The sequence below is a fragment of the Eublepharis macularius genome, chromosome 12 (assembly GCF_028583425.1).
Source record: "Eublepharis macularius isolate TG4126 chromosome 12, MPM_Emac_v1.0, whole genome shotgun sequence".
Taxonomy (NCBI): Eukaryota; Metazoa; Chordata; class Lepidosauria; order Squamata; family Eublepharidae; genus Eublepharis; species Eublepharis macularius.
Window position 1 is genome coordinate 33,419,082 of NC_072801.1, and position 57,118 is coordinate 33,476,199.

The following is a 57,118-nucleotide window of genomic DNA, read 5'->3' on the forward strand; positions in this document are numbered from 1 at the left end:
GGCTCTTCATAGAGCTCTTCTTCTGAATTTTGACATAGTTTGGTGCTTTAATTATAAAAGGTTGTTGACTCATTTAGGAACTAGTCCCAGCACTGAAAAACAAGGTGTGTTGGAGAGGAGCAAAGCTGGACACCAATCCAAAGATTATAAAACATTCTCAAGACACAGAGCTATTTTTAAATATTTACACACACACACACACACTCAAAGAACCAGGAGTACTGACACCATGATCTTAAAAAGAAAAACAGTCTTTTGAAAACAGACATACAAAATATTCACCAAAAGCTTATTTTTACCCATTTACCACCTTTTTTTCTGGCAGTGATTAATAAGAGAGTTACATGTTGCTGCATTGACTAAAGAAAAGTGGGAAGTGGTCAGAAATGCAGTTTTTAAAGCCTTTATACTCCATGGATAGGCAGCATATGTTCAAAATGTCATCTCAGTCTATTGTGTATATAATTTTCAGAGGAGGATGGCTGTGGCAACACACTCACCAGATTTAGATCAGCCACACAATCTTCTCTCCGGGACTGAGTTCAAGAGAACCTGGTTCTGCGAGTTTACAGCAGAAGGCAATAGGTACAGTGCTGATTGGCTAAAAGCAATTATGTCACGAATCCTTTCTTTCTTCTAAAAAAGAGCGTATGGAGTTACATATAGATTTAACTGAACAGCATAATCAATGTGCATGCAATTTCTGAAGCATGGTGTGCTGAATCTGTCTCCACCTGGCACCAAGTTTTGCATCATTTTAGGTGCTAGGTGAAGATGTTTTTATTCACTAGATTGATTTGCTGACCTATAAGGGATCTGTGAATCATATTTGGTGTTGGAGAGCTACAAGGAAGACTGCTGGCCTTTGTAATTCCAGTGGCAAGACACCTCCCTGCTCCCTTGTTCAGAGGCCTTAGGGTGCCACCTGACACTTAAGGCACCCATGGATAGCTATTTGCCCACCTGATTTGTGCACAGTAATGCTGGTAAGAAAAGGTCTTTAATATCATAGCTTGAAACATCTCTTTTCCTTCCCCACCACCTCTTTTTTTTATTTTGTAGCATCCAACCTGAAAAAAAAAGAGTTCTGAAGAACTCCCAAGCTTGCACACTGTTTTGTATCATTTGGGTTGGTCCAGTGTGGATTGTAGTATAGGTTTTTTGCTGTCCTATAGTCTTCCACAAATAGGCTGATTGTTTCTCATGATCTCATAGGTCTGCCAGCTATAATCAATTATTTACTTTATAACTACTTTTTACCAGTTTTTAAAGATTCTCGAAAGCTTAGGCTACAGTAAAGTTGGTTAGTCTTAAAGGTGTTACTGGACTCTTTTCAATTTTGCTACTACAGACTAACACGGCTAATTCCTCTGGATCTATGTACAACTGCGTGTGTGATCTGGTGTGGCCTGACTAAACTGCCACAGAGTTTGCGGCTGACACACGATAAGGACAGTGTAGCTGGGGTAAACATATCCCACATGGGTTCAGAGCCAGGCTCCTTCTTAGCACTTCTTGAAAGTCCACGCCAAGACCAACAGCAAGGACCAGCTTTCAAGTTCAAAGTGGGGTTTCAATTCATGCCAGCCAAGCACTCTACTGCCCAACCCTCCTCATTAAGAGCTCTTATGTAGGGACAATCCTCAAGTACAAGCAGCCCCCACTCAGTGTCACCTCAGATGGGTTATTAGCAGTAACGAAGACACCCTTCACGGTGGATGAACCCTCATCCCTTGTTAAGAGACGCAGCCCCAGCTTCCCTTGACTCAAATGGGGCTGACAGACTTCCCTGGGTCCTCTTGTCTCGCTGTCTCACGCATCCCCTGCCAGTGATTGCACCCGAGACAAATGTGGCAGATAAAATTAAGGGCTTCTGACATCCACCTAATTCCCACAACCCCCAGGCACCCAATTCCCGACGCCCTCTTCATGTGCAAGACAGGAGAGAATTAAAACCCCCTTTTTTCCTAACAAAGGCAAATGGAACAAGTTGGAAGCAGCTGGAGAGCAAAGACTGAGATCAGCAACACGGAGGGATGGAGAACAGCCTGAGAAGAAGCCGAGACATCAAAAGCAAGGCTCAGGCAAGTCAGCCAGTGACATTCAGGGTCAAAATAGAGAGGGCTTAGGGCCAAAACCCCTGGGCTGCTGGGAAGCTGAGAGCGAAACCTAGAAGGAAAGACTGTGCCGCCGCTCCAAAGGCTCTGGAGGAGTGGTTGTCAAAAGTGAAATCACAAAGGAAGGAGGTGGGGGGCAGAGACTTGCCTCTCAGCATCACACCAAGGGTCCGGCTACCCCACCTCTGTCCCCGAGAGGTAGCTACATTAGTCCGTTGCGGCAAAAATTATCTGTTCTGTGGCACCTTAAATAAATTTTCAAGGACTACTGCTGTCTTCATCAAATATATGCAGTGGGTCCTTACAAGCAGGCATTAATATATGAGGTTATAAAGAAAATAAATTGTAAACAAGCAGGATCAAAGGGTCGTGAAATGCAGGAAAATCTGAGTGAGATGTAATTGTGCACGCTGTCCAAATGTAAAGCACAAAGACGGTTCCCAGGAGTAAATAACTGGCAATCTCCCTCCTTGGTTATTTGCCAAACTGGTTAACAACACTTTGAATGGCTGAGGAGTTCCACGTAGCTATCCAGAAGTGACTGGAAAGCCCCCACCATCCTTCCCCAGAAAAGACTCCCCATGTGTTTAAATTGCCTTTTTATGTCTTGCTGCGCAATTACAGCCAAGTGAAGTGGGGCTTTCACTATGGTCTGGCGTGAAGTGATACACCTGATGAGGATTGGGGCTTGTGACATCATACAGTTTCCCCTTTCTTAATGGCTGTGGGTGTTTGCTTAGTGGAACCCAGTAGCTCTCTTCAAGTACTCAGTGGGGAGGAGCTGTGGCTCTGCGGTAGAGCATGTGTTTGACAAGCAATCACCAGCATCTCCAGGTAAAAAGAGGAGACAGTAGGTGATGTGAAAGACCCTTTGCCTGAAGACCCTGGAGTGCTGCCACCACTCTGTGTAGATAGTACTAAGCTTGATGATCCAATGGTTCGATTCAGTATAAGACAGCTTCATGTGTGTTCGTTTGTGTGCTTGCTGGAGCTTGAAGAAGACAGAGAGCTATGAACTGGCTAGATGTTCAGCTTGCAGGGTCTCTGGGCATATGAAGTTGGTTGACAGATCTGCTGCCCCGTAGGAAGTTCTCCAAGCTCTGCTCTGTGCTCCGCTCATATACTTGTAGATAAGCAAATATTACAAAGGCTCTACACTTTTCCAGCGACCTTTCATCCAGTTTGGTGTAGTGGTTAAGAGTGGCAGGACTCTAATCTGGAGAACTGGGTTGGATTCCCCACCATTTGAAGCCAGCTTGGTGACCTTGGGTTGGTTACAGCTCTTTCAGAGCTCCGTCAGCTCAACCCACCTTACAGGGGCCGTTTCCACACGGCTTACCTGTATGCGGCATGTCCCGGTAAATCGCGCAAAAAACGTGGAAGATTGCGTTTCCTTGCGCAAGATTTGTGCGACGTTGCGTGACATTGCGCAAAATCTCGCGCGAGGAAACACGATCTTCCACGTTTTTTGCGCGATTTACCAGGACATGCTGCATACAGGTAAACCATGTGGAAACGGCCAGGGTAATTGTTGTGGGGATAATAATAACATACTTTGTAAACTTAAATTGTCCTGAAGGGTGGTATAGAAATTGAATGTTGTTGTTGTTATCATCTAAAGGAAGCCAAGTAGTGATGGGGGAATGTTACAATTGTGCCTTCTCTGCCTTTATGATATCCTAATACAATGATATCCTTTATGATATCCTAATACAATGGGGAAAGACTCTGATTGAGGCCATGGCTCTTCAGGAATCACTCCAGCCAGGTTGTCAACAACCTGAAGAAAAAGAAACATCTTGTCCCACCTAAGTAAATAACATCCCATCAAGCCTCTGTTAAGGGGCCTGGATATTTTTTTTCTCCAGATTGTGGGCAACCCTACACCCCAGTGAATTGTGTGGGGTTCTAGAGACTCTTTAACAGGATGAACTTTGTGAGCACTCACACATGTGCTGAGGGAGAGAGTTGATTTCCCATGGATAGGCACCATTCCCACAAGTTGGGCTCTAGTTCAGAGACTGTCATTGAACCCGAATCTTGCACTGTGGGCTATACTACAAATGTACTCCATTAACGGTGCAATGAAGCCGTTGGGTGATCTATCCTGATGTCCAAGTGGTTCCTGGCTGCCATTCGCTAAACTGGTATGATCCTAAAGTGAAAGAAAAGGGAAAGCAGAGTGGCCTAGGATACTGGGAACAGAAGATGTAGGAAAGGGAGAGGCAGGAGTTTGAGAAGGCAGCAGGGCGAGGGAGGATGGGGTGATGCTCCTAGAACAGGAGATGGCACTTGGAGGGCTTAAGGAAAACTGAGGGAGAGCCGAAGATACAACAGGAGCTACAGCAGTGAAGAGTCTTTAAGAGTTCTTCTTAATCTGGTAGTGAGCTAAAATTTGGAACATGCAGGTCCAGATGCATCAAAGTCTAGAAAGTCACCATTAACACATTATCTTTATTTTTATTCTTTTAAAAACCCACCCCACCTCTCCCCACACAGTCAAGGGTCATTGAATGACGTTGGCTGGCAGCTGGTGAAGTGGGACGAACAAAGAATAAAAGAGGCATGGTGCATTATTAGCCTACGGAAATCCCTGCCACAGGATGTCATGAGGGCCAACTCTTCAAAGAGGAGCAATTACCAGCAGGTCATTATGATGCAATGGCAGCCCTTGGGAGGGGGTGGGATCCAGGAGAGGTCACACTCAGGAGGATGAGCAGACATGGAAAAGCAGCGACCATCTGCTTTTCCATCATGTCACTCTTGCCCCCCAACCAGTGGGAAGAAAATGGATGGGAAGCACAGTCAGGAAACAGCACATGAATGAGAAGAAGGATGCTCAGCAAGAGGCAGGGAGTTTCCAGCAATAAATCTGTCCAGGCACTGGGAACTGAAATAGGTGGTAGATGGAACCAATCCCTGTTCCTCTCCATGGCCACAAATTTATAAAATGAAAGGTGGCGGGGCCCAGAGCTTTAAAAGCCCATCCCTTCATTAAACTGCAAAGGTTCCAAAATGTTTAAATAAATCTTAATGGTCTCTTTTGCAAAAAATAGTAACTTTTGCAAAAAAATAGTAATTTTTGCAAAAAATAGTAACTGCCAAGTGAGAATTGCCTCGCATCCATGCCATTGCTTGGAGAAGCCAGTGTTTTAAAACAACTACAGGTTGTTCACAGGACTTCCAGGGCAGTCCTCACCTGACATTTGTTACTTTTGTGGAGGAGCAACAGTGAAGATCCACAAGAATGCTGCATCTTTGGTAGTCTGTCTTTATAGTAGAGTCAGTGATCCCTTTCACTAGCAGAAGAGGACCACTCAGACTGGAGGGAGGGGGGGGGATTGTTTCTGATGTATTCTCTAATAAATATTTTTGTCCCCTGCTCCCTTGGGATCTTTCTTTTTTGTGTTTGGCATTGTGAACTCATTCCTCATGCCTGGAATGTGAAAGCGGGTCAGCATTTTCCACTACCCCCCACCCCCACCCACAATCATGGGGACTGGATGTGAGCAGCTGCTGAGTCCAGCTGGGGTTCTGAGCCTCCCCGTGCGATAAACATCCTATGTGAAAAATATATCCCAGCCAGCTCTGATCTGGTGGGAACCCTGAGAACACAAAGGAAAAGCGAAGAGAACTGGAGAAAGAAAACGGGCCGGGCCCTGTTTTCCATAGCCAAAATGTCCACTTTAATCCAGATTCCAGGGGCAGGGCTTACTGTCACGTATTTAATCCATTTCCCCATGGAACCATATTCAATGCTGTTGGGAAATGGTATTTTCCTGCTCCCCACAGGGTCGCTGTGCATTCATGTACCTCCCTGAATGTTCCAAAGTTTCTCAGAACTGTCTTGCTGAAAAGTTTACCAAAAGGTAAAACTAGGGCTTTTTTTCTTGGAAAAGTGGTGGTGGAACTCAGTGGATTGCCCTAGGAGAAAATGGTCACATGGCTGGTAGCCCTGCCCCCTGATCTCCAGACACAGTGGAGTTTAGATTGCCGTCGAGGGCACTCTGAACTCCCCCCTGTCTGGAGATCAGGGGGTGGGGCCACCAGCCATGTGACCATTTTCAAGAGGTTCCAGAACTCCATTCCACTGCGTTCCTGCTGAAAAAAAGCCCTGGGTAAAACCATGTACTGAAAACACTGATCATTACGCTTAAAATGGAGGTGTTTTCCAACTTGGCCAGAAATATGGAAACACGCATCCTGTAAATCCAAAACAATAAACCAAGAGTTTAATTCCAGCATCTGTAAAACAGTAGGTAACAACATATGTAACTCATTAACTTAAAAAAATTATTTAAATTACAAAGATCCAAATTAGACCTGTTCCCACCATCTTTCTTAGTAACCATTGGCTTCAATGGCTCTTTTGTGAAGGAGATCCCCTCCCAAACCTGATGCAATTCATCAGGGCAATTACTTGTTATACCAGGGAAAGGGCTAAAGATGGCATTTCTTGGAACTCTAGCCTATTACCAATTTCGATAGCAGGCAGCCCCCATTTATCTGAAGTGATATGTTACCAATGAGGAAAAAATAGTGTTGTTCTGTCAACACTTGAAAGCAAGGATACCTAGAACAATGATTTCTGATCCTGTTGAGGATCATTTGGAGGTGGTAGCAGTGTGCACTAAATTTAGGGCTAGGAGTCCTCCTGCCATGTGTACTTAATGCTATATAAGGCCTTGAGAAGGGTACTGAGGAGGGAAGTACCTCTGATACCTAGGGGGAGGTTCCTTCCAGTGAACTCAGTGATGCTGATGGAACTAACCAACTTTACTGTAGCATAAGCTTTCGAGAATCACAGTTCTCTTTGTCAGATGCAAACTATGATTCTCGAAAGCTTATGCTACAGTAAAGTTGGTTAGTCTTAAAGGTGCTACTGGACTCTTTTAGTTTTTGCTACTACAGTCTAACACGGCTAACTCCTCTGGTTGATGGAACTGAAGACTATATGAACAGTACTGGAGTGGATTTGAGGTTGGAACTGACAGAACTGAGGATACTGACTCAGCTTGTGATGGCCCCCTCGCAGAAGATAGTTTTGCTGCCAGGGCAAAAAGCATTAGGATGATCTTCTATCAACACTGACAAAGAACTGAAGGAAGGGAGTGTCCCTCTCACACAGTGCTTGACAGCTTAGGTGGGAAACCGTCTTGCACTCAGGCTCCCCATCCAGCATTTTTGAGCTAGAAAATTCTTTTCTGCAGCCTGAAGACTGAAGCTGAGGCATTTACTTGAGAATCACCTCACTGTTCTCCTACCCATTTTCATTAAAATTAGATAGTTCTTCATGATATTCAAATAAAGAGTCAAACTTTGCATGACTTGGGGATAGCCATTACTGGATTACTGGATTTGTGCTTTAGCCCGATTGGGAAGCGAAAACAGCCCTGGTGCCCATGCCATAAGACTGGTCCAAGGCAAATGAGCAGCCTCATTTTCTCCCTAGCTTTATAGCCCTGCTGGGCTGATTGTAATGGCTTTGTGAGGAAGCACTTAGGGGGCCACCCTCACCCTCACCTCCACACTCTGTTCATGGCTGCTGCATTCTCCTGGAGAAGATGGCTGTCCAGGTGAAACTGCACACTCATTCTCTTCCAAGAGTTCACATCCTTGTAGTGAGATGTAAGTGGCTGCTGCACTGAGACTTGGAAGATGAGGCAGCAGACACTACCTCTTCCTCACAGAGAGATTGGCTGGAGTGCTGTAGCTGCCTCCTCCTCACAAAAAGTACATGCTTGGCCAGATGCTATTGGCTTGCTCGAACAGCAGCCTACCCATAATTTCGCAGTAAATTAAAGGGTCAGCCTGTGCCTAGCCATTGGGGGGCGAATAGTGAACATGCACAGCAGGGGTAGTATTGGGCAAAAGTTTCAGATGGGGTTCCAGAATCTTTGCCGCTCCCCTCCCAGGGCCAACCCAGGCTCAAGCAAGGGGCAGCCCTCACTCTGTGCAAGGCAGGTGCACATGGTGGCCACTGAGAGGACCAGCTGCTGCCCAAACCCCAGAGGGGGCAGGCATATGTGGCTACTACCAGAGCTGAGCCAGCTACCCAAGAGCCAGAAGGGGTGGGAGGGAGCACCAGCAGGAGCCGCTTGCTCATCCTCTTATTTCCCCCTCCATTTGGGGGAGCAGTCAGAGCCTTCTGTGGTCGGGGCAGCTGCCATGGATGTCCCATAGCTAAGACCATGCCTGATGTGGGGTATCAGATACCAGCATTTCCCAGAGGAAAACTGGGACTCCCTGTTCTCACCCCAAGGAGAGTCTGCACACACACACTATGCTGACATCCCTTCTCTGTCCACCACATGTTGTGCTTATTTCCTCTTCACAACATTCCAAGAAGCCTGTCTATTGACTTGCAGTTGCAGCTATGAGAGTGGGGAATGGAAGATACTCTCTGGATTGGCAGTTGTGAGCATAGGGAAGATGCTGTGTTTCATGGCAAATGTGTACATGCTGATTTTTTTTTTTAAAAAAGCATCCTCCAAAACAAAACACAGACAGTAATTTACTAGGACACACAGAAAAAGAGCATATTTATAGCAGATGGGATTGGGCCACTCATATATAATTTAACTAACTATGTTGTCTTCTATCCTCTAAAATATCTGCAGTCAATTCTAGCATCATCCGCTGCTTTTGTTAGATGGGTTTGTGTGGTGCTCTTCATGTCTGTTTACTCCTTAGTTGTAGAAGGAATATCAGCTGAGCAAGGGTTAAGTAGTACAGATTGAGTGGCCAACCATCTCCTTCTTTTAAGATCAAGGAACAGGCCACTGTGGGGAATGTGTTGTAACCTTAAGGTGAGAAGATGGGAAACATCCTCAACCCTTGTGAAAAACAGCCCTGCACAGGAAGACTGCAGGGAGATTGCAGCATAGCAGCCATCAGAAGCGGCACAACTTTGGGAAAGAAAAATGGGGCAAAGTAGCAAAGAGGACCAACAACTGCTGGAAAGCAGGTGAGTCCTTGATCACAGGCCTGGCTTTATTAGATCCAATAACATTGTGTTTATTTGCTTACTGGGATTTCTTCTTTGTGTATCTCTGGGACAGTATTAGCAAATATGGCTCATGTTTCTGAAGCATAGATAACTTCCCGGCTGCCACTGGAAGTATCTCTGCCCCAGTCTCAGGTTGCTTCAAGGACACAATGCCAGCATTCCAACTCATCTGTGCCTGGCCCATTCAGCCAACACCAGCGATCCAAGAGACAGATTTCCAGCCTCAGTTTTTAAGGATCTAGTTCTTCAGATGTATTCTAGTTCTTCAGGTTATTGTTGGAAATCTGCCACAGAATTATCTTTGTGAATTTACTTTGCTTGTCAGTGAGATTCAAACACTTTTATTTTAAAAGGTGTTTAAGACTATGGAGTGGGTTTCCCTGTAGCTTGTAATGTTGAAATCCGTTTCTGCAGCTTCCAAATGTCAGCGGACAATGACAGTTGGACTCCAGAGCGTGAAAGTACTGTTGGTACCAAACTTCTACAAAAAGCACGGAAGAGTCCTTTGATGCCAGTTGGTGAGTTGGGAGGGCGACGACTGAAGCGTTCCCCTTCCCTGTAATTGATGCATGATCTTTGCCCATTTCCAGTGCAGCAAGATAGTGCTGCATTGAAAGTCTGAGAGAAGCACAAAGAGGGTCTTGTTGCGGTGAGGGAGGGAGGGAGGGAGGGAAAACACTCAAACAAGCGAGGGGCAGCGCAAGCCAAGCTGTGGAAGGTGGGCAAGCAACCATCAAGAAGACCCATCAATGGCAGAGATCTAAGTCACTGAACAGTAAATTATTAAGAGGCAGATGTCATGCCCCAAGTATCAAACTGGCAAGTATCAAATTGGCACCTGGACTGGGGGCAGAGTCCGGGGAAGTGCAGGGCTAGAAATCTGGACCTATGAGCAGATGAAGCTGCCTCCCCTTGTCAGATTTTCTGTCCTTCAGGCCCAGCCCAGCCCTCCCGGCTCTTGAAGAGCCAGTTTGGTGTCGTGGTTAAGAGCATGGGACTCTAATCTGGAGAACCGGGTTTGATTCCCCACTCCTCCACTTGAGGCCAGCTGGGTGACCTTGTGTCAGTCACAGCTTCTAGGAGCTCTCACAGCCCCAACCACCTCAAAGGGTGTTTTGTTGTGGGGATAATAATGGCATAGTTTGTAAACCACTCTGAGTGGGTGTTAAGTCATCCTGAAGGGCGGTATATAAATCGAATGTTGTTGTTATTATTGTTATTAAGGTCTCAGACAGACAGGTCCTCCTGATATCCCGTATTTTGCTGGAGCTCCTGGAAATTCAACTGAGGATCTCTTGTACCCACTGAAACATCTTTTTTACTACCAAATTAAAGCCCCTCACCATTGTTAAGTTCCCTTGTTTGTTTTTTGAAGTCTTGCTGTTGTTCTTTTGCTGCTTCCAGTTTCCTCTTGAAGTTGCATTTCTGAAGTTGAAGGTGTATTCTGACACCATTTCCTATTATCACAAAGCAACAGAGATGGACTCTGCAAGTGCTAAGTTTTCTACTTATGAGATCCCAAAATCATCAGCAGCAATCCATTAATTAGAAATATGAAGCAATTCTGGATTTTACATTACAAGGAATTAGATACAGACTTTTTTATTAGCCACTATATTTTAGTGTAAAGATCATAAAGGAATTATGAAACATTTTTAATGCTTAAAATATTAGGAAGACCCACCTAAGTGTAAGAGCAGCTCGGCTTCCTAGGATGCTTAGGATAGGAAAGATTGGACAAGTCTCAGTGCATTCTGTAGTAGCTAGAAAATGGCTGTGGTAGCTAGAAAATGTGCTACTTGGGATGGGTATGGGTGAACACTGGGCATTTAAAAACTTAATCTTTGGCTTTTCTTTTCCTGTAGGCATGGTGGGGTTTGTGGTTGTAGCAGCCTATGGTCTTTACCGAATGAAGGAAAGGGGGAGCATGAAGATGTCCGTCCACTTAATTCACACTCGGGTGGCTGCCCAGGCTTGTGTGGTTGGTGCTGTAACTCTTGGTAAGCTGAAGAGCAGAAAGGTGCAGTTGTCTACAGAGCACTTCATCTAGCAGTGTTGTGCAGTGGTTAGATTCAGACTAGAATCTGGGAGACCCGAGTTCCAGTCTCCACACTGCCATGAAGTTCATTGGGTGATCTTCTGTCACTCTTTCAGCCCTTCCTACCTCACAAGTTTGTTGTAAGGATAAAATGAATTTTATTTATTTACTTCATTTATACTCCCACCTTTCTCCCCGTGGACCCAAAATGGTTTATGTAATTCTCATCTGCTCCATTTTATTCACAGACTCACAAAAGCTTATACCCTAGTCTTACAGGTGCTACTGAACTCTTGCTGATATTCTTGCTGAGAATACCAGTCTGAAAATGAATGGCCACTGTCTAGTGGACTTTTAAGAAGCCAGATGGCAAATTCATAGGACTTCTGAGGGGAATGGTGGGGGTCCCTTCAGTGCTCTGCCTATCTCAGAATCCCTTCCTGGCCAGCAGAAACAGCATTACACAAAGCTAATTGCTGAGATTAAAGGGTGTTGTATTTTTTATCCCCCCCCCCCCCGATCCTTTGCACAAACTGCTTTTTCTCCCCTAAAGGTGCTGTCTACAGCATGTACAAAGAGCACTTCCTGAAACCATCTCCAGCTGAACCCCAGAAATAGACAGGCTATGGCTGGGGCTGGTTTCTCCCTTTCCCCTGAGTGACTCTGAAGATGTCTGTGGTAATCCCAACAAGGCTGAGAAGTCACTGAATTTGCTCTTGCAGAAGAAACAGCTCCTGAAGACTCCATTCCTTCCTTTAATACAGAATCAAAATTTCTGTCAAAAACACTACTCTGATGTATATACTTTTTTTCAGAAAGTTGTATTGAGAAGAGAGACTTAAGGGTAGGTCCGTTAAGGGATCCCTCCGCAGGCTCCTCTGTCCTTATTGAGACTCCTGCTCTCCCTCTGCTGCCTGGCCAGCCTTCTCTTAAACAGCTTTTTCCTCCTACGTGACAAGCATGACAGCCACTCATCCAGATTTGTCTATATTAATGCCCACCAACTAAACCCCACACATCTAATTCAAAACAGGGTATACGAATTTGATGCATTTACAAAAGTTGGATCTGTAGAGAGCTCTCACCCTCTTCCATCCCCCTCCTCTACAGCCCCTAGACCTGGCAGCAGTCCTATGACCCCATGAATCAAAGTTTCCTGGGATGGGGCGAGGGGAAGGAAGCAGGAAAATTCCACATCTGCGAGGACCTTCAGCTGTCACAATGCTGGATCCCACCCTATTGTTCTCTGCTTCAACGTAAAAAGTTAACATCCTCTCTTCTGGGAAGCTTTCCTTGTGAAGGGACCGTGGCCTGCAAGTTCCACTATAATCTGCCTTTGTAAATGAGCACTTTTCCCACATGATTTAAGGGCAATATTAAGGATTAAATATCATTATTTTAAATGTGATCTAAAAATGTTTGTAACTGATAAATAAGGTTTCACTAGTGTTATTTATTTGTGTAACATGGGGTAGGGGAGGAATGGGAACTAAGAATTTTATGTAAGCGTGTCAACTAACACTTCCGGGCTGTGATACTGAGAAATAAAGATTTTAGTGATGACTAATATGGGGAGGCAGGCTGTGGGGTAGGGAAGAGTTCTCACTGGCTTAAGACTTGAGACGTTGTCCAAAGGCCTGATTTGGCAGAAGGGAGCTCCACAGTGTTAGCTTTAGTCTCTGGCAATTCCTTTTCATGTGCACTGGGACACATTTTTTGTACTAGTGCAAAAAGCTTTATGCAGTACTATGTTGACTCACACTCACCACAGTCAAAATGGAAAAGAAGAAACCAAGAACTAGTCGTTACAAGTTGTAAAAATATTTATTCTCTTTAACCCCCCCCCCATCCCCATTGAAATGTCCTGCCCAGCTTCAGAATGCTGGCGGCTATGGGCCGCCTGCACAAGCAATCAGCACCCAAAGGATGCCAGGCTTGTGGTGAAAGGGAAAAACAACACCAAAAATTTGGGTGGGCTCTTGTTTCCTGTTCTCAACAGGAACTGCTTGGACTCAGCCACAAGGAACTGCCACTCAGGTTCCTTTCTGACCCCTCTGGCAAATGTACAATTCAGTCAGAAGGGGAAAGTTTCAAGCAGCAAATCTTCATACTTGAGGATGGATGAACAAGAGTTTGCGGCAGTTTAACACACACACAGAGATGCTTTCTCTGGGGCAGGGAGGAGCATCTAATCAGGAGGACAAAAACATGCACTCTCACAGAGTTCTACACAGAGAGGCAGGTTGACGACACAAGGAACTGGTCATGCCTGCCCACTGGAAGGCCACTGCAAGCCTGGCCAGGAAGAGAAGGGGAGGATTACCCTGTTCATGACAGGGGAGCAGTGCCTGCCTTTATGACCCAATGGCCGCTGGCAAAAAGCTGCCTTGGGGACACACAGCCATGCCTCACAGGAAGGTGGGAAGGAAGGAGAAGGATGGCCAAGCCCTTCCTGGGAGACTGCTGCTGTCCAGGAGTTGGGAACCTGCAAGATCACATGGGGTAGTTCAGAACCACGTCCTGCTTGGCCAGCTCCAGCAACATGGGGTCGTCGAAGAACTTGCTGATGCTCACATCTTCGCTCAAACCCTGAGGGAGAAAATCAGGGGATGGCAAGCATTAGACTTGGGGGCAGAGGGGATCTGATTGCATGGCAGGAACAGAGGTGAACAGCCTCCCAGTTTGTGTGCCTTACCTTCCTGCGCCTGGTCTTGATCATGAACTCTCTGGCCAGATGAGGGGCGGGCTGGGGCTCCAGAGGTCGGATCACAATGCTTTTGTCCAAAGGATCTCCTGGCACAATCTGGAATGTAGGGAACACTGAGTGGTGGGTGAAAGAATCCTCGTTATCTTGTGTCTATGGGTCAGTCTAGGCACACAGAGAATCCCTCATCAGTCACCAAGGAAAGGGATACTCCATGCAGGACTGGCCATAGCGACAGTCAGTATAGGTATACGGAGTCCATTTGAAACTGTACTTGTGGAGTGGAAAACCTCTGGGATTTTCCAGCACATCACCAAGATGGTTTTTGCAGAATTACAGAGCTGGAAAGCAGGATCAAGGGACTGAGGGAGGGAGGAGAGACCAATCAAGACTTCCAGTAAAAGAAAAAAAGGGGAGATCAAAGCAAGTGTGGTGTGTCAGACTAGGATCTGGGAGACCCAGCTCCAAATCCCTACCCTGACACGGAAGCTTGTTGGGTGATCTTGGGCCAGTTGTATCAGCCTAGCCTATTTCACAGGGTTGTTCTGGTAGGGTATGGTGTATCTTAGGAATGATCTTGAGTCTGATTAAGGAATGAATGAAAAGAGTTTATTCAGGAACTACAACTTTGATAGAAAGCAGAGAAACAGAACAGATACTACCTTACTAAACTGGGAGAGAGGGACTTCCGGGAAGCAGCAGGAAGTAGCCTAAGAATACCAATCTGGAGACATGCAAGAAGAACAGAAGAGAGGCAGAAAGAAGGATTCCATCCTGCGACCTATCTAACTGTCAGACTTTCTGCCCCCTGCAGGTATTCTTTGTCTTCTGCCTTCTCTGCACACAAGACATTGTATTTCCAACAGTTGTGAGGTTAAAGTGAAGGAGAGGAGAACAGCAAAGCCACTTAAGGTCCCTACTAGTGAGAAGGTGGGGTATAAATAAATCAATTCTGTGAATTCATGCAAAATAAACATTAATTAGCATAATTCAGGATGCAGAACTGTGTGCTCCTTGGCACAGAATATGGGCTACCTTTAGGCTTAATGTAGCTTTTGTTGGGCACAAAACACATACAGCTCTACTTCGCAGCTACAGAAGTCAGTCACAACTCCTGCCCTTTGGGTTCCTGCTGGGAAGAGCTGCCTTTACATAACAAAATATGATGGGTTAAGAGTTTGGACCACTGAGTGGCCTCAGCCCTTCTATACCCTTACCTGCCAGTGGTGGAAGACGGATAGAGAAAATGCCTGTCCCTGGGTGTGTGTCCTGAGGTCCGTCTCAAACCCAAACGAGTCTATTGCTGGGATGAAGGCTTTGATGGTGTACAAAGGGGAGCCTGGGATTGGCGCATCCTGCGTAACATGTCCTCTGTAAGAAAATAAAGAAGTCTAAATTTCCCCAAGTGATAACAACTGCGCTTCCAGCGCCAGCTCAAGAGGTCTTCTGTGTTCACTACAGGACGATCAAAAACAGATGGGCAAGGGTAAATTGGGAAGGTGCACAGGTACAACTACAGCACAAAACAAGGGACATCATTGCATTTCTGAGTTGCCCTGACCCATTTCATTGGCTGCTATCTGTGAATGTAAATGTGAAGCATAGTGACACAAAATGTGGACTGTCCTACTATTAAATGATACTAAGGGGAGGAAACAGAGGGCTACTGTTTTGATCCTAGGTACACTTTTAAATCCAGTCTTAGAAATATACAAAATCTGATGTAATTATTTATAACACTTATAAATCACTCTCTGCCTGAAGGTATCCAAAGCCGCCTTTCAGTCTCTCTCTCTCTCACAGACACACGGGGGATGGGGGTGGGGGGAGAAAAAAAATATAAAACCATGTTTAAAAAATTCCATGGTCATTGACAGACGAAATCCTTGGCCACTGGCAAATCCCAGTCACAGAATGTGGAGGGCTAAATGTAATTGGCAGAAGGGACAAGGCAGGTGAGGAGGATGTCTCCCCATTTCTTTGGTAGTCAGATTGACCAGTTAAAGGAAAACACTAAGGGAGAAGAAGAAAGACGCATGGTATTTTGTTTAATTTTTGTACATGGCTAAAGGCACTCAGCTTATGGCTGAATTTCAATCAAGTATCAAGGCTTCAGATGAGCCTCCAAAAACATGCTGAATGGGAGCACTTCCAAACCTCACATTTATAGCAGGCCGACAACTGAGGAGTCAGCAAACACGGACACTCACCTACGCCGGGCTAGGACAGTGTACACTGCAGACACACAGTCAGCAGGTGCCTGGACCTCCACAAAGTAATAGGGCTCCATCAGCCGTGGTGTGGCCTGAGGAAAGCAGAACAACAGAGCCTTGTTTACTCCAAGAGGTGGACATGTTCTACATCACTTCCCCCCTGCAGCTGCCTTTCTTACTTCCCAATGGATAGTAGTGTGTCCCACCTCACCCCCCTAATTATCACACCGAAGTATTTAAGCCGGGGCCACCTTTTTCCATTAATGCACCATTGGGAAATCATGATTTTATCCAGAAGCCAAAATGAGCTAGACACGATGAAACCAAGTTCCCAGATAATTAGGGCTAGTCTACAAGTTACACTACTGACTTGTCTGTGACGCTGCAATCGCACACAGCACTGGGAAACAACACGTTACAAGGGCAGAGGCAAAGTTCTCTCACAAAAGGGTTTCCAGATAAGGGTAACCTACAGGCAAGCCTTCTCCGGTGCTTAAGCAGTGGTAGGACTGCATCCCTCTCAGCACACAGGCTCCACACCCTTCTATCCTCCAACCCCTCACTTCAAATACTGAATAGGGCAGCTGGGCACTGATGCCATGCAAGGAGCTGCAGGCCAGTCCTTACCATAAGAAATGCGGAATACACCACCCTCCTGGCGGTTGGGATGATCTGCCCCCCTCCCCGATGCAAGGGCTCCTGGGCAATCACCGCATCCAGGATCTTGAACTTGACATTGCGGATCACTTGGGTAAAAGAAAGAGAAGCACAACATGAGGGACAAAAGCAGGCCATCCTCCACAAAACATACGTGAAGCTGCCTTCTACTGAATCAGACCATTGGTCCATTAATTTCAGTACTATCTACTCGGGCTTGCAGTGGGTCTCCAGGGTCTCAGGCAGAGGTCTTTCACATCACCTCCCACCTGGTCCTTTTAACTGGAGATGCTGGGGATTGAACCTGGGACCTTCTGCATCCAAAACCTCTCTTTATGTAGAGAGGGAAACACAACAGTCATTCATAACAAGATTGATTGTTCAGGGGCCCCTTTTCCTTGAGGTTTTCTTCATTTTGGCCTCTGATTTACAATAGAGACCGAAGCAATTTAAGGAACTATTAATCTCAGGATAATTGATCATGCAAAGGCCTGTTTATGAAATTAGTCACCATACAAGAGCATTTGAATGTCCTTCAATCTCTGATGTGTTTGGATGTAAGAACAGATCCAGGAGTGAAGCAAGATGGGAAAGTCAATAGCTTCTGGCAAGATCAGGGGCTTGTGATTCATCTCTCACCCCGGGATAGACAATCAGACACACCACAGCAGAATTATCTTCTCCACTGGGCACAGTTCACTAGAGAAGCACAGTGACCTGGGACTGACCCCAAATAATTAACATGGAACAATGGCTGACACAGTTGTCAATTCAGACTCATTAAGAGGTAACAGTCATTTTCTCTAGAACACATGCCCAGGGATGGGAGAGGTTTGAGGATGTATGGTGTCATGTTGCTTGATTTTTTGCTTACACTCATCACAGAGAGGTCCTTCCCTGGTCCCCCACTGGAAGCCCTGCACGATGCTGTCTTTCACAGAGCCCAACAGGGTTTTGTCAACCTGCAAAGAAGCAGCCCATCAGCAGAAATTAGCCTGTGCAGACTATCCGGAATACTTAATACTTACTTCAGTAATGTGCTGAAGCTCTCCCCGTACAAATGCCTTTGAAATTGTTATGTCTGATTTTACAGAGAGAAAAAGCTAAACACACCCAGACCTCAAATCAACTGGGGAGGACAAGAACTGAGCAGAGCGAGCCCACTACAGGCCCCTTAAGCTGAATGTGAACAAAAAGGGCCACAGATGGATGGCCAAGGCAACTGCCACAATTTGGCACAGCACCAACTAGGAAATTATTATTATGAGGCAGACAACAGGTAGTGTATACATCCACAACACTGATTTGCAGATGCTTGCAAGATGCATTTCTTGCTCCAAGCATAACGTGCAGGTCTTCTCTGGACGCCAAGTGTTAAACCTCTGCATAAAATTGCTCCCCCCACCCTACAATTCTGGCTCTGCAAACAACAAAATCTGAATATAGCTTTTACTGAATCATGTGAATATTTTTTTGTTTCAATCCCCACGAGCATCGTTTGCACAATTTATTTCCGGGTCACAGGATTAGACTTCTCTGGATGTGCAAGCTGTGGCACGTGGCTCTAAAAATGAAGGTGCCCTGGAGAAAAAAGCCTTTGAGCAGTGCAGGCTGAAACACAATCCTAACTCCAAACTTTCCTCCCCATCCCTACCCCCCGGACCTGCTGGGTCCTTACCTCCGAGGGCAGGGTATCATCTACCAGGATGTTTGGCCCAGTAGCATCTGGCCCAAAAGCCCAGATGGAACGGGCAGCCAGCAAATCCCAGTCGTACTTGGTCTGGAAAAACTCTCCCAACTTTTTCCTAGTGGGAGACATGAAAATAATTACAAAAGAAAGGAAGGCTGTGGGTGTGTCAGCCAGTTTAACCATCTTGCTCCCCCAATCCAAACTGAATAGATCCCTAAAATCCTTAACAGATCTTGTCCAGTCTCTCCTTTAGCATTTCTTTGGGAAAGATTGCAGCTTCCTTGGGATACATCACTCTTCTATGATTTTTAAAGCACAGGTGTGTTTTGCTGTGGCTGCACTCAATCTGCTTAGTCTCATTAAATGTGTAATTTGGGCAAAAACCTTTAGCTCAATTAAAAAGGCAGCTTGATGATCCAGATAGCAAACACTTAACAGCTTTTTAGTACATCACTGTAATAATGGCAGGAGGCAGAAGCATTCCCCAAGAGCTCTGACACACAGGAAAGCCTAAGATGGGATGCCTAAAAACAAACAACGCTTTTTGTTCAGAATGGTTGCCCTAGCCATTTACAAATTCACAAAGCTTGAATGGACTGATCGATTCAAGCTCTTAATAGATTCTACAATTTCTTTAACTTGGGCAACAGCTCTAACAGACATCCACAAATCACTCTGTGGTAGCTTGGCCACAAAGCTTCCAGTTCTTCCCCCTCTGAATTTGAGAAATAACTGTTCTGCCTTTTCCTTACATCACATTTTAATACTTAAGCCTTCTATGAGACTTCTCCAACCTGCTTTCCTCTCGATCCCTTTCCATTTGCGAGACCCACCAAGCCTCCCATCTCCACTTTTTCAATGATTGCCAACTGTGCAGGCCCAGCTTCCATGCCATTTTAGGCACTGCCTGTTGTAGGCATGAGGGTGCTCCGAGGGCACAACCCCCCCCCTGGTTTAAATTAGCATTTAGGTTTTAAAGTGCATCAGCCTTTCTAGCCACGGCATCACAAACATAGGACTACAGAGCTGGAGACAACCAAGAGCAGCATGAAGAACGGCTCATACTCTTTGGGGCATGCACCTCCAACCTAAACTTTTCACCATCAAACCAGCTCATTTGCCTTCTCCATACCTGTTCCATGTGATTTGCACCACTTCATTCTCAATGTCTTCTGCCAGACCCTTTTCCAGAGGCTCAGCAATCATTGTGATCTTGTTCCTGAGCAGACAGAAAAATGGCATTCAGCCGGTCAGGAGGACAAGCAAGAGGAGTATTTTCCACAGAAAAGCTAGAGAGAGCACACCACCAACAAAAAATATCCTGCAACCTCATTCTGCAACTCAATCAAGCAGGAAGCAGCAGGAAAGAATTAGGAAGGGGACCTAATTGATCGTTTGAAACCCTTGCTCCTTCTTCCGGTTTTGGTGGCTGAAGGTGAGCCACTGTCATCCCTCTTCTACTTAAAGAGCCTTGTAACTATCTGAAGAATGTCACCACTGCCTCCAACACTCTTTTCTTTAGAAAAATTGGGGTTGATTTTCTGAGCAGCGTCAATCGGTTTCCTGATTCTGAACGTCAGTTTGGAAGTAGCCCATGATTAAGAATGGCAGCTGTGAGCAAAAGGGGCCTGTGGGCATCAAATGATTCCCGATTCCCACAGGGCTGGTTTACCTTCCTTCCAAGCAACATTATATTTCCCTTATATTTCTATTCTCCGCCTTGAGGGGAAACACCCTATGACAGTATGGCAAAAACACCCCAATCCTGGGCTGAGGGGAAACAGGCTGCTCACTGCACAAGGAGAGCTGCCCAAGGGAGGCGTCTTTGAGGAGGTTCCATGTTGCACGAATGCATAATCCTCCCCTTGTCTGCAACCTATTTAGTCTGTTGCTCCCCAAACTGAATGAATTGCTCCTGCTCAGAGCTAGCCAATTCTGACTTCTAGCATACAGGGCATGTGTCAGTCCATGGTAAGATAGCATCTGCTTTGTCTGCAGCAGCATAACACTCCTGGCTTGCATTTAAGACGCCGATTGGAGAGCTTACTTCTTATTGGGTGTCTCAGCAAAACACTTCAGGGAAGACGTTTCTACAACAGTCTCACAGAATGTTACCACAGGATCAGCGACCTTTAAAAATGCAGGCAGAGAAATGAGAGCATTAAATAAATATCTGTTTCAACCATAAAGCGCCCCACCCCCACCCCCAGAATTCAGGCAGCACTTCACAGGGCAACAGGGCAACTTCCCCTTGCACGTTTCTAATGACCAAACCAAAATGAAGCCCAATGTACTGGCCAGAAGGTGCCCTTGTTAAGTCAAGGAGGAAGGCAACCTCTTTAATACCTTGATGTCGATCTCTGAGTACATTTTCCGTAGGTCATGCATCACACAGTCAAGATAGAGCTCGCCTGTGCCCAGGATCACATGTTCCCCGGATTCTTCTACCTGGAGGCACAAACTTAGGATAAACTTCATACACATACACCGTGGGATGGCTGCATGGGGAGCAAAGACTTTATAGCTGAATCTGGTGGAACTGCACTTAAATCAAATCTCTCTGTCCACAGGACAGATAACCAGCAAGGCAAGAGATGGGTTGGCCATTATCAGATTCGGCATGCCCTGGTTGATTCATGGTATTTATAGTCTGCCTTTCTCATTGAGACTCGAGGCAGATTACACAGACTAAATCAATGCAATCAGTAGGATGGCACATCAAATAAGCAATGTAATAGGATTAGTATTGCAGAAATTAAAACCAAGTAAAAATTTGAAATAATACCTAAGTATTAACATGGTATATTAAACAATGCAGAAATTACATAATGGGATAATATCTACAGCAGACAGTACATACTATACACAGTAGTATAGCCTCAGTTTCTTTGCCTTTATTAAAGCACTCTTCCTGAACCATGCCATTATCATCTTTGTAAAAGTGCCCTCCTGAATAATAACTAATTTTGTATAGTTTGTGAAATGCCAGGAAAGTGGGAGACTGCCTAACCTCAACAAGCAGGCCATTCCATAAAATGCGGGTCACTTCAGAGAATGTTGTGAGCTTTAACAATGATGGGGTCAATGGACGTTTGCGTTCAGGAAGAAGCTAATCAACGGCCGATTCCAGATGACTAACCTTAAGTCGCTTCATGCCGCCCTCTTCCGGATCGCGACGGGGAAAATGCGAAATATCGCGTTTCCTCGCGCGAGTTTTGCGCATCGTTGCGCAAAACTCGCGCGAGGAAACGCGATATTTCGCATTTTCCCCGTCACGATCCGGAAGAGGGCGGCATGAAGCGACTTAAGGTTAGTCATCTGGAATCGGCCAACATCTGCTCCGAAGACCTTTGAAGGACAATTAACCCAGAAATCTCCAACTTCCAAACCTGAACCAACTAGACAAGACCTTGCTATTTTTCTGGCAAAGCAGGAATGTCTTATGGCTGCATTTCCTTTTCATTTCCTGTTTTCCCGAAACACATCTGGGTTTCTCCAGCAAGTCTTCTTGCTCTTTGATGGAAACTGGGAAGTTTTAGGAGCAGAACTGTAGGCCTTGTGGACTGGCTAAAGAAAAAGTTATGATCGCTGACTCTTCTCTTCAGCTGCTCCAACTTTTCCATGTCTTTCAGTCTGACCCCCTACCCCGCCTTGAAGCAATCACACACCTTGGTGGTGAGAGAGGGGTAGCTCTTGTTGACTTTTCGCAGGCCATCCAGCATCTTGGGGAGCTCAGAAGGGTTTACAGGCTCCACTGCTATTTTGATGACGGATGTGGTGTTGAACTTCAAGGGACGGAAGATCTGAGCCTGCAACGAAACAGGAATGTACAACAAACAGCCGCTTTAACACCCTGTCCCTGACCTTTCTTCAAGAAGCTCTTAGAGGCAGCCAGTAAGCTCTCACCAGTGATTCTCACAATCACTTTGTAAAGTTGGTTAGTCAACATTTCTCAAACTCTAGGGCAGCCCTCCACCCACTCTGGTTACAAGGCATAAATTTCCAGAGGAAGAGGGGACTTTGCCTTCATCCTCTGCCAGACAAGACTTGGTAGACTGAATGCTCTCTGGCAGGGGACCTTCACTGATCCATCTAGGATTTGTTGGGGGAAGGGTGGGGTGGGGTGGTGGACAAGAGAGAATGAGTGCAGCCTCACTGCTTCTTCATCAAAACCTACACCAGGATTGCCCAGAGGGAAGGAGCTTTTTTAACGTAACTAAGCTAAAATAAACTGTTGATTGGCTGAGTGTCTGTGACGTCAAAGTATATCCTCAAATATTCCGACAAGACACAGGTAGGCAGGGTAAGAGTGCCAATCCATTGAGTGCCACCTTGGTTGCCTTTCCAAGACATGCATACTGCTGTTCTGAAATCTTTTATCTCTAGAAACAAGACAGAAGGAATGCCGGCTACTCTACCTCTTCATTGCCCCTGGGTTCGGTGATGGTGGCTGTCTTCACAATAGGTTGGTCTACCCCCTCAATAAGAACCCAGTTGCCAGCAGGGACTCTGTTGACTTCTATGTGGTACCTGAAATAAAATACCCCAAAAAGAGACCTATTAGTGCCATTATGGTGTTCTTATTTTTCCTAGAAAGGAAACTGTCCTCAGTTTTCAGGCAGCAGCAGTTGCAGCCTGTCTTTTAAGGTAAGTGGACTTTTGCTACACCTGTAAGAGCAGACTAAAGCATATGGAGGTGATTACATTATGTCTCTTCTAGACAACAGCTACTGCTATTGGTAATTGAAAAAAGGTTTCCACCTCAGTGTTGTGGACTTCTTAGTCAATAAACCCAGTAATTCAATTTTATCACTCTTCACCTCTGCCAAGAGTGGGCCACCAAAGATATCAGAATAGAACTGGCGTGCCCCCATTAGTAGCTATTAAAGGGACTAAACAGACATCAGGTTATAACAGAGGAGCCAGTATACTGGAGTGGTTTCATGCGCATATGCAAGGAAGTTCTGGCAAAATCGCCACTGGCATCATGTGCAGAATTCAGTACCTGAACATTTAGTGATAATAAACAAGCTTCTAGTCCTGAAGTTTGCAGAGACGGACCCAACTATGCATGAGCAATGTGAACTAGTGCGATGCAGTAGTTAAAGTGTCAAACCTTTTGAGGGAGTCAAGGAGGCAGTAATATAGAGGTCACACAAACAAAAAAGGGATGGTGTTCTAGAGGTAAAAGGCCGGGTAAACCTGAAGCTGTGTGTGTGTAAGTATAAGAAATGTGGTTGTGACCTGGATCCTCCTGATGTAAAAGTTTAAAGTAGCATAAGGAGGAGCTAAATTAAAGGTCCAAAGATCAAGGGCAAAGTTTTTTTTTAAAAAAAACAGCAAATCAATACAGGCACAGAGATGGGAGATGGGCACAGGCAAGCTGGAGCCAAAAGAAACTGTCCCAAGGAATCCCGCACAGTCCTTGACCATTGACAATCTTGCTCAGCATGCAGATACACACTCCTGCCTGCTTTCAAGCATCACTCTCAATGACAATAGAGATTCCAGAGGGCATGCCCAACTTCATCTTGCTGATGCAACACCAGATGTACAGAAGGCAAACAGTGTTACCCTGGGAGAAGACCCTGTCTGAAACACCCACCTTGCCACTGAGATCCAAAGGCGTCCCACAGTGCAAATTTGTGAATCCTCCTCGTCTTCCAGGGTGTAGTTTTCTCCGAGGACTTTGACAGGCTGGCCTGCGTGGATGGTCCCACTCAGCACCCTGCCAAATGCATGGAACTGGACCCCGTCATCTGTGCTGTACATCTTTGTGGTGTGGCACATGAGCGGGCCCTTTCATACAAAAAGATGGCAAAGGAAAGAACAGTCAAAAGATCTTGTAAACAACAGTCATAAAATACAGTTGGCTTGGAAACAAGTCATCAGACACTTTGACAATAACAGGCTAGCTCAGATGAAAAACAGCTGCCTCGCGTAACGAATTTGTAGCACTCTGACTTATGGCAAATGATACCACCATTAGCCCACAGATGGCAGCATGGAACCAAATGACCTGCAAGCCCATGACAGGAAGTTCAAGCAACATGCAGGAAGAGGAGGAGCCAGAGTTACAACCTCCTTAGGGTGTGTGTGCTCCACACCGCATTGGCTGGTGGTGGTGTTGAAGTGTATAGGCAAGCAGCCTGTGCTGAGTTGGGGATGGGAGAAAAGACAAGGGAGACCTTTGGCAAAGGGGCAGGGGATGCCAAAAAGGAGTCCTCTCCACTGCTTTCTAACTTTGCCGTCCACTGTTTCTTTCAGCACATGCACTAAGAAGGCAGGAGGCACAGCGGTCTTGCTCTACATGCATGCGCATTAACTGCAGGCCCTTCTAAAGAAAGCAGTAAAAAGGGTGGTTCGGTAGGGCTTTACTACCCAGGAGGCGAAACTCTGCAACCTACCTGGGGAGCCCAGCCTATGGGTGGAAGGCCAACAATGTATGGAAACCCAAACAGCAGGGCTCAGAAAGACTTCTGCCTGAGAGGCCCATGGAGACTTGCAGCTCTGGGCTATCTGGGCATTTGGCTAACTCCCCAAAAGGCCACTTTATGGCAAGCTGGTACCTGTGTCTGCGGCTTCTCCAAGGATACCTAAAGACTGTAGGTTTTTAAGGGTGCTGAGAACAGCGTGAGTATTTGTGCACATGTTACAGTGTCAAGTGAGATGAAACAGCAGCAGCCACATTTACTGGTCACAAGCCTGCACCATTCATGTATAAAACGGGGCATGGGAGTGAGTGATCTTGCCCAAAAAAAGAGCACATAGCTTAGAGGTGCCAGACCACATCTACAAACAAAGGTAGAAGTGCATTCCTTACATCAGGATCACACTCGCTCATGGCCTCTCCCAGGTCAGAGTCAACTCCTCCTGTGTAGGTGTGCTCAATTTTGGTCTTTGCTCCCGCTTTTGGAGAGGGGATGTGCTGCACACACATATCCACAAAACCTAAGAGAACAAAATCAAGAGAGATGATGATGCAGCATGAACCAAGGGTAGGAAAACAAGGGACGTGCATAGAACAGGCACATTCCGAAGATCATAGGTTTACTTTGTTACGGTTTTACCCTGGCTCTTCTCCAAGAGGCTTAGGGAAATGCACATCTCCTCTCCCCGATTCATACCATTAGCTACTTAAGGGTGTGCAAGCACGAATGGCCAATGAGTATCTTAGCAAAGCACAGATTTGAACCCAGATCTCCCCTGCCTTAATATGGATTCCCTGCCTATTCTATCACACTCTTCCAGGCAAACGTGGCTACCATAAATGCCGCCCCCTAATTTTAACCCACAACACAAGACTGTAGCAGCTCCTCAGCTTTTTCTCTTTGCCCTTTCAGCCACAGGTGGGCTCCTGCATCCTGAACCGTCCTTTCGGCTGGCATGAGGGAAGCCCAATAGCCTGGTGGGCAGAGGCAAAGACAGCAGGTCTCACCCGTGAACTCTCCAAAAAACTTCTTGCAGACAAGCCTTAGGAGAGGGCGGATGTTGAGCTTCAGCTCCTCTTTGGTCAGGTGTATCCCCAGCTCATCTAGAGTCCTGGGAAGGGTGGTATCCACATCCCCAACCACCTGCGGGAAAGCAAGAGAGGTAACTGAGCATAAGCAAGAGACACAATAAAACACCTAAATGTTGGACAGGCTTAGGGGCGTGGAGATGGCAAGGGGGCTCCAACACTTGAAAATCTGAATCCGGCAGACAATTCACAAAGGAAACCCTCGTTCTAATATTCTCTCTCACATGAAAAGTTCTGTCTGTATGCATAGATGGACACATGTTCCCACTGGCTACAATCATTCTCTTTCATTCTCTTGAGTTCCCTCCTCAAATGCTTTTTTTGTTATAGCCCAGATTCTACAGAATTCCTTTTCCAAGAATACTGAAAGTACATATACCATCCCAAAGAAGGGAACTCTGGCTCTCAAAAACTTATACTCGGAAAATCTTGTTGGTTCCTAAAGTGCCACTGGATTAAAATTCTACCACTCACTTTTACAAGGCCCAAAAAGGCCTTCTCATTTCAAAACATTTTCCATATACTCTGCAGTAGAGTGAGGGACAGCGAGAAGGGGTGAGCTCGTGCTCAGCTCTTTTTTATGTGCCCAGGGTAATTAATTCCTATTGTCTTTTTGAGATCAGGAAGAATTTTCTTCCAGACCAGATTGATGAAACCATGATCATGGAGGTTTCTTGCCTTCCTCTGGGTATTGAGCAGGGATCACTGGGAGAGGGGTGGGGGTGGTAGGAATTTCCTGCATTGTGCAAGGGGGTGGGCTAGATGAACTTTGAGATTCCTTCAAGCTCTATGATTCTACATTTAAGTCCAGTGGCACTTTGAAGACCAACAAGATTTTCAGGATATAAAGCTTTTGAGAGCCAAAGCTCCCTCTCCTACTTGTCTCTGACAACAAAAGCTTTGACTCTCAGAAGCTTATAGCCTGAAAATCTTGATCTTTAAGATGCCACCAAACCCAAATCCTGCCTTTCTATCTATCTCCTATGCTTGCTGTACTGCTTTAACAATATTACTGCACTGATCTTTGTCGCCAGTGCTTTGATGTATACACTGTGAAGACTTTTGTGTTGATGTCTAAAGAAAGCAATAAAATCTTTCAGTAGACATAATAAAATAGATACTATTTATATGGAGAGATGTTCCAGAAAGACTGGCTCCTTTCTAATACACTGTGCTTATTGTAATAGGAGCCAGAACATGATCACTGGCAGGAAGAACCACCAAGAGGATTGTTCCCCCTGACTTCACTGGACATGTACCATGGAAGGAGAAGCCACAGTTTTATCCACTCCCACTCCTGAAGTACCTGTGAGCAGCCCCAGAACATCCTCCAGAATACTTCCAAGAGATTTGTTTCACTTATGTTCATATTAGTGTGCTCTTTGACACATGCAGGCTTCTGAGTATTTTCAACATCTTTTAGATCTTTTGCAACATGGACATACACACAGGCACTCTTTCAATGGCAAAAAATGGCCCAAATGAGCAGTATGTTTGCCATGATAAAAAAAAGTTAGAACTGTTCAGGCAAATCCAGATTCTGCAGTAAGAAAAGCTGAATTCTGTGACCTGCATAAATTTATTTATGTCATTTATAGTTTGCTTTTCTCACTGAGACTCAAGGCGGATAACTGACTGTCAGTATCAGCCAATATCAGGAACACTTCCATAAACAATGCCATAGGGTAAATAAACAGAATGCATCTGAATAATCTTTTACGTTGCATAATTTATTCTGGTTTTGTTAGTCATGGGGGAGACAGGGACATCAAAACGCATCCTACTGACAACCTTACTCAGAAACCTCTCTGGTTTCTACAATTTCAGCAGGCATGGCTCACCTACTCGCAAACATATCTTTGTAGCTGTAAAAATGAGACTTTCTTTTAAAAATAAAGCAGACATTTTCAGGGAGCTAAATTTCATGCCTTTCCCCACATTCTGCATTTTTTCTGCATGGTTCCACTGAACCCACAACCTTGGCCCAAACCCTCACCCTGCAGGCCACTACAGTCGAACAAATCAGAGGAGGAAAAAAAGCAAGGAATGAAGAGACATGAGAGGCAAGACTCCAATACAGTCCCTTTACTTTTTTAAAGAAACCAGCTCCCAGCAGGCTGCTCTGTCAACATCCACAATTTACAGGTGGCCAGAGGCCCACAAGAAGGAGTCAAGAGCATACCTGAGCCAAGATCTTGTAGAGAGGCTCAAGAACAAACTCCACAAAGCTGCGCTGGGAACTGCTAGTCGGAGCTTTTTTAGTGAACTTCCTCCTGGAAAAGATAAAGCACAAAGCGGAGTGTAGCAGGGTCTGAAAAAAGCCTAGTTATCAGGCCTTTCATGGTGATTATTCTGGGATGTTTAAGAGTTCCTATCCAAGTATTATGAGTTCCTCTAAATGGGGGAGAACCCCCCCCCCCAAATATGAGAAGTGAAAAATGGGAAGCACGAGGATAACTGCTGTGAAAGATCTGTGGTCCTCTGGAGCCCCAGGTGACTCTCTTTATGGGTTACACACAGCATCTTGGGGCTAAAATGTCCTTAACTGTCTGGTGTAGCTTGGCTCATTTGCTCAAGGCACTTTGCACCATTTCCTCAGTAAGCACCATTCTGCAGTGCATCTGCCCTTTGCAGGTGGTAGTTTGGCTCACAGGCATGTCTGTGGCACATGGAGGTCTGCTGAAGTGGTAGAGAGTGGTTCGGCTAACATGATCTCCACTCATCAGGCCAAACTAAATGTGACTGTGAACATGTGGGAGGCATAGGTTCGCCAACACCATTTTGAAGTATGTTTACAATGCTGCACGGGAATGACCCCGATTGGGCCCGCAGAGCACTTCCCCATGCCTTTTAAAGTGCCCAAACGGCTGTGATGTGTGTCCCTCCCCCCTTCCCATGGTTGTTTTGGCACTTTAAAAGGTGTCGGCAGGGGGGAGAAAGAACTCTGCACTGTGGGCCCTATCAGGATCAGGCTGTGAGGCATTTTAAAGACACTTTTAAAAGATGAATGTGAACCCGTGCTGGCCATGAGTTCGCCATCACTTTTTGGTTCACAATCTGATAGACTTTAAGGGACTGTAACTCAAAGCTCTAAACAGCCCAAGGAGAGAAGTCTCTGAGCTTCTTCCCTTAGTGCAGATATCTGGAATCCTCGATATAAAGTTTGGGTTTACGAGGGCCTAAGAAAAGCTGCAGTGGAAAAGGTCCGATGAGCAAGGAGGAGGAAAGAACTGAAGAGAACCACTCCTTACGTCTTTGGGTTGAAGTAGATGTCTCCCCAAAGCCTCTTGGCAAACTCCTGGTAATTGATGTCTCCTGAAACAAACAAAAGGAGGAAGGGATCTCAGCTGTGCAGCCAACTCTTATGCCAAGCTTCCATCTCTGGTTTTAAAGCAGGTAGTGAATCCCGAGAAACAGACTGACAGCTCTCTCTTCAACTAGAGATTGTTATACAGTTGTAAGGCATTTATTTTATTTACTTGCTTTATACTCACCTTTTTCTCAATGGGGACTCAAAGTGGCTTGCATAGTTTTCCTCTCCATCATTTTCTTAGGCTGAGAATGTATGCCTAGGCCAAGGTCACCCAGTAAGCTTCCATGGCAAAACAGGGATTTGAACCTGGGTCCTCCAGAGCCTAGGCTGATACTCTAACCACTATAAAACACTGTCTCTCAATTCTCTCCCCTTTAATCCTAGCATGTCACAGTTGGACCTGCCCTGAATATTCTAATGTCACAAGCAGAAATCATTTACTAAAATCTCATCTGGAAGCAGGAAAGAAGCACATGCAGCTAACTCAATCTGTAAAAGAAGCCAGTTCAACTACGTCTCTCTCTGTCTCACTCTGATGTGATTAAGAATGAAAGGGACCCAGTGTGGGGCTAATATAGATGGGGGAGGGCTATGCAAATAGAAGTCAGCTTCATTGTTAATGGTCCCCCTCCTCCAAGGAAAGATAAGTTAGGAGTAGGAAAGGGGAGAGTTTCAAAAGTGAGGACTGGAAGTACAGAAGGACTCAGCACACTGCTCTTGTTAGCTACTGGGCAGTTATTAAACTGGTACGCTTGCTAAACTCCAGCAAAGCAGCTTGCTTTGGAAGCCTGTTCCTTAGAAGCCTATGCTGAGTTTCTCAGAAAAGTGACCACATTGCCTTCCAAAAGCAGCCAGCCAAGAGTTATTTTTAAAAGATTCCTGAGCAATGAAAGAGCAAGACCTTCCTCATAACCTCCTGCAGAGAAACAGCTGAGCCTCTTGCCCAAGAACAGACCATGCATGAAGAGGCAGTCAGATTCTTGACTCTTTCCCCAGTAAATGTGTGCCTCCTTTAGAAGATGAGCACAATGTAGAGAGCACCAGAGAATTCACTTTCTGAAAAGCCAGCCTGTCCCTCTTGAAGTTCCTAGCCCTTATGATACAATTTTGGAATTATGCACGCAGAAACCTCTAGACATTGTGGAAGTCCTGGACCGTTTACTCTGCAGGGAGGTGAAGTTCCTCTGTGCATACTCAGAGAAACTACTTCCCCTTGCCACAGGGCCAAGCTTGACACGGATAACAAGTTCTGGGCTTGTATCAAATTAAGACCGCTTTTCTGCACACACAATCTTGATCTGTCAGCATCTTGCAGGTTCACTGTGAAATTGTGAGAGTGAATATTTGACCCAAGGTGAGCACTGCAAGGCTGTTGCTAAGGAAAATATGAAGGATCATCTAGCATATTTTTACCCAGAAGTTCAGGGCAGCAACAGGCTAGTAATTATGGTGGTCGGGTTCTTTAGAGAGGGAGAACTGATATGTTCTAAGGAGAGAAAGGTAACCTTTCTCTTTCTGCAAGGCCAGAAAGAGTCAAAGTCAGAGCTTCGATTGCAGTACTGCACTTACCACTCTGCGCCACGGGGCTCTTTCTGGCCTTGTAAAAAGAGAGCCAAAATATTCCCAACATGCACATAGATTCTGGCCCATCCTTACCGTACATATCAGCATAGATCTTGGCAAAAGAACCCAGGGTGAAGCAGATGCTGTACTGGGAGCTGGCGAAACAGACGTTGCCGAGGAGTGGAGAAAGGATCAGATTCTCATCTGTGGAATACATGCTACGAAAAAGGAGGCAATTTTTAAAGTCAGATTTGCATGGCTGCTTCTTAGGTAACAGTGGGGGTGGGGGAGAGATCAAATAGATCCACATTCTAACTAGGGTGTGAGATCTAACTGGCAGATTAATTGCTGTGGATTATTAACTGATATGGGCAAAATCAGTTTTGTGAGGCTAAGAGCACATGTTTTGTTTTAGAGGCTCCTCTTGATTATTTCTTCTTACCAAATCATACATTTTCTCATACTTTCTTCAATACTTTCTTCTTTCCTCAAAAAAATCTATTTAGGCTTTGATCAGAGACAAATACACTTACATGCAATAAACTGGTTAAAAGGCAAACACCACATTAATGTTTTAATCAGTCGATAACCCTAATTCTAAACACAGTTAAAAGTTTCTGAAAAATGAAAGGAATACATTTCTTTAAAAAAAAAACTGAGGGGGTGTGCCAACTTAAAAAACGTTTTCAGATTTATTTTCTTTTTATTATTATTTATAGATCATCTTTCTCACAAGACTTAAGGCAGATTACACTGTGTACGTCAATACAATCAACAGCTGGAACATTTAATAAACAATAAATTCAGTAAATAATATAGTAGAAATTTGAAAAACAAACAGAAATCCAATTCAGGGCTGAAACAAAATATAAGTAAATTGACATGACACATTAACAATGCGGAGAAATTATCCAGTAGGAGCATAATTACAGCAAAAGACAGTACACAGAAGTATGGTCCCTATCCCTTTACCGAGGCGTCTCTCTGAACCATATCCTTACACCACAGTCCTATTACCTGTGTAAAAAGTCACCATAGAGAAACACATGTACAGGCAGTTGTTGATTTTGCCCATTTGTGGGGTGGCAACTTCAGTACTCTGCTCAGATCAGTGAAAATGCTGTGGTGGGGCACAGGTTGAGAGACAGTCCCATAGATGTAGAAGGTCAAGGTTGTGAAGGGCCTTGACCTTGAACTGAGCCCAGTAGCTGATGGGAAGCCGATGAAGTAATTGCAGAATGGGAGTAATATGCATGCTCCACCTAGCTCCTGATAGTAATCAAGCTGTGGTGTTCTGTACTAACTGGGGTCTCCAAGTTAACTTTAATGGAAGACCTATGTAGAGTGCATTGCAGTAGTCTAGTCCTGAAATCACCATGGCATGGACCCAGGTGGCCAGATTGGCTGTGTCAAGGTAGGGGGCCATCTTCCAAACAGAGTTTGAAGAATGCTTTTTTTTGCTGTCTGTTGCTGTAAGGAGGTTCCTACTATGTAATTTTTGCATCATCTAAGGTGGCAGGTTAATACTTACACTTTGCTTCACCACCAGTTCTGATCTCTGGTTAGTTCCAGATTTCTACAAGTCAAATCTTACTGCACGGTCTATTGGAAATCCCATCCTGTTGACTGTATTGCCTTATTTTGTGTAATCTGCCTTGAGTCCCAGTGAAAAAGGCAGACTACAAATAAAGTATGCATACATACATGAAATAAAAGAAGCTTCACTTGAAGGAGTTTTGCTCTGCAAATTTGTACGTCTCTTTGTGAGTGTGAGGGAGAAGATACATGCACACCAAATGTTAAGTGAAAGCTTATTCATGTACCTCTCTTTATGCCCCCTCTCTAATCTTGCAGCTACAACGAGAGCAAGAAGTCAATCTTTATGAAGAGCACTTTGTGTCTTCTGAAAGAGGCCTGGTAAAGAGATTCTTAGCTGGGATTGTCACCTTCATAATTTTATTTCCACATCTACTTAGTCAACTGGTTGCTCTTCTCCAGTAAAGGGTGGACACCGCCCCCCCCCCCAGCCTTTGAAAATGCATTAGGAATTATGCTGTTTGCACACCTGATCAAGCCATTGACTTCATCCACAATGTGCCGTAGCTTGTAGTAGGCATCAGTAGGGGGCAGCTTCAGTTCCAGGATCAGCCGGTCAATCTTATTAATACACACGGTCACTGCCAACCTCTCCTGCACTGCATGCTTGATCAACCTCTCGGTGTTGAGCATGACCTACAGAGAACCCACAGCAGAAGTGGGTGCCAGGCAAAGCGTGAGGAATCAAGCACTGACCCTTCCCCTCTTGGGAGAAAGGCCTGCAGAACAACTGATGCTTAACAACCAGCAAGAAGTTCACTTTTAGAAAATTTTGCTTAATCCAATGTTCCCTCCCTGAGCAGTCTGCCCCATCCAATGACTTTACAAAAATAAAGCTCTTTGTCATGTGGAGAAACTAAGGCACAAAGAGGGAGCTACGAAAGATGTTTATAAGAGGAGGAGCTCTGAGAACCTGCCGTGGAAAGGAAATCTAATTTCCCCACTGGTGCCCACTTCCCCCTCAACCCTCACCTCTTCCTCCCGGCATTTATGACAACAGCAACCCTTTTCTACATGCACTTCTTCTCCTTTCTGCATGCACAAATACTGCTCTTAACTTTTTTGGTGAGAAGGGGTTAGAAAACATTTTTTTCTGAAACAAGAACTGTAGCTGTAGCTTGCCCAGTCATGCAGACTTTTTTACCCATACAAGCACCAGTTCTTAATTATTAGGTAGATGGATGGTACAGCAGCATCTTTGCTAGTGCAGAGAGTGAAAAAGAATGAGAAAGGATCCAGTTCAGAGGGGAGAGTAGCAGGCACTGCAATGAGAAAGTGGATGATTTCATGGTGGTTCAACCACTGATGTTGTTGTTTTTGGAGGGGAAATGTTCCAGTACTTCCTTTTAAACTACATTTCAACTTGTATCTTTATTGTACTTACTAGAAATGAATAAAACTATTTTTAAAGAGGGAGAGTCACTGGGCCATCTGTGGGAGGGGATGCAGAGCAGAACCCCACTGCAGCTTTCCTTGAAAATTTCCAGATGAGATTCTATGAACTCCCCTGGCCAGCACATTCCGTTAGTGCAAGTTTCTTTGTGATGCAGCTTGTCTATCATTTAAACTCTTTTCTAATCCCAGTTCCAGTGGCTACAATGACCAAATTATTCCTCCTTCACCCATTTTAAACAAACTTACACCACTCCAAATTAGCATAACATTCTGGTTTCAGATTCCAGCTCCTGGTGCAGAACTGTAGGTTCCTGGCTGCAATCCTCAATTTCTGCTTTAACCAGAAAAAAACAGTTCCTTTTCCCAAGACCATGCTCCTGATTTTTAAAAACATTGGCTTCCTCTTGTGTTAAGAGACAAAAGCAGAGGTATACTTACCCCCTCAGCAGCATCAATAAAAAGCACCACACCGTCAGAAATGCGAAGGCCAGCTGTGACTTCATCAGAGAAGTTTACGTGACCTTTAGAATTAAATACAACCACCCAAAGTGGAAAGTCAAGGCAAGCAGAGAAGAGGGTGAATCAGAGCATAAAAAACCATCCCTCATCTATCTTGACCTGTTGCGGTTCACAAGCTGCTAATGTGGGAAGCCAGGGGCATACTTCGCACCCAGCAAAGGGACTGCTTGCAGCACTGAAGCACCCTGCTGACTTTCAAGCACACAACTTTTCTGAAACAACAATTCAGCACAGTTTTTCCTAGTCAAAGGTGGCATGTATTTAAAATAGAAACCAATTGTGTTCTCAAATCATCCACGCACATCCATCGCTGGTAAGAAGGTTAAAATTCTATTTCTATTTGAACTTTTATCAGATGCACAGAGAATTAGATAGAGCCAACTTGCCTGGTCAGGTGCCAGGTGCCAATCCTAACCAGAATCCTGAGTGACTGGGGGCCATCCACAGTTATTCAGTGACTGGCAGGAGGTGATACTGGCGGCTGTACTCCGCATGTGCTCAAAAGTACTCTGGTGTGGATCCACCAGACATTTCCAGAGGGAAGAGATTTCTGATTGTAGAGCATGAGTTTCGCACCTCCCCCTCCCCACTGCAGTCCAAAATGCCCCTACTCCTAATGCAACTGCTGGGGGACAGGTGACCTCCACAAACAATGAGGTGTGTGTGTGTCAGAGGTCTGCAGCAGGAGGGAGAAAATTGGCAAAAATTGTGCATACACCCACCCACCCACCCACCTCTCTACCGGGAAATCCTCCCTTAGATCCAAGTCTCTATTTTTATATATTCTAAAGCTGAATTCTGGAATTAAGCAAAAGCTCTAGGTCTGAGTCAAGACCAAAGGGAAGAAGGGAAAGCTGGATAGATCCAGTTAGCCATGTTAGTCTGCAGTAGCAGAATAACAAAGAGTCCAGTAGCACCTTTAAGACTAACCAATTTGATTGTAGCACAAGCCCTCGAGAGCCACAGCTCTCTTTGTCAGATGCATCATTTGGGGGGAGATGATCAAAAGAGAGAGCTGATCAGAGGTTTTAGGAGTGTAAAGAAGGGACCACGGCAGAGGCGTACAGCTAGCACTGGCATTTGTGGACAGACAGGGATGACAAGACAGTGGCAAGGAGGATGCTCTTGCTGGGCTGAGTTTGGCCAGAGATAGTGACAGAGATTTCTGGGCAAGGTCTCAAATACTAAATCTTGCAGTTTCTCGATGATGAGGGAGGATTACAAGACCATGGTAATCCTAAAGAGAAGAGAATGCTTGAGGCTGCACACCAAGAGAAGAAGTGGCACAAGCAAGAGATGGAAGGGATTTCTACTACAAAAATTTTGAATGCAACATGAAATTCCATAGGCTACAGTCTTGCATGTGAGGAAGTAAAAATTAATTTAAACAACATTGCAAAATAGTTATGTTCTCTAACAGAAGAATGCAGAATTCAATGAAGAATGGAAAGGTCATGGGCCGAAACTGGGGGAAGTCTTACAAAACAAAAAGAATAGCCTAGAGACACTATCAAATGCTCAGTGAAAAATCCTGGTCCAAACCTCCATCCATTTCAAAATTATGACATAAAGAATCTGGGGAAAATGATGCAGAAGGTGAGATATGGCCTGACTTATGATCTATGCTACCTTTCAAAATGAATTCCACAAATATGAGAAAAGCCATATACAAAATATATGCTAGATGGCACAATGCCAGATAAAATCCATTGTATGCTTCCCAAAAAATACTAGAGAAACTGTATGTGAAACAGCTCTCCTCTACATCAAAAATTCTTAGGGGAAGATAATTAATCACACTAATAACTAATTCCCCAATAGCCACTCCTTCAGGACAATTCACACAGCTGCTTGGCACTTTAGTCCCCAACCTAGACCTCTGCACTGACAGCAAGGGCTGAGTGTAGCAACAAGCACTGGCTGGGATTCCTGATGGCTACCCACAAAAACCGGAGCCTTCATATCACTCTTTTAGAAAGTTCACTTATAGCTTCTCTCATGGCATTGGTTCTCCTGTTTACCGCACCTGGTGTGTCCATGACGTTGAAGAGAAATGATTTGCCTTTGGTGTCTGGAAGAACAATGGTCACTGGTGTGCTCTTGATCCCAACTCCCCTCTGGAAAAAAAAATTAGACCACAATTAGGAGACAGACAGACACATTATTTGGCTCAGCAATAAGGACAGGATGCAGGAGAAGAAAGAGAAAGCCAAATGAGGCACACATTTCTGGCAGTACAGTATTGTCACACATTTTGAAAGAAGATGGGGTGGGGGGGGGAGACGTAAAAATGCTCATGAAATCCCTCTTTGATGCTGAGCTGAGGGTGTGAAAAATATGTTCAGAGCTCAAATCTCTATTCAAATCTGTTATCGATTTTTATTACAGCTGAATAGAACTATTTTCTGATATCAGTTTGGCAAGCTGATATCAGAAAATAGTTCTATTCAGCTGTATCTCTCTCTCTCTCTCTATATATATGAAATAAATTAGCACTGCCTTTGCTCTGCTAATAATGAAGTTACTAGAAGTCTCATATTAACTCACTTGCTCCCCTGCCATGCTCCTCAAGTCTTCAATGGAGGCCTGTCTGTATACTCCCATTTTGCAAAAATCAACAAAGCAGTTTGATCTTGGGCCTTTGCTATGGTGGTTCACTTCCTCTGGAGCACCCCTGCCCACCCCAAAGACGTGCCTGGCTGGTTTTCTCATGATTTTTCTATAACTAATAAAGGACTGCCCACCTCCAGTCTCCAAAAGGATATCACTATATTGGGAAAAGGTGAAGGAAAGGGTAAAGAGCTTGAGAGGCTCTACAAGGTAGGTGCACTTACCTCTTGTTCTGTGAACAGGATATCCGTATAGCAAAGCTGGGGAGGGAAAAACAAGCTCAGACTGTGCCAAAGCATGAATATTTTGTTCCAGTGCATCTTAAAATTCCTCTCTTTTAGTTTCTCAGAGAAACACACAAAGAGAGGAAAAAACAGGTAGAGGGCATTACCTATCCTAACTATGGATAGAGCCAAAGAAGAAAAGATCCCAGTAGAGGTTTACAACGAAAAATGGGGCATGGGGAGGTATAGAACAGGACACCAGCATACAGGGCATTTTTATAGAGTAACAAACAAAAAAGAGAGGTCCCTGGCCTGAGGAACTTATAATCTAAACTATGACAGTAAGGGAGATGACGGAAGGAGGGAAGAGAATGGCAAGGGGAGACATGTGACAAAATGCATTTTAAGGTAGGAAGACTGAAGTGAAAAATGAGACCAAAGTCTTCATGAAAAGGGTGGGCTTTGAGAGAAAGAAGAAATGGCAGAGATGGGGAAGACTTTGTAGTGGCTCAGCATGGTAGATATAACAGCAAAGAAAGAGAAGAAAAAGAGCCACTGAGGGCTTTAGCGATAAAGATGGGGGGGGGAGGGTGATTATGCTGGATGCAGAAGGGGACGTGGAGCTGGCCTAGGGATTTTAGGAAAGACTTATCCCAACAGGGATGTGGTTAGGGCTGTTAATTGCTTCCAGAGCTCCCTGGTCAAGAGATGGTTTACAGTCAAGCATTCCATCAGTCACTTTCACACAATCCCCTGTGAAGATTGCTTTTATCTCTCTTTTAGGGAAAGAAGGAAGCTGAGAATCAGGTAACAATCACTTGCAAACCCCATATGTTAACAGCACCTCTGTAATAGAGAGCATTTAGAGCAGTGGTTCCCAGCCTTTTTGAATATGAAGACTCCTTTCTAACTTCAAAATATTTTGTGCCCCGCCTCCCCGCCACAGGATAGTAGTTGTACTATTAGTAACTACTGATTTGAGAAAATACATAATGACAAAAACATCAAAAGGGCAATGCTTATTGTGCATATGGATTAGCGGACCCGCCGGAATAACTTCACAGCCCCCAGGGGTCCCTGGCCCTCAGGGTGGGATCCACTAATTTAGAGGAAGAGACAGCTCTAGCTCTCACTGAGCAGACCAACTTGTGCCTGGGCTGCATGATCTGCCGGCATGGATCCAGCAAACAAAAATATTTTGTCCATAGACTGACGGCAGCATGGCCTTCTCCCCGATATGGCAGAATTCTACAAGCAGGGGATCCTATTATTTATTTATTAACTGGATTTTTACCATGCCTTTCTGACCTCACAGGGCCACCAAGGCAGCGAATAAATTTAAAACATACAAAGCTACTAAAACCGACACACAAATACATAATTAAAACAATTTAAAAGCAGAGCTTAAAATGAATACCAAAGATTAAAACAACAGTTAAAACACGAGGGCGGGGGGAGAGATCACTAAAAGAATGCCCAAGTGAAGCATAAAAAGTTGGCAGAAGACAGTAACGGAAGGGGACAGGCAAACTTCCCCTGGGGGAGAGTTCCAGAGTTTTTGCTGCCACTACTGAGAAGGCCCTCTCCCGGGCTGCCACCCCCCAATCTTGAAAGGTGGGGGCGCCCGAAGCAGGGCCTTTAAAGATGACTGCAGTGATCAGGAAGATTCAAAAGAGAGCAGACAATTCTTCAGGAATGTTGGTCCTGAACCATAGTAGAGAATAGTAAACACATGAGCCCCAATCCGAAGTGGTACAGCCCAGGCCCAGGCTTTTTTTTTTTTTTTTTAAGAAAATTTTTATTGGTGAGTATACTTTTCAAATTCAATACATACATTCCCTCAATATCTAATTAACCCTATCCCCCACCCTTTTCCTCCCCCCTCTCTATCGACTTCCAACAGCTTTCCAACCCTTACCCCCTCTTATTACTTGATAATTCCCTTAGTCTAAGCATATTCTAATTTTTTTTCCAGGTATTCTATCATATATATCAAATATCCTATCAATATAGCATGCTTCTATCAATTATACTATCAAATATTCTATCAGTATAATATACATCTATCAATTATACTATCAATATAGTATAAATCTTATACCCCTCAATATAGCAGACCAGTATAATATAATATAATATAATATAATATAATATAATATAATATAATATAATATAATATAATATAATATAATATATAACAAAAGTCTTAGTTTAAACATATTCTATTTCTTTCAAACATATATTCTATCAAATATACTATTGTCATTATAATATGTATTAACACCCCTACTGTGCACCCTGCCACCAATGTGGGACCGCACACAGCACCATACTGCACAGGCACAGGTTTATCAGCTCAGTAAGAACAAGACTTTAGACAGAACACAGCTCACTAATCACATGAATAGGGAAGGGCTGTATGATCTATTTCTTGTTCTAGGTGTCACATCCCACATATGTTATAATCACAAAGCTTCCCCCCCAAATATAGCGAACTTACATCCTGGTCATACCGCTTCCTAATCTCAGGATGAGTCTGCTCAATCAGACAATCCACAAAGCAAGTCTGAAAGGGCAACAGAAAAGCAACAGGAAATTACTGGACTGACGGACCCACCAGCCAAATGAATTAAGTTCTGATCTGTACGAAGAATTTCTCTGTGCAAGGACCACAGTCAATACATGCAGCCTGTTTTATTGCCTACAACAAACAGAGATTTTGCATTACTCAGATAAATGCACGGAGGATATGCAGGCCCAAACACCAAGAGCATCATTTTTATCAGTTGTTTTTCTTAATGTTATATACTGCTTCTTTAGTGACCAATTCAAGGTAATGTACTCGAGCTAATGGTGTGAGGGCCTATGGGGAAAAAAACCAGGAAAATTCAGAGGAAATAATTTTTCCTGAGGCCCTTTTTATAATTTTTCTAATGGGAAAACTGGAAAATTTAGTGGAACACGAAAAAAACTCCTATGAGACTCTGTCTCATTAGAATGAGTAAAATGCTTCTTAAAGCAAGTTTTTTCACATTCAAAATGTATAATAACATGAATGAAAACATTTTCCATTTTTCTAATGGAAAAACTTGGAAATATTAAGAAATGCTAAAAAATCTCCTATGAAATATTTTCTCTTTTTCTTGAGAAAAAACTTTGTCATAGCATTTCACTCATTCCAAGTGTACACCATGAAGAAATTTGAGGACTTTCTCAATTTTTACAAGGGAAAAATCGGGAAATGTCAGGAAGTATTGAAAAAAATTCATACAATATTTACAAGATTTTCTCTTTAGACATAGTAACTATAAATGTTTAATGGTAATACATTATTTAAAAGTTAAGTGTTTTCATAAAGTTAATATCCAAGCATGTTGGCTCTTTGACCTAATCCGACTATGAGAGTTTTCTGATCAAAGAACATACTTTCTTTTGTTTATTACAAAAACATTTTTATACTTTCAACTTTAATTTTTCCTTCCCTTTCAGATGGCAGTATAGAGCACATCATTTTGCATTTCTTCCTCAAGTACTGGATAAACTTGCAATTTCTTAGAAAATGAAGATATTTACACTTTTAAATTTCACAAATATGTCAAATAGTACAATTTTATATGATAAAGTATAAATGATGTGCCTTATCTTGTTCAACCAATATGTTGTCAAACCAGTTTAGATTTGATAGTGAAAGACTGCATATATTTCAATATTCTTCCAAATTTCTATTCCCCCCTCCCGAAGTGGCTTTAAAATGTCCATATATTTTACATTTCTAACTCAGGCCAAATTCTTCCAAACAGCAGCTGAATGATAAATATTTTACTAGGCTGTGACAACTCAGGTACCAAGTGCAGGTTTGTATAAATAAATTCTCTTCTATACAAAAAGTTCCCTCCTCTTGAAACATGATTGCCACAGAGAAGTATTAGGTGTAGTCTAGACTTCTCCCAGGCATGCAAGTTTTTGTATAGAGGACTCAATCACATGCACCCTCACTTACAATCTGAACTGATATAAACCAGATACTGCTTTAACATATCATCTATTTGTATGGACTAGGCTGCAATCCTGTATGGGATGCTGGACAAATGGGATTCTCGCCTGGGGTCCTGGGTAAACTGATAATGTAAAATAGAAACAAAACTATATGCTGGCTGTGCATCAGTAATGATGGACAGGCTGCTTTCTGGGAAAATTTCTCAGCATTTTTTTATTTTCCAGGTATCTTTGGAACAGTCTGAAAATCCATTCAAAAGACCAGTTACCCCTCAGTTGCCTTCCACACAAGAGATTTACTGTCTGTACCTTGCCATGGTGCAAGTGGCCACAAAGTGTGACATTTCGGATCAATTCTGAGTTGTCCATCAAGTCTGCTAGGAAGCTGAGACCAAAGGAAAATAGGCTTTAGTGATGCACAGTGCCAGATTTCTTAGTAAAAACAAAAGAACATGGACACGTTTCTCATTAGTTGACCAGCTCTCATTAGATAACCATGAAAGCCTGGTTATGTTGTAGACTGGTACCCAATCTAGGGTTGCCAGTACCTCAGTGGGGATGGAGAACTCCCTGCCCCCACCTCTCATTTCCCGCTACTGCTCTGGGAACCCAGCAGTGGTCATACCTCTCTAAAATTGCCAAAAACTCTTATGGTTTTATCATAGAGTTTCTGGAGATTCCTAGGCAAGTGTAACATCACTTCCAGGTTTCTCCTGGAAGTGATTTATTTATTTATTTTTATTTATATTTCAATTTATATACCGCCCATCCCCAGGGGCTCTGGGCGGTGAACAGTTTAAAATCAATAAAAACAAGAAAACAACAATACTAAAATCAATATACAAAACAATAATGAAATAAATTAACCAAGTGCAATGGTGGGGAGAACCCACCCTGCCGAAGGTGGGAGGCCAACATGGCACTGCCCCCTTCAACCACCGAACGCCTGGCGGAACAGCTCTGTCTTACAGGCCCGGCAGAATGATAATATGTCCCACTGGGCCCGGGTCTCCATTGACAGAGCGTTCCACCAGGCTGGGGCCAGGACTGAAAAGGCCCTGGCCCTGGTTGAAGCAAGGCGGGCTTCCTTAGGGCTGGGGACCACCAGTAAACATTTATCCGCTGATCGAAGCAGTCTCCGGGGAACATACAGGGAGAGGTGGTCCCGAAGATATGCCGGTCCCAACCTGCTCAGGGCTTTAAAGGTAAGAACCAATACCTTGAACCTGATTCGGAATTCAACCGGAAGCCAGTGCAGCTGACACAGGACAGGTGTGGTATGTGACTGGTAAGATATACCAGTCAGGACCCGCGCCGCCGCATTCTGGACCAGTTGTAGTTTCCGGATCAGGCCCAGGGGTAGCCCAGCGTAGAGTGAGTTACAGTAATCTAGCCTGGAGGTGACCGTTGCATGGATCACTGTAGCCAGGTCCTGGGGCATCAGGTAGGGAGCAAGTTGCCTGATCTGACGAAGATGGAAAAATGCAGACTTGACAACCGCCGTGACCTGGGCCTCCATCGACAGGGAGGCATCCAGGAGGACGCCCAGACTCTTCACCACTTGCAAAGTTGCCAGTGGTGTCCCATCCAGGGCAGGGAGCTGGATCCCAACATCTGGCAGCCCCCATCCCAGCTGCAGGACCTCCGTCTTCACCGGGTTCAATTTCAGCCTGCTCTGTTTCAACCATGCCGTCACAGCCTCCAGAGCTCTGGCCAGATTGTCTGGGGCCGTGTCTGGCCGGCCATCCATCAACAGAAAAAGCTGGGTGTCATCCGCGTATTGATGACGGCCCAGCCCAAACCTCCGCACCAACTGGCTAAGGGGGTGCATGTAGATGTTAAATAACATCGGGTTAAATAACATCGGCCATCAGCTACTCTGATGTCACAGAGTAGCTGATGGCCACCACTCAACTTCTTCCCTTCTGGTGGCCAGGCCAAGCCTTGTAACTCTTTACACCATCCCTGCTAAAGGCTCATTAAATCCTGGTTATATTGTAGATTACCACAGCAAGACCTCTTTCTACAACTGTTACTGAAGGGCTGAAGCAAAAGCTATTTTGGCAAAAGCTGGGAGATGAATCTAAATTGTAGTCTGGCCCAAGTTTTGGGAGCTCTGGATTATATTCAGAGGAGACTGTGTTCGGGGGGGACAGCTTCCTCATGGACAGGAGTAACATTTGGTTGGAAAGTGTGGTGTTATTTTATAAAATTCTCTGGGGGTATAAGGTGAATTAGGTTGGAATAGGATAATGTTGTGATACTTTTAATGAACAGCAGTAGGGAAATACACATAGCAAGTGAAATTAATGTACCAAAACAATAAAAAGGGATAGGTTATACAGTTAAATCAAATTTGTTAACTCCCAACTCTAGCCCCTTAAAAGAATATATTATTTGAATAAGAATTGTAGGCTACTTACTCCATCTCATATACTGTGATTGGTAATGTTTGCTCCATGAGGGAGAATTTTTTGGTCTTCACTGGTTTAATAATAGGCTCTGAAAGGAAATACCAGACATGATAACCCTTAAATGGGGAAAGCAGGGACAACTGCCCTCTATTCAAAAATGCATCAGGAAACAATGCACACAGCGGCAAAGCACATGCTGTGCATGAAGCACACTAATTTATTCCCTGGCATCTCTAGCTGCACTCTCTGAAATAACTGGGCTGGAAAGGTCTTTGAGAACTGCTATCAATCGCTGTACATAGACAATACACAGTGAGATGGATCAATGAAAAGACCAAAGGAAGCCCTTAATATGTTATACGAAAATCTGGAAAACAGGTAAGTGCCTATACGTGTCACATGTATCCAGCACTTGGCTAGTCAGAATTCTCACTTAACTAGCATTGCATAGAAGGCAAACTCCTCCTCAGCCACTACACCCCTGCACCTTCAGGCATAAATGCACCCCACTCCCACCTCTTCAGCTAGCCAGCCTGATGCCTCAGGGCAATCCTGGGCTTTTGATGGCTGACACTGCTAGCTGATGTCATTCTCAGGAACCTCCTTCCTTCACATTCTGACACAAGCTCTCAGAAACGAACTCTGCTGGAGGACTCCTAGGAGCTGGCCTTCTTTCTGCCTGCTGTGTGGGATGGTTTGGGGGAAAGAGGAAGGTCTTGCCAGGCATGGGGGACTGCCATGACGTTCCTGATAGGGTGGAGTTCAGTCGCTGCAGATTCCTCTGGGTGAGGGACAGGGTGGGGCAGTTAGTATGAGTACCTAGCACAGTTGATTAAGTAGCAACCCCTATTCTACAAGAGTGATGGATGACAAAAGCCTATACAGTATTTTTCTCTTACTTCTACAAACAGACAAAACTAGCTCCTGGCAATCTAAACTATTTCCCCAGTCCTGTACTCTGGCCACCTACTGAGCAAGGTGTTATATATGTCTCTACCTTTCCTGCTCATCAGCTGCCTTATCATCATGCCAGCATGTTTGAACATGAGACCTGTGCCCAGAATTTCTCACCAGTCAGAGGCTGTGTGTCTTCCTCCTGCACTATGGTCTCCACCTCTGGCCCATAGACCTCCTCAGCAGTTGGATAGTATTTCTTATCCTCATGCAGCACCACATCCATCCCAGGGTGGTCTTCATCATGGTCCCCCATATCATCATCATCGTCATCATCATCAAGCTGAAAATAGAAAAAAGGGCAGTTATCATCTAGCATAATCCTAATGACAACTGGGGAGAGAAGTTTCACACATGCTCATTTATCTCACAGCAGCTACATCATCAAAAGATGCATGTACAAGTGGATCATCAAGGGTATAGCTTTCCATACAGAACTTCAATATCTTTCAGTGCAAACATATTCAATGTTCAGCAACAATTAACAGGTACAGTGCAATAGTTGACTGTGCCAACCAGGCTTTGGACTTTATTAACAGTTATAGTAATTGATTATCTCAAGCTTTAGAAGCATACTAACAACTAAGCATTTGTAAACAAGGATTTACAAACTTTCCCCCATTTGAATTTCTCCCCAGAAACTGCAGTTCTGAATTTCCTCATTTTTATGTGTGTGTGAAGTGGCATCAGTGTATTAGTGAGAGCAACAATTCTTTTTAATACCCAGATTTTTGTTGAGGCACTGCATATGCACAAGGTGTTTTAAAATTCCATTGTTTTTTACATGTTAGTTTTTTCATATCACATATTTTTCTGTTATTTTTAATGTACACAAACTCATATAGACATTAATTAAAATGCCACACAAAACTAAATCTTGGTATGATCACATCAAGATTTAATTTTTGCTCAGTGTTGTAACCACTGCAGACTATCCATTATCATGCCTTTTGGCAACAAAACTTATGTCTTTGTCTGATAACTTTAAAATAAGTAAACTAATTGATGTTTAAAAACTGAGACAAGCAGAAAAATTTGGCAAGCACCTTGAGGCATCTATCAATGGAATTTGCTTAACCCACTTCTCAGCGGCAGCTAGGTGGCAGTCTCTATTAAATAGGAAGACTTCCATTGGAAAGGTGTCCCAAGCAAGGAAGCAATCTTAGATTTTGTTAAGACACTGTATCAGGAAAAAATATAGAAAACTGGTAATATGATCACAGCTACTAAACTGTTAATTGCTAACATTGGATAAGTTCCCAACTATTAACAGAAAAAGGCTTAATAAAAACTAGTTGAAGATGATTATAAAAAATTAACAGCAATAATTAGGTTCAAGATACAGCATTAAAATGTTTAATGTTTTTAATGGGGGACTGGAAAAAATGTATTAACCGTTAAAATAGGATTAAGCTACAACAATTTATATTCCCAGCAATAAAATAATACTAGGTTATATTTATTAGAATCAAGAAGTTAATTTAGTGCATTCTTAGGAAGGATCCATGGCAAGTGAATGCTGAATACATGTATCTGATAAAAAGGAGATCGTGCCTGCACAAACTCATGCCCTAATAAATGTGTTAGTTTTTAATGTCATTGCCGGAACATTCTGGTCTCCTGGAGCTAAGGCAAAGTTCCACCTTTTTTTCAGGATCCTCAAAATTCAAGACTGCAATAGAGAAACGAATTTAATTAACTGCTTCACCATGAATAAACTGGTTGACAAACTCAAGTAAAACTATTTAAAAGGCTTCCGGCATAGTGGGAACTTGTAACAGGAAGATAATTTCAGTACCTCATCAAGATCTTTTGACTCTCGGCCCATCTCATCATCGTCGTCATCAGAATCAAGTTCTGGACCAATGTAATTCCCAAACTCATCATAAAGATCTGTATCCATTTGGTTAGGCCTTGGGAAGAAAATAAGCCACTGAATTCAGTACATCTGGTAGTTTGTATTCAATGCAGTCTGCATTAAGCTGTATCCCTGTATTTATTTTGCTGTTACTAGTAATTTCATAAAGCCTAAACTTAATCACTAGATGTTTGTTATGGCATTACAAAGGTGTGATAAACTTTTTTTTACCTTAAATTTCACACATGTAAACCTTCCCCTGGCAACCTCCACAGATGCCCACTAATATGGTGCTTGTCTAGCCAGTTTTTCAGGCCATCACTGCTCTCTTTTCCAACATTCTTCCCTCTGCATTAACCCAAGTTCTCCTAACTTAAAAATAATGCAGTTTTCATTTTTAAGAGCAAAACTAGAAAATCACCACTTCCAATTTGCTTACAGTGGGGTTCTTACCAAATAGAGGGGAGGCATATACAATGATTGCAAGGGATTAGGGTAGCCAAGCTTTTGAAATATTTTTTCTTCGTTTATGTCCCCCTTTTCTTCTTAGTGGGGACCCAAAGGATCTTACATCCTTTCCCTCTCCTCCCTTTTATCCTCACAACAACCCTGTGAGGTATATTAGGCTGAGAGTGTGTGTGGTTGGCCTAAGGTCCCGCAGGGGATTCGAAACGGAGTCACTTGGACTAGTACAACTCTAGCCACTATATGAAGCTGGCTCTCTCTCAAAGAAGGTGGTTCCTAAAGGTTAGAAGGTTGGGAAATTCTAGGTTGAAATCCCTACTCAACTGTAAAGCTCACTAGCTGACTTTAGACAATTCTCTCAGCCTAGCCTAACCTGGGAAAGGGTGCACCGCTTTGAACGTTAGGGCAGAGAGAAGGATTTTAGAAGCGCTAGCTAGATAACCGCAGGACAGCTTGGAACTACAGGCTAAAATACGTACTGTCAGAAAACGTATCCTTAAAAAAATCTTTTCTTCTCCGCTCCCACCCACTACGGAGAAAAGCTCTCTAAGTAACCGCGCGGTCCTCCAACGTTCTTCACACCGTCGCAAGAAGATGAGGTCACCACCCCCGCCGCGCCACCCTTGTCAATGGCCCCTAACGAGGCGCTACGGTCTCTTGCCTGATTTTTGCCTCTCTTTTCGACTTCTAGAGACGAGTAAATAGATCGTCCAGATTTTTATTAGTGTGAGCAGGAAAAAAAAAAGAGAGTCATCAATGAGACATGACAAGTTTGACCAGGCTCCTAGCGTGGGCAACTCTATTCGGCCGGGGTCCTTGATGAGTCTCCGTTTCCTGGTTGTTATGGAAACGCAACCGTGGCCTTGTTTCTATGGAAACTCGAAGCCTAGCCTTGACTAAACGGAGGGAGGCTGAGTGAGGCCTGGTGAGTTTCTTCTGCTCTAGCATATACGGTGTGTAGCATTGCCCTTGCCAACCTCCAGGTGAGACCTGCAGTTCTCACGTAATTACAACTGATCTCAAGGCTACAGAGAGCAGCTGCCCTGGAGAAAATGGCACCTTCGGAGGGTAGGCTGAGCTTATTCCCCTTCTGAAACTCGGTCCCCTCTACAATCTCTGTCCCGAAATCTCCAGGAATTTTCCAAGCCAGAGTTGATAACCCTAATTTGGGATGGAAAAGGTCGAACGCTAACGGTGCATAGAGGGACATGCAGAGTACTGGTGGAGCTCTGATGATGAGTGCTGGTGTGAGTTTGGTCAGTGAGGATTGCAGGGAGTGGGGCCAGTCACCATGGTTTTTGCTCCTTGGTTAACAAAATAATTTTATTCTTATGGCAGACCCAGCCTTTCACACACCTTGCCACCCACCCGTCCCTTCACAGATTTGGAGCTTCCCACGCAGGTAAGTCACCACACACTACATGTCTAGCCTCAAATTTAGCAGGTAGAAAGCCCTGACCCAAATCCTCACAGGGTCCCCTCTCTCCTCTTCCAGAGGATCCCCCAGACAGGCAGCCCCTTCCCTGTATTTGCTTCAAGGGCTATTGGGGGGAGTGAATTTATTTTCCCTATATATGCTGCCACCAAATATATTAAACCGGGCCCATTTAATGTGACCAGAATGTTTGAGGTCTCAGTGTCTGATATTTTCCCTCAGCCAACAATTCCAAATCAGCCAGGGTTAAAACAAAACAAAATTAAACTTTATTTACAAGCTGGAACATAGGAGTGAATGTTTTTTAAACTCCTAACTAAACTGGAGTTAAACAGGGAATGTTTCAGTGTAACAGAACAAGTTTTATAGCCAGCTATCTTTCTGCTGCCTCCCATAGCAATGTCCAAAACCTTTCTCTCCAGCCTCTCACACCAACAGACTGTCACTGGTTCAGCATTCCACCCACTTCCATTGATTGTCTCCCAGGAGAGGCAGAGCTGGAGCCAGTTCTGTCCATTGCAATTCTTAACATAAAAGCAAACGCTGTGTAGTAGCTGTTACGAAGACCAATCATAATGACTCAGTTTCATGTGCAGGCTTTTGATTTCTACAGAGCTCTTCATTGAGTTGTGGGACAGAAAAAGATGGTTCTCCCCAACTTGCACATGAAGTTGTCTCATTTTGATTGGTCTTAATAAAAGGTACTAATGGCTTTTGTTTTTGTGTTTTTCTTTGGATTAATATGGTTTCCTAAGACCTGACTGAATGGGTTTGTTTTCCTTTTCTTCTTCTGTCCTATTTATCTTTTATATTGTCTATATTATATTGCAGGTATTATTTTAAATTGTAAATTGCCTTGAACACAATGGTGCAATGACAATATATAAATATATCAAATGAATATTCCTTTATATGGAATCTTTCTATAGCCTTTGGAATATAATACCCATCGGGGTTTGGGGAAGTAACATTCCTCTGAATGAAAAGGAGGGGCAGAGAAATAATTTGGAGCTCTGACATGAGACAGGACTTTGTGAGTTTGCTGAGGATGAAGCATCTTGAACAGCTGAGGAAGAGCTAGTGCAGAGTTAATGGATTTTGCTCCCACTATGCCTTATTTGTACTTTAAGTTTATAAAACAAAAATTAAACAGACTCCGTCAGTATCCAGTACTCCCTCGTCCAAAGAAACTTAGACTTGGTTGTGTTGGTACTGGAACTTTTCATTGCTTGGGGTAGCAGGGAGCATGTAACAGTAAGAATGTGTGTTATTGCTAGAATAATGTGATTTGTTTTTGCACAGATACCCCACTTCAAATTAATGTTTTTGTTGTCAAAAGATTATACTCTTTGGAATAAAGACTGTTGTTTCAGATGAAACTTTAGTGGTGGTGTTGTTCCTTGGTTCCCGAATGGAGGGCATGATAGATTTTCATGCTCTGGAAAAAGAGCTGCAAGAGGCTGTGGCTGCTGATGAGAAGTACCAGAGAGAAAACGATGCCAAGTTTCGAGCAGTGCGCCAGAAAGTGGCATCTTATGAAGAATTCAGGTTTGCTTGAAATCCACTGGTTCCTTCAATTACATGATTCAAAAGGTGAATACAGACAAGCTATGTGGTCACCTTCTTGTAAATTTACCGCACTGTACATGCAGCCCATCTGGAGGGTTGTCATCTGCAGGGTCTGACCTACTCAGTGGAGAGAATTTTGTCACATTTCTGCATTACCAATTAGAAATGTGGGGTAGTCTTGATGTTCCTGCTTTCTAGAAATTGTGTGTGAACCACAATAGGTCTTTTGGTGACAAGGAAGCGTTTAATAGCTGTCTGTAGCCTCCCCACATTTCAGATACATGTTGATAACCTGCCCCTTAGGATAATGACAAAATTCAGGAGGTCCCCAGTGTGTTTTAGTCAAGCCATGACAAATTTTCTTCAGCTTTAGGCGCCATCCTCCAAATTTAGGAGCTGCTGGGATTTGTCAAACCCGGAGTTAAGTAGAAGATTGGAGGAGCAGAAATTTTTATCTGCTGAAACTCCCTCTGGAAATTCATGATTATACTTCCACTCTATAGACAGCCTTTTTCTGTTGCTTGCAGGGATATTGTTTTAGCTTCACACTTGAAGCCTCTGGAGAAAAAGGACAAGATTGGAAATAAGACAAAGGTACTGTGGAACTCCTGTGCAAGAAAAGCAAGCCATAGACAAGAAAGCAAAGTGGAGTTGCCTCAGGTGAGAGCACTGAGAGTGTTAGTATCCTTGGTTGGTTTTGAGCTGGACATCTCTCCAAGCTTTTCTTTAAAATCCCTTGTACTGAATTGTGGGAGGGAGAGTTTGCATGTGGCAGATTTCCCTCCAGTATGGGGGTTGATATTGGAACAACTTTCTAAGCCAAGGCCTAGTCATTTGTGGCTCATGTGAAATTCCCTGTACAATTGTTTAATAATGGCAGGGTAGAATCACGAAAATCTCATTTCTTTTGTATGTTTCTACAGGTAGATCAGGAGATTGAGAAATGAAAAAAGGAAAAATATTTTGTGACTCTAAATAATGTAAACAGAACTGAAAGAATATGATTTTAAATGATCTCACTAAAATAAAAAATCACTAGAATCAAAATCACTTTAAAAATTCAGATTCCATATACATTTTTTAGATTCTCAAAAACATTTTTGTGTTTGCTTTCTCAGCCTCATGACTTAAATTATCAGTACATACATTAGTTTTTACAATTATTTCTGAATGCAGAATTTGAACAAAGATTTCATTTTACAGAATTCCTTTGAGTACAATTTTCTGTACATCAGGTGTTTTTAAGGAAAATAATTTCTTAATGTAGAATTATTGTTGTTATGCCTTTCTCACTGAGATCCAAGGTGGATTACACAGTGCAAGTGAAAATACAATATAATCAATAGTTAGGACATTAACTGAGCAAAGTACAATAATGAACAACAGGACATTCTGGGAAACAGATATGATATAGAATAGTAGCAGAAAAATTTTTAAGCAAGCATAGAAGCGAGCACAGAGATAAAACTTATCTGAAACAAAGCATAGCCAATTTCCATGGCATGTTTAGCAACATGAAAACTCCTTAGTAGGCGCAGACAGTAACCAGTAGTTTAGCATTTAGTCCCTGTCCCTACCAAGGCATCTCACTGAGCTATTTCTTATGATACCAACCTGTAATCTGGTTGGAAAACCCTTCTGAATAATTTAGTTTTGCATGAAATGCTATCATCCCTGTGTAAGATGCAAAATTTTTGTAGGTACACAGTTGTTCAAACAACATCCCTTTTTTAAAAAGGAAAGTTCAAATGTTCACCCGGTGACTTGGGAAGTGGGGAAGCATCCACATGTTTTGGAACCTTTAACACTGTTCTTATTCTCCAGGAGTTACAACAACTTCCCAAGACCTCATCAGAGTTCTACAGAAATTGGCGCAGATACATGAAAAACAGCCAAGAACAGTACCAGTTCCTGCTCCAACTTGGGTCCCAGAAGCTGGGCCATATCTTCCAAGCTGATCTTGCCTTTGGTTTACTGGGGGAATTCCTAACAGTGCTCAGTGAAAATGTCAGCCTCAAAGATCAAGACTCTGTCCTGGAGATCTTAGAGAGTCTTTCAGGCACCAAACGCTTTGGACTGAATGTAGAACTCCTGAGCAAGCATGAGAAGGAAAGTTGCAGGCATTTGTTTGAGAAACTACAAAGGGTGGAGACAGGTTCTGTGTGCTCTTCTGAATTTGTACATGCTTCAGCTGAAGAAAATACCACCGTTACCAAACCCAGTTGCCAAAGAGGTGGATCAGCTGAAAGAAAACGGGTGGAACTGATGGACCTTTACCAAGTGCTCTGAATGTGCCTGAGCACATCAGCCACCCCATTGTGCAGAATGTGGAGAGGACAGGAATGCCCACCGTGGCCCTCCCTTTTCAACCCTCTTCAAAATGAATAGGAGATGTGCAATCTCTCACAAACATTCTTGAGCTTCCACTGTTTATTTCCATGAAGTTTGTGCAGACCAGATACCTAGGGGATGGGCCCATATTGGATTCAGTGCTTGCTTCTTGTCTCTGCTTGTGTGGGTTCTGCCATCTCCACCCAAGCAGATAGTCCACTGTGAATACATGTGGCAAGTGATTGATTTAAGGCACATCTACTTTATAGGTTTGTTTAGCTGTAATTGATTGCATATTTGTTATGGCATATAGGTCTTTCTGTTATGTCTGGAACTCAAAGGCATGGCCCCTACCCAGTTTGTAGTTCCAAGGCTCAGCCAACACAATCACTGCTGAAGCAATAAATAAAGATGTGAACATATACAAAGATGTTTGTGCATGTGCAAAGTGTCATTCTCTCACAAATGAATTCTCACAATGAGCCTTTTATGTTGGGGTTAGGGAAATGGGCTTCTAGTTCAGAGGGCAAAATTTCACAGCATAGGCTGAGTGTTTTTGTCCTAGATGGGTGAGAAAAGGGGCAGGATGGGATGGGTTGCTTGTCTGGTGTGCTTTCTGGATGATTACAGGAGCAATGGACCAGCTAATGTCCAGAAAATTGGAAGCAAGCTTTTGAAATACACAGAACTCTTCTTCACACACAAGAAATCAAAGTAAAATCTGCATACTCGATTTAGTGTTATATGCATAGGTTATATTGGTCATATGTTTATTTCATTTATTTATTATTTATTGGATTTGATTTGATTTATACCCCGCCTCCCCATGAATGGGCTCAGGGCGGCTCACAATAAATTTGTACCCTGCTTTTCTCCAGCACGCAGGATTCAAAGTGGCTTACAAAAGCTGAAAACCTAAGCACAACAATAAAATCGCACTGGCTGAAAAATCCAGTCACCTCCACAGCCAGCCGGTCTAGCAAGTCAGAGTATAAACTCCCTCTCATGCTCTCCAATGCGCTGTCATTTAATGCAGCCTTGCACCAGTTTCTGAACAGCCAGAAGGTTGGTGTTCTTCTCCCCATCTCAGTAGACTATTCCATAAAGTGGGATGGCCTCACTAAAAGACCAAGGCCATTCTTGCCACCTAAGAGGATGAAGAGAATTTTACTGTACAGATTAAGCATTCTTTTCCAAGGAATAAGGAAATTTGAAGAGGACCTGTAATGATAGGGTAGCAGAGTGCCTGGCCCTGCCAGAGAAGAACAGTGAACACTTCGCCTCCCATAAAGCAATGAGAAACCTTTGTGAGCTAATGGCTAAAGCCCACAGCTTCACCCTACGCTGCAATGCATCCCAGTCCTTAATACTATGTGGAGTTCAGAACACTTCGTAATGTAGAAAATGATAGATCATGGAAAACAGACTAATTGTTATATTGGTGGGTGGGGTGGCTATGAGTTAATACAGGAGATTTAGCCAGGCACGTTTTGGTAATGTGGTGAGTTGTAGCAGGGAGATTGGCCTTGTTCAAAGAAACAGCTCTGTGGTTATGCTGTGTCTCATGCTAGCAGAGGCTGGTAGCAAGCTGTATTCCATAAACATTTATACTGAATTACAAACATCAAATGACATATCCAGAAATTACTGCAGAAGCAGAAACATCACAAGCATTAACTGTGGAGCACTAGTATTGTAGTACAGAAGTCCTGTAATCTTATCAAAAACAGTGAGCAAATTCATGTGTCACGTTTAGATGTACATCATTGAAGAGGGAGAACAGTTTAGTCCTAGTCATTCCAATGGAGTAGCAGCAGGACTTCCAAATGAAGGTGCTGGGTTAGAATTAATTATGAGGTGTTACACAATCCCACCCCCATTTGTTTGTTTTTATTGTTTACAGTCAATGACCATTAAGAACCAACAACTGTTACAACAGTCCTAAATTCCAGAATATAAAATATGAGATATAAAAATACATCGTAAAATTTAAAATACATATTTAAACACATTAATATCATTAATGTCCTACCAAAAGGGAGCAATAGGTCTCTTATGTATGACCTTGCTGCTTGCTGCGAGATTTTATCACATAAGCACAGAACATGGCTATAAGCCTAGAGATAGTTGGATTTTCATCTATTAAAAGTTTCTCCAAGCAGTTCTTATCTGTACAAACTGTTGGTCTATCAACTGTTGGCCCATTTCTAGGGCTGAACAACGATGTGGGGTTCTGTCCTACCACAGGCATCAACTTACTAAGCTACACTGGAGAAATGTCCAGCATCTGCTGTTGTAAAGGGTCTCTGTACTTTTCTTGATTACATTTGTATTTTTCACAATTACATTTCACCCTGTACTTCCTGTGTTTTATAGCCCTTTGACCCTACAATTTGCTTTTTTGATAACTAGCGAGAGGATCCACTGAATGCATTTGAGCATACGGGCTGTAGTCTTTACAATGTTTTGCTGAAATAAAATTGTTTTTTGTATTTAATGTGCCATGGGACTTCTAATTTTACAGCTCCGTGGTTAAGGCATTGATTTATTCTTTAGTGATATAGTATGTTAATGTGTGTATGTTTATAACTTGAATTTCATATGTAACTCTGTTTTAAAAATGGAAGTTTCTTGTATTATTTGGAAGAGAACCAATAAGATTTATTTTTTTTTAAAAAGTATCTCAGGTGGCAGATACTGGGGAAGACTCATCTCTGGCTGAAATCCTGGAGAACTGCCGCCAGTCAGAATTAACAGTACAGAGCTAGATTGGCAATGTTTGGTTTGGGGTAAGATTATTTCATACATTCGTATTTTTCAACTGACCATTTGTTTATGGTTTCCATCCCAGAGCTGAGCTTCCCTTCTAGAACTCGAGAACAAAAATGGAAAAAGTTCTAGAACTTTTCACCCATGCGTATATACCCATGCATTGCTTTATGTGCTATTTAAAAGAACTGGGACAAAACAGGTAAAAATATCTCCCCGACATCTGCTGAAGTATGGGTCTCCTTTAGATGTGCTTAATTAAAGCATCTGTGCGTGACAGCATCCTTCAGAAGTGAGGCATCAGAGTTAAAGGCTAGAACTTGTGACTGGTCTCTCCTACCCAGTGTGGAATCTGTTGTGTATATGTATGATTCAGCAACCAAATGGTATCGTCAGGATTGGCTAGAATTGTCATTGTCCTACACACTGCTAATGTCCTCCATGCCTTTGCCATCGTGGAGAAGGAAGATATATTCAGGCAGACTCCTTGCCCAGCTTTCCTGATGTTTGAGAATGCTGCCTACCTGGCTGACATGAGTTTTGAGCTACCTTGCAATTGCAAGCCAGAACAGGTCACCTCTGTGGTATGGTACTTCCAGAAGAACATGGGCAGTCGGCAGACAAGAGTCTTGACAGATTTTGATGGCACTTTGGTTGTGGACTCCAGCTACATCAAGGTAGGCAGTGACATGTTCCGGCGCTTCAGTATTAGGATGTTCAGTCTTATTGTCTTCCGAGTTCAGACAGAAGATTCTGGGCACTATATATGTGGCACAAAGCAAGGAGACTTCTTCTATGGCTATGATGTAGATGTGCAGGCCTCCAAGGGCATAGATGTTGCCTTTACAGACAAAAATCAACACCCACGGGAGGACCGTGATGCAAAACAATTTACGGTCTTCACCATCTTCTGGGACTGGACCACATGTGACCGTTGCAATGTCAGAGGTGAGCAACGAAGAATTGGTCTTTGCTACATGAAGAGCGCCTATCTGCTCAAGCGGTACCGTACCAGCACAGCAGAAGTGGCATCCTGTGGCTCTAGCTCAATCCCAAAGCAGTTCCGGGGGATTATCCAGAATAGGAAGCCTGAGATTGTTATTCGAAGTTGCATGAAGTCTTGCAGAAAGAAAAAATCCTCAAAAAAGGGTGAAGCTTCCATCTCCAACATCATCTCAAAACTTGGGGAAAAACCGTGGGTTCCCAATGTCCCTGTTCAGTTCCACAAGCAGTCCCTTGGCAGTGGATTGATCATCTCCTGCCCTAGTGCCAGGCCAGAACATGCTGTGGCCTGGGACAAAGATTCAACTCGGTTGTATCTCACCAGGTACCTTACCGGGATCAATCGAAGCATGAGGGTCTTCATAGATCATGGAAACCAACTGCACATTCGGTTTGCCCAGCTGAGTGACAGAGGCACCTACTACTGCTGGCGAGAGGGGCAAATGGTAGCTGGTTTCCGGCTCTCTGTGGTGTACGAGAGCCGCCGCAGACGAAGCCTGGATGATCCTGAGACACTATATGCGGTAAAGGTCATTGTCACAAGCTATGTCCTCATCACTATACTGTTTGTCGTCATCCATGTGGTCCGCTGCTGCCTTTATGCATTCAAATGCACAGCTGTGGAATAGCACCACCAAGGGAAATAGACATTGATCGAGAGCAGTTAACAAATGTAACGATATGAAAGCGGTCAACTGATTAAAGAATTAATTAACTGATTAATCCATCGAGAGTGAATACATTTATATATTGTAGACACCTCAATGACAGTGTCCTTTTAGAGCTGGGGTCTCCAACATGGTGCCTGTGGGCGCTATTGTGCCTGCCAACACCTTTCCTTGCATCTGCCAACTGTTTTTAGAAAGTGGGTAGCTTTTGCCCAGCACGGCTGTTGCATGGCCATTTGAGATTTGATTGGCTGTGCAGATGTTTAGAAACATTACTTTGGCAGAAGCTGGGAAGATTTTCTCTTTGAAACCTCTGGGAGTTACTGACAGAATAGACAGTCTTAGCCTAGCAGGTGGAATTATCCCAATTGGCCTAAGGTAGCTGTATGCATTCATATCTCTGGTTATTCTACTCCTAGCTCTGGTGTCCCCTGTCTCCCAACCTGTTAAGGAAAAATGAAGGGGTGGGGGTGCTGCTGTATGTATGAAA

General features: G+C 43.8%; 4 protein-coding genes across 8 annotated transcripts; 3 read left to right on the forward strand and 1 right to left on the reverse strand.

Annotated features, from left to right (window-relative positions):
• The first annotated feature begins 9,542 nt into the window (after positions 1-9,542).
• On the forward strand, positions 9,543-12,156 carry HIGD1B (HIG1 hypoxia inducible domain family member 1B). Its single transcript, XM_054995055.1, has 3 exons — positions 9,543-9,644; positions 10,992-11,126; positions 11,718-12,156. Exons 1-3 carry the CDS (start codon positions 9,548-9,550, stop codon positions 11,780-11,782), a joined length of 297 nt encoding a protein of 98 aa, XP_054851030.1. The 5' UTR covers positions 9,543-9,547; the 3' UTR covers positions 11,783-12,156.
• An 819-nt stretch (positions 12,157-12,975) lies between these two features.
• EFTUD2 (elongation factor Tu GTP binding domain containing 2) lies at positions 12,976-47,426 on the reverse strand. Its single transcript, XM_054994848.1, has 28 exons — positions 47,334-47,426; positions 46,330-46,444; positions 44,649-44,814; positions 43,587-43,665; positions 41,473-41,548; positions 39,668-39,733; positions 37,168-37,203; positions 36,360-36,450; positions 34,253-34,335; positions 32,889-33,055; positions 30,917-31,041; positions 29,199-29,262; positions 28,130-28,220; positions 25,867-26,002; positions 25,252-25,379; positions 24,034-24,227; positions 22,847-22,958; positions 22,097-22,237; positions 20,775-20,876; positions 20,476-20,558; positions 19,561-19,647; positions 18,417-18,543; positions 17,613-17,700; positions 16,709-16,827; positions 16,079-16,173; positions 15,086-15,239; positions 13,860-13,967; positions 12,976-13,753 (listed from the first exon to the last, which is right to left on the reverse strand). The coding sequence occupies exons 2-28, from the start codon at positions 46,432-46,434 to the stop codon at positions 13,658-13,660; spliced, it is 2,919 nt and encodes a 972-aa protein (XP_054850823.1). The 5' UTR covers positions 46,435-46,444; positions 47,334-47,426; the 3' UTR covers positions 12,976-13,657.
• A 272-nt stretch (positions 47,427-47,698) lies between these two features.
• CCDC103 (coiled-coil domain containing 103) lies at positions 47,699-52,594 on the forward strand. Of its 5 annotated transcripts, none has more exons than XM_054993619.1 (5): positions 47,699-47,779; positions 48,193-48,256; positions 49,650-49,837; positions 50,386-50,518; positions 51,683-52,594. In XM_054993619.1, the coding sequence occupies exons 3-5, from the start codon at positions 49,701-49,703 to the stop codon at positions 52,145-52,147; spliced, it is 735 nt and encodes a 244-aa protein (XP_054849594.1). In that variant the 5' UTR covers positions 47,699-47,779; positions 48,193-48,256; positions 49,650-49,700; the 3' UTR covers positions 52,148-52,594. The 5 variants fall into 5 exon arrangements, with proteins under 5 accessions (XP_054849594.1, XP_054849591.1, XP_054849592.1 ...); XM_054993616.1 differs by having other exon boundaries at positions 49,663-49,837; XM_054993617.1 differs by having other exon boundaries at positions 48,193-49,837.
• Positions 52,595-55,341: 2,747 nt separating this feature from the next.
• On the forward strand, positions 55,342-56,589 carry FAM187A (family with sequence similarity 187 member A). Its single transcript, XM_054992618.1, has one exon. It carries the CDS (start codon positions 55,342-55,344, stop codon positions 56,587-56,589), a length of 1,248 nt encoding a protein of 415 aa, XP_054848593.1.
• The last annotated feature ends 529 nt before the right edge of the window (positions 56,590-57,118 follow it).

Coding starts and splice junctions, on each gene's coding strand:
- HIGD1B (XM_054995055.1), top strand. CDS start 9,548: ATGTCAGCGGACAATGACAGTTGGACTCCAGAGCGTGAAAGTACTGTT. Junction 9,645..10,991: donor GAGTCCTTTGATGCCAGTTG/GTGAGTTGGGAG, acceptor CTTTTCCTGTAG/GCATGGTGGGGTTTGTGGTT. Junction 11,127..11,717: donor GGTTGGTGCTGTAACTCTTG/GTAAGCTGAAGA, acceptor TCTCCCCTAAAG/GTGCTGTCTACAGCATGTAC.
- CCDC103 (XM_054993617.1), top strand. CDS start 49,701: ATGGAGGGCATGATAGATTTTCATGCTCTGGAAAAAGAGCTGCAAGAG. Junction 49,838..50,385: donor GCATCTTATGAAGAATTCAG/GTTTGCTTGAAA, acceptor TGTTGCTTGCAG/GGATATTGTTTTAGCTTCAC. Junction 50,519..51,682: donor GCAAAGTGGAGTTGCCTCAG/GTGAGAGCACTG, acceptor CTTATTCTCCAG/GAGTTACAACAACTTCCCAA.
- FAM187A (XM_054992618.1), top strand. CDS start 55,342: ATGGTATCGTCAGGATTGGCTAGAATTGTCATTGTCCTACACACTGCT.
- EFTUD2 (XM_054994848.1), bottom strand. CDS start 46,434: ATGGATACAGATCTTTATGATGAGTTTGGGAATTACATTGGTCCAGAA. Junction 39,734..41,472: donor GCCACTTGCACCATGGCAAG/GTACAGACAGTA, acceptor TTGCCCTTTCAG/ACTTGCTTTGTGGATTGTCT. Junction 18,544..19,560: donor GTGCAAATCACATGGAACAG/GTATGGAGAAGG, acceptor GTCTCCCACTAG/GAAAAAGTTGGGAGAGTTTT.